At 32.8% G+C, this 72,089-nt stretch overlaps 6 protein-coding genes across 7 annotated transcripts in view; 4 read left to right on the forward strand and 2 right to left on the reverse strand.

Annotated features, from left to right (window-relative positions):
• The window catches only part of LOC133174116 (microtubule nucleation factor SSNA1-like), a 5,996-nt gene extending 471 nt beyond the window's left edge, over positions 1-5,525 (reverse strand). The window contains exons 1-3 of the mRNA XM_061309155.1: positions 5,403-5,525; positions 2,587-2,786; positions 1-568 (exon numbers count right to left, since the gene is read on the reverse strand). The exon at positions 1-568 is cut by the window's left edge and continues 471 nt beyond it. Of these exons, the coding sequence (XP_061165139.1) occupies positions 470-568; positions 2,587-2,786; positions 5,403-5,454 (351 nt within the window). The 5' untranslated portion in view covers positions 5,455-5,525 and the 3' untranslated portion in view covers positions 1-469. The remainder of the gene's footprint in view (positions 569-2,586; positions 2,787-5,402) is intronic.
• Positions 5,526-6,894: 1,369 nt separating this feature from the next.
• LOC133174030 (uncharacterized) lies at positions 6,895-9,374 on the forward strand. The gene is made up of 3 exons (XM_061309072.1): positions 6,895-6,924; positions 8,226-8,295; positions 8,446-9,374. The coding sequence occupies exons 1-3, from the start codon at positions 6,895-6,897 to the stop codon at positions 9,372-9,374; spliced, it is 1,029 nt and encodes a 342-aa protein (XP_061165056.1).
• A 7,603-nt stretch (positions 9,375-16,977) lies between these two features.
• On the reverse strand, positions 16,978-28,813 carry LOC133174195 (kelch-like protein 13). Of its 2 annotated transcripts, none has more exons than XM_061309264.1 (8): positions 28,646-28,813; positions 24,812-25,084; positions 24,160-24,260; positions 23,285-23,465; positions 20,678-20,793; positions 19,750-19,983; positions 18,738-18,854; positions 16,978-17,269 (listed from the first exon to the last, which is right to left on the reverse strand). In XM_061309264.1, exons 2-8 carry the CDS (start codon positions 25,069-25,071, stop codon positions 17,175-17,177), a joined length of 1,104 nt encoding a protein of 367 aa, XP_061165248.1. In that variant the 5' UTR covers positions 25,072-25,084; positions 28,646-28,813; the 3' UTR covers positions 16,978-17,174. The 2 variants fall into 2 exon arrangements, with proteins under 2 accessions (XP_061165248.1, XP_061165247.1); XM_061309263.1 differs by lacking the exon at positions 28,646-28,813 and adding an exon at positions 26,001-26,139.
• Positions 28,814-29,074: 261 nt separating this feature from the next.
• Positions 29,075-40,210, forward strand: LOC133174031 (uncharacterized; the record flags this gene model as incomplete). The annotated part of the gene is given in 13 exon segments (XM_061309073.1): positions 29,075-29,101; positions 29,104-31,852; positions 31,981-32,101; positions 32,231-32,440; positions 32,511-32,676; positions 32,777-32,965; positions 33,078-33,351; positions 33,573-33,708; positions 34,213-34,778; positions 35,359-35,555; positions 37,232-37,340; positions 38,434-38,679; positions 39,480-40,210. Coding segments are annotated over 13 exon segments (5,037 nt in total), but the record flags the coding sequence as incomplete, so codon positions are not given.
• Positions 40,211-47,016: 6,806 nt separating this feature from the next.
• Positions 47,017-48,724, forward strand: LOC133174248 (uncharacterized). Its single transcript, XM_061309328.1, has 3 exons — positions 47,017-47,268; positions 47,530-47,559; positions 48,486-48,724. Exons 1-3 carry the CDS (start codon positions 47,067-47,069, stop codon positions 48,569-48,571), a joined length of 318 nt encoding a protein of 105 aa, XP_061165312.1. The 5' UTR covers positions 47,017-47,066; the 3' UTR covers positions 48,572-48,724.
• A 19,025-nt stretch (positions 48,725-67,749) lies between these two features.
• The window catches only part of LOC133174204 (uncharacterized), a 4,688-nt gene continuing 348 nt past the window's right edge, over positions 67,750-72,089 (forward strand). Inside the window, exons 1-3 of the mRNA XM_061309274.1 lie at positions 67,750-68,065; positions 68,710-68,754; positions 70,265-72,089. The exon at positions 70,265-72,089 is cut by the window's right edge and continues 348 nt beyond it. Coding sequence (XP_061165258.1) covers positions 67,780-68,065; positions 68,710-68,754; positions 70,265-70,344 — 411 coding nt within the window. The 5' untranslated portion in view covers positions 67,750-67,779 and the 3' untranslated portion in view covers positions 70,345-72,089. The remainder of the gene's footprint in view (positions 68,066-68,709; positions 68,755-70,264) is intronic.

Here is a 72,089-nt window from a genome sequence, read left to right on the forward strand (position 1 = left end):
TTTGACCAAATTCTGGGTAATTCTTTGAAATTCAAATAATATAAATCAAATCAATTTTAATGCTAATTTATAAAGAAGGTGAGATTTCCCCCTATACAATATTGAATGTATAGAAATACAATCTACTGGTAGAACCAGACAAGTGCTAATGCACTTATTTTTTAAAAAACATCCTCAATAATTCATTCAGGTGCAAGTGCAAAATATCATTTCTCATTCTTCAGTTTATGTGTATATTTATATTACACAGGTACATGCAATGCATTTAGATTCTGGAACAGACGCTGCCTAGCACAATGGTTTTTAAATTGTCTCGAAAGTTCATTCTTCATAATTCATGAAAACAGTGAAACATTTTTACTTTTTTCAATTCAAAATTTTAACAGTATCACAGCAATACTCATAAGGGCACCTTGATTCATGTCTTACAAAACTGACATACAAGTGAAGCACTCTATGTTGGAACCTTTTATGACTGTGCCACTCTCTGACCAGGAACAGATTTCTCCCTCAGAGTCTGAGATTCCTTCTTAAGAACATTCAGCAAGGTCTGAGAACTTTCAAGTATCTAAAAATAAAAAAATACATTGACATCACTTTTTCTCTAAATGCAGAAAAAAAGATGAAAAAAAAACTCTAAGTCAAGTACTTGTAATTGCATAAAACTGAATAACTTGTTTCCATGACATGAGTTATGATGTACGTCATATTAAAACAGAAAACAAAAAAAGTCCAAAATGCATGTACCATTAAACTCTGGAATCTTGAACACTGATATATTGAATACCATGGCTATATTGAAGTGAGTTGGATGTCCAAACCAATTGACAACCATACACATACTGCTATGTTGGCTTAAAATAGCCATGTGCAATGAAATTGACATTGGATAATCTTAAAGTATCATTACTGATTGTATGAATTAATGAATTATTTAACTAAAAATGTACAGAAAAATAACCAGTAATTGAATAGAAGTGTAAATATTATACAATTATGTACTCTTCCGGTGGTGAATTTGGTTTGTTATTCACCAGAAAAATGCCGAGGTCAATATTGATATTTTTCTGGTGAATAACAAACCATATTCACCACCAAAAGAGTCCATAATTGTTTTATTATATAGTCAGGCTTTGAATAAATAAGACATCGAAGTCTGCATGACGATAGCATTTTCAATAACGAACTTCTGTCATCGAAAAATTTTTAAAAAGTCCAGATTACACCTTATCACTTCGTTTTGCTGTGTGTAAGTCATCGAAATGTTTGGAAAATAATTCTGCGATAGACTTGCCCAACATTTTTCCTGTTCAGATACACAGCTGGCTCTGGCCGTTGCAACCATTGTTTTCAACGTTGTTTGAGGTATTGATTGTGACTTCACAATGCAGCTGCACGCGCACTCACCTTCCAGTGAATACTAGTGATGGGACATCGGTTAATTTTCACAATCGATCATCGGTTGGAATCGGTTAATGCTTCCGATGCGATTTTACCGATTATACACGGATGTCATAGTTTTGTATATAAAAAGCAGACTATTACAATTATTTCATATTTTTTCTTTAACATGAATATATAAAATATATAATATATTGTTTTCTTTGTTTTTTTGCTTCTTTTACACTTTCTATATATGCACCTTTAGGTTCTTAATCACCTCTGCTTCGTGCTAGTTGGCTAGTATCAGATGCAGATGCCATTTTCTTTCATTAAGAAGAAATAAATTTTAAACCAGAAGTGGATAATTCCTGAATGTATTTTATTAGAGGTATGTTTCCGATGATCAAATATGAAAAATTATAATCGATCATCGGAATCGGTAGCATTTTTTCGTCGACAATCGATGTTTTCTGATTATCGATACAACACTAGTGAATAAGGCCTCAGATCCAGTGAATATGTAGTATTATGAACTGTTTGCGTTTGTATAGATTATATAGGGACTATTTATAGACTATATAATAAAACCTCATAAATACAGAAAAATGACATCTCAATAGTTGAACCTTAAATCAAAGGACAAGGTATGGTAACAGCCGAATCTGGCCCCTTATTTGATGTAAAAATCAGAACAGTTAAAATTGTGATAGTTTGTAGTTAAGAACTTAAAAAAGTTGATTCTAATTTTGATTCAAAGCTTGCATGGAGGCCACAGGGGGATGCAGAAGTAGGACATTATCCCGAATTTCCTCAATTCTGGTAAAATTTCATCCAATTTGAGATACTTTTCACTTCGGGAAACATAGAGCACAAGCTTGCCTATCTGAGATTTTTACACATAAGATGCATCTGATACTAGTGTATGAAATATATAAATTTGGTAGATAGGCAAGCTTGTGCCCTATGTTTTCTAAAACAAAATGTGCTGTAAAATTGATGAAAATTTGCATAAAATTGAGAAAATTTGGAAATTGACATATTTTCTGACCTTCCTGTGACCTTTGTCAGGGGTAACAAAAGGTTTTTATTGTTGCATCATTCTAAAAGACACCCCAAACCAGGGGCCAAAAAGGGGTCTTTGCCGATCTTGTCCTTTAGTGAATCTATAACACATAATTATCAAATACACTAAAAGCAAATTACCTTCATGTATGCTGACTCTGTTTCAGCAATGGTTTTATCAAAATCATTACGAGAAGCCATCTTCTTGCTTAAACTTTCATTCACTTTAGCTAATCTCTCTGTGAGTATTCTAATGTCATTTTGTAGCTTCTGTTTCTCTTCCTCTTCTTGAAGTATTTGTTTGTGCAGTTCATCCCTCTTGCTACAAAGATCGTTGATACCTACCAAAACACGTACATGCAATGGTTAAATTGTTACTGCATGCAGTTTCTTCATTTATATAATTTACAATTTTGCATCAAAATTCATTCTATAGCTGAGAGAGAGAGAGAGAGAGAGTTAAAGAGCTGAAATGAATACCAAAAATCACTATTCGAATATATTCGTAACAACTATTCTATTCATATTCAAATATTCTTTGATGTTATATTTAAAGTATATCTATTTGTATACATATATATATATAAATAATATAATTTATATTGATAGAGTTACTTGATGTTAAACTGAAAATTGTTTAAGGTTAGCATGAAGCTTTTTCTTAGAGCAAATGGAAAACTGAACATTTACAAAAAGATTTTAATTTCTCTTTTTAAAGTATGAAATTGCCATCAGTGTCATGTTTGTTAAAATAAATTCCCATGTCAGTCTCATTTTCACAAGCATTTTAAAAGATAAAAATTGCTACACAGTATAGCCGTACCAATAACAGATTTGAATTTTAGAACTGTAAGAAAAACATTTTTGAGAAAGAAGCTGAAAGAATCTTTTTCAGAAATAAAGACAATATTTCTTTTCCCAGTGGTGCGGATCTTGCCCTAGCCTATTGACTGGAAAGACCTTTTTATGACCGAAGATTAAAAATTTGCCCACAAGGTGGTAGAAAAAATGGATATATTTCCGCACTTAAATAGGAAACTCTCTAACATGCTACAATTTATAAAATTTTATCCATGGAAAATACAAAAAAAGTCTTAACAGTTTGATAATAAGAATGCCACATGCTATAGAAAAAGGAAAGTCCATGTGCGTTATACACGTACATGTATTCATGTTACATATTGCTGAACATGAGCTACCAAGAACATGAGCTACTAAAATGACACTCATTTCATAGATCAGTTTCTAAACATACATGTTTCAATAATTAGATTTTTCTTTTTAAAAGAACACATACAAACAGTATTCATTTACACGATTTAGTAAAATTCATGATAGAATGGCTGGGCAATGCATACGATCGGTGATGAAACTGCAGGTAGACATGAATAAAACTCCATTAGAAAATGAAATATATCCTGAGCATATATATTCAAAGAGATTTACACCCGAGAAAAATTATTTGGATTTTTGTTTAAATTTCTAATCATATTTTCGTTACTCTCTAACAATATTTATAAAATGTGACATTTTAGAATAAAATACGCAAATGAATATTCAAAAAATAAATTTCCATTCCAATATTCGCCATTTATTAAAAGCTAATAAATAGTCTATAATGGAAAACTACTAAGTCTAGAGAATTTTAGCATTCAATATCTTGGCGTTTTATTGAATGCTAAGTTTGTATTACATAAATGAGTATGCCCAAAACATTCCAATTACAAGCGTTCAATATCGAACGCCCCGTTGTAGACAAATACAAAGGTTTTTGCTCGTGCACCAAGACAAAAACAAATGTTTGATTAAATTTAAACCTTGCTCAATCCAGAAAAAATCTTCAAAGTCTTGGGAAAATTGGGGAAAGTTTTTTATTTAATGATAAAAATTTGACATATAAACCATGTAAATAAAACCACAAAATAAGGATTAATATGCTGTTTATCTCCACCTCCTCACCAATTCTCTATTGGAGTCGGTGCACTCCATCTAGTATTACATAATGGAATCCCAAAATGCAATGCACATTGGCAGGAAATACAAAACTCCCAAGAAATCAATGTCCAAGTAGGATATAAAAATTACTTATTTTAGTTATTATTAAAAAAAAAATTTGTGTGTGTAAAATAACTTATTTAAGTTATTTTTCTGACAATTTGTTTGAGTTATACCCCGGACTGATAACGCTTGGTAGGGTCATTGGAATGATGGGATGTTGAACACTTACAGGACGAAGTTAATTTAAATACCGATACTGAAAAATTCTTATTAATTTGAGTTATTTAATTGAAATAATTAATATAAATCAATGAGAGATGTTTTCGCTATATATTAAAAGAATTACTGAACTTATATCAATTGGTGAATATTGGCACTCGTTGGCTGTACAAATGCACTCGCAAGCTCGTGTACAGCCAACGAGTGCCAATATTCACCAATATAAGTTCAATAACCCTATATTACTATTCATTCGTGAATATTGTTTCAGCTCTAGAAAATTTTCAATTGAATATTGGTCCCATGAATAATTATTTAGTTCCATAGCTAATTTTGATCAGTTCCACTTGATCTTCATGAAGTTTATATCTTTACAAGGTAGGGACAAGTGGTTTCTATTTTCCCGAGATATGAAAGTTCGAGGAAAAATCTAGTTTCGTTTTTGCATGCTTTTTCGAAAAGAACGATTTCCTCTAATGAAAAAATCCATACAGAGTGTGAGATGCGTGTGGCAATTCCAGGATCTTAAACATATTCGTTGTTTTTTTCACATATATATAAAAATTTATATTAATTTCATTAGATTTAGTTTTAATGTGTTTGACCTACATATGACTATAAAAGCATTTTCTAAAAATGACATTTGAAATAAATGAAAACAAATCCAAGACTTCTAAAATATATAGTGTGAATTTCACTATAATCAAATAAAACTGTAAAAATTGATTTTAAAAACTTACATTTTACAAGTTCATTATTGTAACTTTGTAAGGCAGCTCCCTGTTGCGACATTTTAAATGATATTTAATGCCGCTTCGTCTGGACTTGCACTAATGGTTGACAATAACAACGTTTGTGTATTGCGTCACATTTTTCTGTGTAGAGGAGTAACTGTTAAGTCCAACAAAACGATAACATTTTTTCCGGATAGCATTGTCAAGCAAAACAGTGTGGTGGTGGTTAAAAAAAAAAGATTAAAATAGGTTTTGCTCCCATACCTTACAGAATGAAAAATATGTCCTATCCTCATTTTTTGTGGAAAACTTCCTCAAATATATTAAATAATATTCATACAAATACATTACAATTAAATCTTTTCCCCTTAATAAGCATCGGTCATCTAGATGGGAAGTGTAGATGGCTTCTACTTGTAGGGAAGAGTCCATACAGGACTAAATGTTTGGGAATTTTAAATGTGATTTTGATAACACACAGCCTGAAAGTTTATAAAAAGTTAAATGAAGAATATAAAATATGAACCATATTTCCTTTTAAAGTTGCAGAGATATGAGGGATACCTCTGAGCATTTGGGGAAAAACCAAGAATCCCTAAAACTACTGATTTAGAAAAAAAAAATTCTGCAGCTGTTTATATAAGACGGAATTTCATAGAAAGCATCTATTATCATGTTAAGGTCAGTCAATCGATATTAATCATTTGGTGTGTTCTCTTAATTAACCATAACTTTTTAGGTCACCTGAGTCACTCAGGTGACCTCAGTATTGCTATCCGTTTTTGTCCGTCATCGTGCGTCGTGCGATGTGCGTTAAGATTTGAACATTTTCAGCTTCTTCTCTGAAACCGCTCAACCAATTTCAACCAAATTTGGCATAAAGCATGGGTGAAGGGGAACAAAAATTGTGAATTTCATGGTCCCTTCCCCCCTGGGGCCTGAGTGGTGGGACGGGTGCTAGTCACTTCGCCCCAAAACCAGAACGCCCCATGCATGAGCGCCCCAAACATTTTTACCGGCGCCCAAGTGCAAATATGAGCGCCCCAAATTTAAATCACGAGCGCCCCAAACTTAATTCACGAGCGCCCCAAATTAGCATTTCGAGCGCCCCAAATAATAGTATCGTCTGATCTAACACATGTACACAGGTGCTCTTTATGTGAAAATTTTATACATAGGTACTTCATCAGTTATATTTTATTTTTGAATATTTCATTTGAATCTATTTTGAAATTGACTTATATTTAGTTGCATACAACTGTACAAAGTATTCTTTTGTTTGACTTTCCTTCTTCAAAGAACACTTGTGTAATATTCTTTTAAATTATCAACTTTTAATTATTTGTGTAATTAAAAACGATAGTTTCAAAGTCTGAGCACCGCCGTTATCCCACATAAAGGAGCCTGCTCAATTATAATCTCATAATTATTTTTTACCACATTGTGATGAAAAAAAATTTGTCGACTGACTGTTCATTTCTTTTGGATCGTTTGAGAGATGGAGAAGTGTCTTCAATGCAAGAAAGTGGTAAGTCCATTTTTATAAATAATTCAACAGTGTTCAATATGTGTTGCTTTATCATTTTATTGTTAAAAACTTGTTTCAGTATGAACCTATATATGATTCCGAGATATATGAAGTACTGTCTAGCACGTTTTAACTTTTTTTTTTATCTCAGTTCTAATTAGGTATATACATGTAATTAACTTATGTTTTTAAGTACATCGTGACAAAATCTTAATTTATATATTAAAGAAGTTCCTTGTCGGTTTTATATAATTTTTTGATAAATCAAATGTATCCAATATTAGATATCCTACAGTAATAGCCTATTTATTTTTTTCCTATTGAAGAATTTTTTATCGAATTAATATATCAAGAAATTTGAATTTATTTGGCGATAAAACATGTAAAATTTTGGACAAATAAAACATTTTAAAGTCTTACAAATTGTAAGAGTTGCTTGCCCAAATTTGCGTTGTGATGCCTATTATGCACTGTATAGGAAATTTTTTTAATATATGGAATAGCTTAGTATTTATGTATGTATTTTCATTCATATTGTTTTGTTTATTGCTTTAAATGTATTCATTTTAAACTACATTTATGATTCATCTGTGTAAACATGATTGATATAATTCACATGGAAAGGTTGTTTAAGTGTTAAAAATGTCGCTGAAAGACCAGGTTTATGGTGTATATTTGTTGAATTGGTCTAAAATGATGTGGATGTCTGAAATTATGTTTACTGTGTATACACAGACTGCTAATCCCACTAGGATTAAGTTCTTGATCTAGTCACAGGTGTGTAATATAATGTATTAGGTATTACATAATCAGTACACGACAATCAATGATGAGATTTATAATAAATGACTTTCTTTATATGGATAGATGGGTTCAATACATGTGCATAATTCTTTCTTAAACAATTGGTACTTTGAAAAGTATCAAAGTTTTTATTGATAGTTGTAGCCGTGTATGGTGATAACCTCGTAAGTTGTTAGAACTTGTGTTCAAACCATTAAAATACTATTTATACAAGAAAAATATGTTCAGACTAGTGATGATATAGCTGCAGATCTGCACCTTATAAGTGATGATAGGGAGAGAGATGCAGCGAAGAACAAAAAAAAAAAAAGACACCTGTACAATAATTTTATTATTTAAATTGGCGTCTTATCATTATACACATAGATTTATTTTCTTCGAACACTGAATTGTCGCATAAGAAAATGACTCTGGAATAAAAAAAAATAGATCAAAAGGATGTTGTATACCGTAGACGAGTTTCACTTTTAATGCACGTTTTTATTTTCATTTTTCAGGTTAAAGCAAAACAACATGCTCTGTGCTGTGACGGCTGTGGGGGATGGCAACACAGACTCTGCAATACAGGTTAATATTTTTTAATTCATTAAAAATAAAGAAAAGCATACAAAGAAAAGTTTGGTTATATAAACTGACTGGAATACACTAATAAGTGAAGCACTGGATAAAGATCAAGTCAGTCATTCTTTGAGCTTGCTGAAGGATACTTACCTGTAGGATTCCTTCAGAAAGACATTTCTTGTGATGGACAGCGGCATCTGATTTTTGCAACTACGGAACAACTTGATGTCTTAGCCAATTTACAGACATGGTACGTCGACGGCACTTTTAAAGTTGTCAGGAGCCCATTTGCCCAGTTATTTTCAATCCATGGGTTCCTTGGTGACCAACAGAAACAGAAACAAGTACCACTAGCCTTTGTTCTTATGAGTCGACGACAGACTGCTGATTATGTCGCTGTTTTCACAGCCCTAATGACAATCCTACCAAGACGTGCGGCAGTCCAGACAATTGTTGCGGATTTTGAGCGAGCTACATGGGCGGCTGCAAGAGAAACAATCCGAGGGGTTACCGTTGAGGGATGCCATTTCCACTGGTCGCAGGCTATATGGAGGAAAGTACAGGAAGTTGGTTTGCAAGTCCCATACAATGAAGATCGACACATCCACAAGACTGTGAGGTGTCTTTTGTCATTGCCCTTCCTGCCAGAAGCCGAGGTAAAGGACGCCTTTCTGTACATTCAAGACCAAGCTCAGGATGATGACCGCCTACTCTCACTTCTGTCTTACGTTAACAGGAATTGGGTGGAAAGCAACGTATTCCCCATCCCTTCTTGGAATGTCTACAGAAAAGAAACGAGAACGAACAATGACTGTGAGGGATGGCATAGGAGACTCAACCACAACGCTAAAGAATCCACGCCCCCAATGTATCTCCTCATCCCAATCCTGCACAGCGAGGCAGAGAAGCTACCCCTTCAGAAACAAATGGTGGAAGAGGGAAGTCTCCACAGACTACAGCGCAGAGATGTCCGAGAGCGCCAGAGATTATATGAAGACCTGTGGGAACAGTACGAGGCTGGAATGTTTACAGGGTTGGAGCTGCTTGTGCAACTTTCCAGAGTGTGTGGCCCAAGTCGCCTCTAGTGTGTGTGTAACGATAACCTGAACAAAAAGTGTTCCCACCCAGACTATTATTTATCAATGTTGAGACACAAGAACTTCTATTCATTTGTGTTATGTATACGCATCTATTTTTCATGACGTCTACCAAATATTAAAAATAAATTAAGTAAGAAAAAAGTTGTTGTTAAAATCATTATTTTATGTTTTATTGGCCACTAGCATGCAAAAGAAGGACATATATACGTATTTGTTAACATTACTGATACAAATCAAATTGAGGGAAAAACCAACTTAATAATAATAAATACAGCCATTAAGCTATAAGACTACATCTTTCGAAAATGAATATTTCTGAACGTATACATATTAATATAAATATATATAATATAAATATATCTAAGAAATTTTATGGTTATAAATTATAGTTACTGCAGAAATATACATCAGTGCTCAAGTCTATTCTATTCGTATAGTGTAGTAGTGTAGTAGACCTTTGAGACGAACCTACTTACTAGCAATTATTAAATCAAAATTTAAAAAATTCAGTATAACAAAATTCACTCTTTTGTATCTCATTCAAAATGTATTTCGGTCCTGGTATATGTCCGTGTACTTAAAAACACGGAAAGAATTTGAGTACGTTTTATAACTTTATAATCTTGGGGCGTTCGTTATATACTTAAAATTTGGTGCACTCATGATATATATAATTTGGGGCGCTCGTGAATTGTTCATATCAATATTTTTTTAACATCTAAATGTAAAAAAAAGCCAATAATTTATTTCTTTACTAGTTTCTAAGCCTTGGGGCGCTCGAAAAACTTGGTGCACTCATGATATATATAATTTGGGGCGCTCGTGAATTGTTCACATCAATAATTTTTAACATCTAAATGTAAAAAAAAGACAATAATTTATTTTACTAGTTACTAAGCCTTGGGGCGCTCGAAATGCTAATTTGGGGCGCTCGTGAATTAAGTTTGGGGCGCTCGTGATTTAAATTTGGGGCGCTCATATTTGTACTTGGGCGCCGGTAAAAATGTTTGGGGCGCTCATGCATGGGGCGAAGTGACAGTAACCCTGTGGGACTAAAACCACCAAAATTAATGCAATCTTTAAAAATCTTCTTCTTTACTCCTGGACATCAACCAGTCAAACTGTTGGCATGATTGTAATAAGCATTGAGCCCTCTACCAAAATTGGGAAATTCATGGCCCCAGGGTCAGGGGTTCTGGTGCTAGGATGGGGCTATATAGATCATATAGTGAAAGTGCATTATTTCTTTGAAAATCTTCTTCTCTACTCCTGGGTATTAAATAAACTAACTAAGTACATAGTTATGATGAGCAAAAGTGCCTTATCCAAAATTGTGAATTTCATGGCCCCAGGGTCAGGGGTTCTGGTGATTGGGCGGGGCTATATAGATCATATAGTGAAAGTGCATTATTTCTTTGAAAATCTTCTCCTCTGCTCCTGGGAATCAAATAAACTAACTACATGTAAGTACATATGTTATGAAGAGCAAGAGTGCCGTATCCAAAATTGTGAATTTCATGGCCCCAGGGTCAGGGGTTCTGGTGTTAGGGCGGGGCTCTATTGATTATATAGTGAAAATGCATTATTTCTTTGAAAATCTTCTTCTCTGCTCCTGGGTATTAAATAAACTAACTAAGTACATAGTTATGATGAGCAAGAGTGCGGTATCCAAAATTGTTAATTTCATGGCCCCAGCGTTTATGGTTCTTGTTTTAGTGCGGGGCTCTATTGATTATATCGTGAAAATGCATTATTTCTTTGAAAATCTTTTTCTCTGCTCCTAGGTATTTAATAAACTAACTACATGTAAGTACATAGTTATGATGAGCAAGAGTGTCGTATCCAAAATTGTGAATTTCATGGCCCCAGGGTCAGGGGTTCTGGTGCTAGGGTGGGGCTATATAGATCATACAGTGAAAATGCATTATTTCTTTGAAAATCTTCTTCTCTACTCCTGGGTATTATTTAAACAAACTAAACACATAGTTATGATAAGCAATGATGCCTCTTCCAAAATTGTGAATTTCATGGCCCCTGGATCAGGGGTTCTGGTGTCAGGGTGGGGCTCTATTTATTATATAGTGAAAATGCATCATTTCTTTGAAAATCTTCTTCTCTGCTCCTGCATATTATTTAAACAAACTAAGTACATTGCTATGATAAGCAAGGATGCCTCTTCCAAAACTGTGAAATTCATGTCCCCAGGGACAGGGGTTCTGGTGCTAGGACAGGTCTATATAGATCCTATAGTGAAGGTGATTTATTTCTTTGAAAATCTTCTTCTCTGCCCCTGGGTATTATTCAAACAAACTAAGTACATTGTTATGATAAGCAAGGATGCTTCTTCCAAAATTGTGAATTTCATGGCCCCAGGGTCAAGGGCTCTAGTGAACGGGGGGGGGGGGGAGGGGGGGCTCTATTGATTATGTAGTGAAAAAGCAAAATTTCTTTGAAAATATTCCTTTCTGCTTCTAGTTAAAAAGCAAAGAAGCTTTGTGTGTAGTTATAATGAGCAAGAGTGCTTCTTCCAGAGTAGTGAATTGCATGAGCCCTGGGTCAGATGTGCTGGCGTAAAGGTGGGGCTCTTGATAATATAGTGAAAATGCATTACTAGTAATTCAATTTAATAATCATGTCTGCTCCTTAGTGTTAAGCAGATAAACAAAGTGATTACTTATAATGAACAAACTTCTGGTCCCAGGGTCAGAGGCTCTGGTGTTTCTCGGTGGGGAGGGGGGCTCTATTGATATTATAGTGAATCTGTAGTAAAAATGCATTATTTCTTTAAAAATCTAATCTGCACCTGGGTATATCAGAGGCAAAAAGAGTAAGTGTTTTAATAAGGAAGGGTATTTTTTACCAGATTTTTGAACATCTGGACCATTTGGTCAAGTGTTCTGGTCCTGGCAAGGGCTCTATTAATTTGTATTCTTCTGAGAGTAGTTATTCCCCTTTGCCATTTACTTTTGATAATTAATCACTGTAAATAATGTACTTGAAAGGTTAATTGAATAAGAGAATTATGCAAGAATTTTTATTGTATAATACAAAAAGTACTTTCATAGTTTTAATGATCAGTTAGACTTTTAAGTAATAGATAAATAAAAATGAGACAAAAATAATTTGTCTTATTAAATGTTCATCAAAGACCAAGAGAGGCCAATGTAAGACTTTTCAACCAGGAATTAAAATAGTATAGAAGCACTGATAGTTTTTTTATATACTATATGGTGATGGTGATAAATGGGGAACAGATTAGAACCTAATTTATGAACTATTACTGAATGCTAGACTAATTATTTTGTTGATCCTGATCATCCAATTTTTCTTGCTTTTGGGCAACAAAGCTTCATTTTATACTCTATGGATCCTCTAAATTGTTGTATTATACTCAGGTGACCGTTAAGGCCCTTGGGCCTCTTGTTTTTATTTTGCAACGAAATATATATGACTAATAAGAGGGTTGTTCGGAAAGTTCGTGGACTACCGTCATAACTTTTTTACTTAACGTCATATTATATCCAAATTTGGGAGAAATATTTCAACAGTAACTTCAAATGATGTGTATTAAAAATTTTTAAAATATCGTGATTTATTTCAAACTTATTTAGACTTATAAAATGCGAAAATCGGATCACGGAGCAGGTCAAAATTTTGTAATTTACAATCAAGACACTAAAAAATTTCTGAAGTCATATCTTCTGTAAAATGACACAAAAACGGGAAAATTCTACACGTTCAAATTAAGAATTGTTTCATCGTTTCTGATTCCAAATTATATATGACTTAATATTTTGCTTCAGTTGAAAAGAAATCAGTTTCAGAAGATAGGTAGTCCTCATTGAAAAAGGCAATAAAAGATGACGTCGTAGAACGTCACGGAGCAGCAGTTAACCATACAATTTTATGTTGTACTCTGGAAACCCCAGAAAAAACTCTGAAAATGCCGGAGGAAGTAGGAAATATGTCAAAAGCGAGCCATGCATATGTGTGTACATGGTACAATTAAGCGGTATTTGAATGATAGACTACTCAGCTACGACGATGGTGATCTGTGAGAACTGAAAACGGATTATCTGTAAAAACTTACCAAAAACATTAAAAAGTTACTTAGTAACGTCATGCTGAGTTTGGCGCTTCACAGATGCTAATCTTGTGAAAGCACACTTATGCAGTGAAAAAAATATAACATTGACAAACAAAATGATTCTACTGGAATAATAGAGAAACGCTTTTAATGAGTGCACTGGTATTGGGCAATACTTTGTGAAATATATAGGGATAGTATTTTTGAGAACCTCATGTCGGTATATTTTCAAGTTGACGTTAGAGTGTTGTTGAGTTTGCTCCGTGGTTACAAAACGTGTTGATTTTAAAATTAAATAACATGAATTCTATTAAATCACTTGGAATGAAGAAACTTCACACTTAAACAAAATAAATATTTTTACATATGATAATGTGCTCATTTTAAATTTCTTGAAGATAGTATAACGAAGATTGGCACAGTCTAGGAACTTTCCGAACAACCCTCGTATGGTGTTTTTTTTTTTTTTCTTGTAATAGCATATAGATGTACTTTCTAAATCTAAAATGATATATTAATTTCCAGACAATTTGGATATGTTGAAGGAGAGAGAAGACAATTTCGCGCTCAAGGCCAGATCTAGAAGGGGGAGGATCCTGGGATTCGAGGGTTATCTCAGTGTTATAAATGACTATTCATATCTATGAAGTGTTCTCTCAATTCATTATAACATACGGTCAAATAAATGAATAAATATTCCAAAATTAATAGAAGGTTCCATAATTAGGTATTTGCATCATACTTCCCACCGATTCCACCCAGATGATAAATATTGCCCTTAACTACAAACTATCAATATAGAAAGTCCCTCAACAATTCTTGGAGACCAACTTAAAATTTTATGTATGTATGCTTGTTTTTATTTTAAATTAAACTTTACAAAATCAAGTCTGCGTATAATGATAATATAATTTGAAGGGGTGGGGTGGCAAAACCGAGTCCAACAAAAGGACGCAAACAATGACGATTTCTACCTTCCCATAAATTTGATTGTGCAATGTACAATTGAAATTTACTTAGATTTATAAATATCCATGTTTTTTTTTTTTACCACATACATTCTATACATTGACATTTGTAATATATAATTTTTACCATGACGATGTTTTTAAATTAAATTACTTTTTTAGAATCTTCAATAACAACATTTATTTAAAAATAAATACATATGTAAATATGTATTTATGTAAATAAATAAACAAACAAGAGGCCCATGGACTACATCGCTCACCTGAGCCCATTGGCTAGGAAGAAGCAGAAATCAGTTCAGTATTGAACGGGGGGGGGGGGGGCTGTAAATTACACTACCTCAGGATGCTTCCATATCAATATTACTAATCATGGCTTTGCTGTACTAAAACTCTGATCTCTCATTGTGTCCCCACCCTACCCACCCTAAATTTGAACGAATTTGAATCATGGCTTTGCTGTTCTTGAGCAGAAGATTTTTTCAAGATGAGTCCTATATTTTTATATGCAAAACTTTGACCCTCTGTTGTGCCCCCATGATTTGAACAAACTTGATTATACAATACCTAAGGTTGCTTCTGTATAAATATGACTAATAATGGCCTAGTTGTTCTTGAGAAGAAGATTTAAAGATTTTTTTCTACGTAAAAGCAGTAGAAAAGGATTTACCAAGAGAAACTTTCAAAACTGTAATTAACTAAGCAGTAATTAACAAAGATTGAATTGAAGTCCATGGAGACAAGCGATTTTTTAAAAAGAAAATTCAAATGATATGAATATCAATAAATACTAGGGTGAAAATTAAGATGCATTAAAACATTAGAAATAGAATGACAATTCAAAACGATTTTTTTAACCAGTTAAGTTGTTTAAAATTGATTTTTTGATTAATTCAAAACAGAGGGAGATAACTCTTAGCGAAATTCAAGGTCATAAATTATGACACGTCCCACCCTTACATGCTAATAGTAATAAATGGGAATTACTCAGTAAATATACTGAGTATTCAACACTTACACATCTGTTATGTATTAAATTCCCCATTGATTCTATTGCAATTAGGGATGGAATACCTTAACTTATTTATTCCTGATTCAACATCCAACTTTTTCAGCTAGCATCTGAATGTCTAACTTCCCCAAAGCTTTACCTTTTAGACCATTTGGTTTGGCTATTCCATTCCAAGGGTTGTCAGGTCATTCCATTATTTGAGGTTTTCAATGCGTTTTACTCAAATGGCCCTTAACTATTACACCTATATATTCCTAGCAAAACTTTGACCCACTGTTGTGGCCCTGCCCTACTCCTGGGGGCCATGATTTGAACAAGCTTGAATCTACACTACCTGAGGACACTTCTTTATTAATATGACTAATACTAGCTTAGCTGTTCGTGAGAAGAAGGCCTTTAAAGATATTTCCTTTATATTCCTATGGTTAACTTTGACCCCTGTTATGGCCCTGCCCTACCCCAGGGATCATGATTTGAACAAACTATAATCTACACTAACCTGAGAATACTTCTATTATAATATGACTAATCATGGCTTTACTGTTTTAGAGAAGATTTTTAAGACATTTCCTATATATTCCTATGTAAAATTTTGACCCCTCTTGCGGACCCGCCCTACCCCTGGGAGTCATGATATGAACAAACTTGAATCTAGAGTATGTAATGAAGCCTTCAAATAAGTTTCATCTTTTCTTGCCAAGTGGTTCTTGAGAAGATTTAATAATGCCACCAAATTTTCATGAATTCTTAATCATCTCCCCTTGAAAGAGGGTACAGCTCTTCCTGTGAACAAACTTAAATCCCCTACACCAAAGGATGCTTTGTGGCAAGTTTGGTTGAAACTGGCCCAGTGGTTCTTGAGAAGGAGACGAAAATGAGAAAAGTTTACGGTCTACAGACGACAGAGGGACGCCGGACACACTTTGATCAGAAAAGCTCACTTGAGCCTTCGGCTCAGGTGAGCTAAAAATCTAGTTTAAATTACTGTTTAGTTTTAATTAGAGTAGCGAGTATGCGAGCTGGTCTAATACATCCATTTATAAATAAATTTTAGGCACAGCTATTAAATGGGCTGCCCTTACAACAACATGTATATTCACTATTCGACCACTCTTTCCGAAGGAACTCATGTATTCGACACTTCAAAGTATGTATTGATAGTAATCTATCTGCTGAGCTTCTTTCAAACATGTCTATTGGATTACTATTCGAATAAAACAAGAGCCCATCTAGGGGATTGATGATTTTTTCTTTGATAAACAGATCGCAAACCAATAGTGATCGTTTGCTATGAGTTTATGTCCTTCAATCCAAAGTTTCTTACACAATTTATAAACATTGTTATATTTTTTACATGTATGAATATATATTGTTGACAATATGTCAAAAGGATTGGACACAAGTTCCAAAACTTGAGTAGTTGCTTGTTTAAAATGAAAACAATGACGTAATTTAAAGACACCATGCACTTACTTGATTCTTCTGAAAACGAGAAAAAAATCCTTAAAGTTTCAACTTGTTTATTTGATTAATACAGAGATCACTTAACAATAAAAAAAAATGATAACAATTTCATGTACAAATGTATATATAAATGTTCAATTTGACCAGAACATGTACAACTGTTAAAATAATCGAAGCAGAAATTTTTTTCTCTCTGATGTGGTGTGTGTGAACATATATACTGAAAACAACTTTTCTTTGGTCTTAATGATCATCTACCATAGTATCCATTTTAGTCGTTCGTTCACTCGAGTTTCTTCTTGCTTGTAGGGTACTTCCAAAATTGCACAAGTTACATTTGATACATCACCTGTATTGAAACGTATGTTGTGTAAGAAAACTCTTAGTAAAATGAACGTAATATTTTTGTAACATATGCTACTTTTCAAATAATAGTAGTACATGTAGGAATCTTATATATATATATATATATATATATATATATATATATATATATATATATATATATATATATATATATATATATATATAAAACGACTCGACTGTCCTTGGCAGTCACGTGTAACGTATACTGATATATTGGGTGTGCGTAAATTAAAAATTACGCAATCTTGATTTTGCATTGACTCACAAACATAGACACTGCAATTAAATTTTACGATGAATTTAATTAATTGCAATTTACGCAACACAGCACTCAGCATGTCAGTATCAAAGGCTTCATTCCCTCCTATGTGTATAATGACAGTGTATACCTTAATTTTTTTTCCAATTAAAAATGTGCATGCTTGCGTTGTAATATTGTTTAATCTTGGGGGTATATTGTGGCGACAATTTGTGTTCGGAGACAGGTCATAACTCTAGCAATGAAAAATGTTCATTTCAGAAATTATTTTTGCGTTGAACTTAAAAATAAGTATTGTTAGTTCGTAACATTAATGATAAACAAATTCCAAAATAAAATAGAATAAAATGAAGATGGTTACTTTGAATTAGAAGTTTGATAAAATCTCAGGTTTTGAACTTGAGAGGAAATCAATATATTTGTATATGAAAGTAGCAGTAAAAAGATTGTATTTTTATTCCCTTTTCTCTTGTTCAAGAATGATGATATGGAGTTAGGATTAACCAATTAAACCAATTAAAATATCAAATTATCACTTACAAGTGATATTTTTAAGGAACTTGACTTGTAAAATTGATAATTCATGCAAAACCTATTAATCATTAAAAAAAAATGATAATCAAATCATCAGACGGACACGTACAGTAGTTGAATCCACACTTCTCAAAAGTTATATCCCTTGACCACCATCTTTGGGGAAAACCCACAGTAGCCTTTGTAGTTTTCTGCTTTGTAACTTGGTCATTTGACATATTTGAAAAAAATGTGCATCTTGTATACAATGTATATATTGATTGCTCCAGGATTGGGCTACCCATACATTGAAAGAAAAAAGTTAAACACAGTGGATTAATTGAAACACGTCCAAATGTTTGTTAGGAGACGATCATTTGATGCTGAAAGGGGGCAGGTTTTGGAAATAAATAACCTGTTCTCAAAATATGTTGAAAATAAATAATCTGTCCTCGACTGACAAGAACATAAATAATCTGTCCATGACTGGCATGAAAATAAACAATCTGACTCGAACAATCTGTGTTGCCCCATACGATGGCATATACAAGAAAGGTACAAGATTTTTCGAAAACATATGAAGGTTTAAAATATTAACTGGTAAATTACAAGGGATATACGCCGACAAAGAGAGTTGTTAGTTAATATTTATGAATGTGAAAGTCGTCTATTGACCGACCTTTCCGGAACCGGAAGTCCTCCTCCCACTCCCCTTTCTCTGTATCGAACACCTCCACTATACGCACTTGTTGACCTGTTTCCAACAGCGATCCTCCCATGACAAAAATACGAGTCCCTGATCATAGAAAAGTAAGTATTTAGACTGAGTCAGCTACTTTTAAAGGTTATAAAAACTTCAATTTTATCTTTAAAAACGCTCGGCCCGAAAAGTGGTTTTGACACCAATACACAGTTCTCCTGCTGGCATACTTCATATCATTGAATAAACTCTTCAATAAAGACCAGGCCTGGAGCCAAACTCATCATTCTGAATTCTAGTTAGATGCTCTTCAAGTGAGCTATCCGGCCAAGAGACCTACCTTACCGGTACCTTTCTCCCTCCACAAGTGCCTTTGCCTTAAATTCAAAAGACACAAACAAGAAACTCTTCCCTGGCAGGTTTTTCAACTATTCCAGGGAATTGCAAAGATGTTATGGCTACGGACAAATTGCGACAAACAAGACCAGGATTCAACTAAGTTAAATTATTGCTAAGTATAGCACAATTTGAAGGGCAGAACTCTAGAAAGATGCTATACATAGCAAGCTTTTTGGCAAATAGGGAACAAACCTGCTTTGCAGTCGATCACAATTATCAATTAATTTCCAAACACGTCAGATTTAAAATTACCAAACATATAAATACGTTCGGGACTTATAAAACGGTAATTTGACATTATCCTTTTCCCATCTAATAGTTAAGTGAAATTCCTACAACGTGTACAATGTAGTGTTCAAAGACAATAATCACATGTCATCAAATCAACTTTTTTCCGAACAAGCACAGGGAAACAGATTTACCGTAGAAATCAATAAAATCATTCAATAATATATTTGAAGAACATTCTCGAAAGAATTTGTAAGACGAATAAAGACCCTGATCAAAGCACGGAATACAGAAGTTTACAGATACATGTACTTATTTTATGCCAGTGTTTAGTGTTTAATTCTACCACTACGAGATGGCCTACCGACAGTAGCGACGCCATGACTGTGACGGCCGTACGACATATTGGGCAGAGCTAGGTTCCAGGGGGAGATAAACTCAGACACAAGGACGGGTTTCTCGTCATCCGTGTCGTCTTCCTCCTCCTCTACTACTTCCGGTCGAGACATGGCTGACACGCTGGTCGTGTAGGAAAAAATACGACGGTGTGTTACAAATTTCAATTTCTTTTCTTGATTGTCCATGGTGCACACGACACCTGTAAATATTTAAGCATTGTGTACACGATGTGCATGTTTAAAAAACACTGAAGCCTTAATTTTGCACGAAAGATGCTTCCTATACAAAGTAACTACTTGCCATCAACGACAATATGGAAATATTTTCTCCCAGTTGATACTTTCCTCTGTATTTCTAATGAAAACTACTTTCCTAAACCAATCCATTATATATAAACTACTAAGTCGTTAGAAGAAGTTTTTTTATAGCCATCTGTATGAAAGATTTCTTAAGCAGCGGGCTCTTTCATCAATGAAACAGGACATACATACACAGATCAATATTGCGATATTTTATTAACTTAAACTCACTTTATATGATTATTTTTATTAAGACATAAAAATAATAAAATATCTTTATATTTCTATGTTAATGGTTGCAACCATTGCAGAAAAAAATTACATAACCCGCTTTTAGCGATAGTTGCAATAGCTGCAACAGTTAATTCCGCCATTAACAAACATTTAGCATTTTAATGTTTAAACGAATCCAGATCTCCTACATTTTTAACACTCTTCAACTGTAATTATTTTCCTATAATTTGTCAAAAAAATTATCGTTTAAATTGCTAATTTTAAGCGAAGAACAAAATTCTATATAATTATATATTTACTACTACTAAATATTAACATTTTTAAAACTTTATTTCATTTTTCACTAGTTTTCGTGATTACCTCCAATGAAATATAAATGTCTACCGACTGTTGTCATGGCGAATCTATCCAGACTTTCCGGAAGTTGATGTGGGTAAGGCCTTCCCAGATCCTCCCAACGTCTGCCCTCGTAGGTCCTTAAGCAATTAAAACAAATAAATATGAAATTTAACACTGGCTTTTTCTTGAAGGGGGAGGGGGTTATAAATTAAAATAGAAAAAAATATCATAGAAAGCATTTGATTTCAAACTTGTTTGCTAATGCAAACTTGTTCGTTTTAATTAATGCTCTCATTGTGTACGCGTAATGCCCCAGAAGTATGATGTAATATCAATCCAGCTTATGTATTCAAGGTCTATTAGAATCCTCTCCATATATAGAAATGCTCTATTGTATTAAAAAGGGTAACTATACAGGATAATGCCATCTTTTATGAAATATGAAAACCAAGTAAGATTTGCTTGTCCAAATTAAGTATGAGTTTGTATGAATTCGATTGATTGCAACTGTTTCATTATTGTTTTCCAACATAAACTTGACAGATAGCATCAGGACTGAATGATTAAATGTTCATCAGAAAGAACATAAAAGTCTAAAAGTAATGAAATCTGAGATGGACTTCAACACCTAGTATGACTATTGATGCTTCGGTCTGCCAAGACTCACAGCGTATTGTTTTCCAGTTAAACATCTATTTCATGCAGCATCAAAATAATAAAGAAGTTCTTAAGCTTCTGGGGCATATTGTACCCATGTTACTTTACTAAATTATTCATGATTTTGTAATTTATTTGTAAGTTTCAGGATAATATACCGCGCCATGTCAGGCTAAGCTAATAGTCTTGTTTTAGGACTAGCTAACTAATTCTGCTGCTTGTTGAACTTGCTGATTATTATTGGATGTCTCTTAAATTAAAACCACTAGCAGAACTGTCCAGATCAATATACCGAAGAGCCATCTTTTTCGGAATATAGCGAGGTTTCCCTTCTTTTTCAAATGACGAAGTCGTCCTCAAAGAGACAGTCGAAAGTCATTACAAATCTTATGAATGGAAATTTGAAATTTACAAATTTTCCTAGCTAAGGTAAGTATAACAAATACATCTATATCGATAATAGTATCAAATTATATATATATATTGTATATATATATATATATATATATATATATATATATATATATATATATATATATATATATATATATATATATATATATTGCAATGAATAAATATATTCAAAATTACAAAGCATTGGCAATAATTAATGACAATAGTAAATATAATATTGAACAGTGTAAATTTAAAAACTTAGAGAGAAACTATTTGGAGTAATTTTTTCAGTTGGTAGTTAAAGGAAGGTGATAAGAATATTTTTATGTATCTGCTCCTCTTGACATCCCCGACTTTTGAATTAAATTTTCAATGAGAAAATATCTGAACGCAACTCAGAATATTCTTGAAAGTATTATGTAGATTGTTATCAAGCCAACACAACAAACAGAATAACGAAAGAGGCAATAAGCGCATGTTTATATATTATTCAGAGAGTAGAAGGTTTATTAAACCGAACATATGTTTAAAATAATTTTAAAAGAAGCTTATTTCTTCCCTGTTTTTGACTTTTTTTGTGCAGACAGACATGAAACTTAAATTTTGCAGTAACGTTGTTTTATATCGAGAAAAGAGATATGGATAATGTTTCACTTCATCACGAATTTCTATTAATTTAATAAAGTTACATCACCATGCAATTTTTTTTTGTTTTCATATGAAGTGTTGTTTGACAAAGTCGAATCAATAATTGAATTGAGTGAAGCCTCCGTTTAATTGGTTTCAATAATAACTTCATGAATAAAGATGATGATGAACTCCTCAAATTTACTGCACAATGAAAATGAATTTATTATTGAATTTCACGATTAGAAAGCCTTTTTACTCAGTAAATCATTCGTTCAGACATTGATTCTATGTGGCCTTGCATCCACAATCATCTGACACAGAATATTTTAGATAATGTACCTTCTTCCCTTCTTTTTGTTCAAGAGGATTATACCATTTATATAACCTCACAAGAATTATTAGTAATCACTATAACAGTAAACATATACAGATACACCGTATTCATGGAATTATTATTCATTTTGTTTTGGACTGTAGAACTCACCCAATTTAAAAATTAACTATACACAAATATATATGTACACATGCGTGGATTAAAGAATGCTAATGTATTCATCTTACAACACCTTCATTTTAAATATCCGGTTACGTTCGCTTTCGGAGGCCCGGGTTCGATTCTCGCTCGCCGCGTCAACATATGTAGTGACTGTTCCTTCGCCAAGCGCAAGGCATTAGAAGGGAAAGTCATGGATTTTTCGGATGAGACCTTAAAAACGGAGGTCCCGTGTCACGGTAGGTGTTGGACCGATAAAAAAAAGAATTCTCACTGCTTATTGATTTATAGCTTTGTGTGCCGATTTGAAGCCCTTCACCAGAATCTGGTGACGTCTCTATGTGAGTGAAAATTCTCGAATGGGACGTAAAACAAAATACAATCAATCAAACTATGCATACAACTTGGAAAATTTAATCACATTACAAGCTTAAAAGGTGTTGTCACCTTACCAGATATTTCTGTGGCTCTTGTTACCATAGTAACCCCCTGCGCAATAAATTTCGTTGTGGTGCACCACACACATGTGGTTCGCTCTTGGTGAGACCAGTGGTGGTGCCTCTGTCCATTCATTCTGTTCAGGGTCATACATTTCACAGGAGGACAGAACTTTACCGTTGCTTTCCTCTCCGCCTATACATATTAACAAAAAAAGAATATGGCTCATGGTCTGACTTTATAGTCAAAACCTCGATAGTACATCTAAACTACCATCATTATATAGAGATTTTATAGCATATTTGATGTGAAAATGTTCACTTTAAAATTATGCATGAAAATTTTGGGAAAAAAGTTTGTTATATTATGCCGCAATTTCATTATTTTTTTTTCAGCTAAAATGATTAAGATATGAAAAGTTCCGCAAAATAATAAAATGTACAACATTGTCAAGCGCATTCCCGTTACTATTGGTTGACAAAGCTTTAAGCATCTACTCAGTCAAAAGCAATGTAAGAGCCCGATTATACCCGAGAGCATATAGACATTGTGTCAAAGCAATATGTTATAAAATACTCAACAATTGTGTAAATCTATATAATCCAGTGGGAATGACAAAACATAAGCCTTTAAGCTTTCCCTAGGGAAGGACAGTGCTTTCAACACAGTTTATCCTACAACCAATTCTTCGAAATGACAATTTCCGTGTTTTTCCCTACCGTGTCGCTTGTTTTTATCTTGATCCATAAATTAATGACTTGGAACAAAAATATAGAACAATGTATGACATTCTACATAAAGATACTATCCCCGGCCAACACTTTTATGTCTTTGTTATCGTCATTATAACAATGAGAACATTGATTCCATCTTAGTTTGCTTCAGATACCTAGGATCAGGATTTTGCCGTCCAATACAGCAGTAGCGAACTTGGCACGTGCGATTGGAAGAGGTTTTACGTCTTTCCATGTTCCATCGTCTGGATCAAACCTATAAAATGGTAAGTACAGTTAAGGCTATTTCTGTACGATTTCAAAACTTAATGATCTGTTTTATTGAAACAAATCTTTCTCTACTATTTCAGGAATATGACTTCATGTAATTGAAAGAATCAGTTTTTGTAGTAAATCATCCAATATTTGTTAATGCGTAAAAATCCATTAATTAACTTTTTCAATAGACTAAGGAAGCAAAAAATATTATTGGTAAAGATAATTTAAACATTTAACGAATAATTTTTTTTAATTTGAGAAAAAGAGGAAAACACCAACTAAAATACATTTAATTATATGAAAAAAAGGTTCATTTTGTTTGGAAGAAATACAACATAAAAATGAATAACACCCGGGTTTTGCTGTATCATTCAGAAATAAAGAGCTGTAGGCTTTTAAGTAAAATTTATGGCTAAATCGATAGTTTAATAAAATGAAATAAAAGCCTGAAAGATAAGTGCACATAAAATCGGTCCTCAAGTAGACAAGCCAAAAAATAACAAATAAACCTGAGTAAATGAACGATTCATTAAGAGGGGAGTTAGTTACCTGACAACTCTTTTTACGTGCTTGGCAGTAGCCACGTTAAACCCTCCAATAATGTACAGGAAGTTATTTACGATAGCAACTCCAAAGTGACTAATATCCTTTGTAGCCTTCCAGTGCTCCGTTTTGATTTGATACGTCAGGACATCGTTGTGGTCTGGGGTCAGGAGGATATAAAAAGCCTCCCCGGACCCCGACCTATTGATGGTGTACAAACGGTGCTGGACAAACTGACCGGAAGATGATCTTCTAGAGTTGTTCATTCTTCCATGTTGTCTATAAAAGAATTAGTAAACATATCACTCTGGTTTCTTTGTTGTAAATATAGCTGGGGTTTTTTCTTGTAATGTGTTAGGACAAGCTATAATTTGAAATGTAGTGAAAGATAAAACCTAATCACTGTCATTCCGTACGAATAAGTATTCGTTACTAGTAAATATTTGGTCTGAACTTAATGGTTTATTTAAAATATAGAGAAGAGAATTTAGACAGTGGGGAAAAAATCAGTCAAACAGTCTGTAAATTCCTTAGTTCCTTGTGGGTATCGTTTTCACCAGGTCTGGATCTGTTGACAAAATATGCAACCTAATTATGTTCAATTGATGTTTCTTTTATCTTTGATCACTATGAAAGAATTTGGCAAGATAGCTCCTTATTTAAATCCCAAGTGCTTAGCAGCCATGATTTATACTTTTTTTTTAACAGAGTGTGGGAATTGAAGAGAGATTAACGCCATTTAGATTTCAAAACTTTTAAATTTAATGATTTTTTTTTCTGTATTAACAGAAAAATCTGCCCATTTCAAGTTTATTGAGGTATATCCAATTTTGAGCTCAACCCTTATATATGAATAATCGGCATGGTGAAGATGTGATAAGTTTATTGTAAACTTGCTTCTAAAAGGAAACTTAAGGTGCTCTTTAAAATCATAAAATTGTTTCATTAATCCATACAATATTTCGAATTTTAAAAAAGTTTCTAAACAAACAAATTATAACCGCAAACCTTTTCTAAAGGCTTTCAAAAAGGTGGCCAGAACCTAATAAAAGACAATCTCGAAAATACAGTGTTTTGTCTTTTATAAAGCGTGTTTTCTAGTTAAGGCAATTTCAAAGTTTTCGTTTTGTTTTCCATTATTTGGAATGAAACAAGATACAGATCTTCTGAGAATAAAAGACCATAAATGTCTTACCTTTAAATATCAGCTGTATTTATCTATTCATCGCAAAGACCTTAATATACACCGGTCAAACTAAATTATTTATCCAATTCTGACACGGTATATTTGTTAACTCCAAATTACTTTCACTAACAACGTTTGCCCGAAAGTGCAAGGCAATCATCGCTTCATTGAACGTGGCCCTTTGCCGATACCAGCTATCTAAGCTTATCGTTTTTAACCGTTAAACAAATTATCTTTTAAATGTATTTATTGTTCCAGGTTGTAACTCGGTGTAAGAGCAATTTTAAAAATTAGAATTTCCTGTATTGTAGAATTTAAAATAGAAACTCAGATAGATTAAATACAAAGTAGCACGGTAAATATAGGATCAGAATTTAATTCAAAGCGATATCTCTTATTCAAACATCAAAACTGTTAAGACCAAATAAAATCACAATGGCCATTTTGATTAAGTGGGCATTTTGGTTAAAACTATCAGCAACTCTTAAAGAAAGGTGATTTAACAAAGAGATGTTTCATGTTTGTTCAGTGTAGGAATTTGTATTTTGAGGGATTGAAAAAGACACTTGAATGAGTCTTGCTTCTTACTGAATACCTTCTTGAAATATGTTTTAAAAGTATGTGTTCGCGTACGCTTATCAGATGAATGAAACTTTTGAAATAGCAAAAGGGAAAAAAGTTTAATAATATAATAAATGCAAAAATATTAAGGAAATTAGCAACTACTGTATTTATTTAATCATTATTCCATGATACATCTCAATTAAGTACACCCCACATTTTCTGTCAGTGAGTTATGTGCTAATTTCATGTACATTTACTACTTCATTCCCTTATCCCCACTTTTTTCTGAGTATAGTCTGTTGCTATGGTAAAATTTCATTTAGAAGCTGTTTGACTCCCCCCTCCATCATTTTTGAGTTTGGTCAATTTTCAGGGTTTTTTTTTTTTTTTTTTTTTTTTTTGCTTTAATTTAAGATTTTTGGGGGAATTTGCCCCCCTTCTCCCTCCTGCTTTTAAAACCGTTGTTACGTGCCCGAAAACAGAAAACTGATACATGTATTACGCCTTAATTTAGTTACTTTATGGTTCTAAACAAATTTTGAAAATCGCTTATAACTGATGATTTTCATATGCAATACATGGCATGAATTACTGAACTATTTAGATGAATGATGTGTCTAGGTGTGTCACCCAAAAACTGCTTTTTTTAGAATCCGACTTTTTCTACTGACATTTGTTATCAAAACATCTTCAGAATATACATGTATACTGAAACACAAAAGAAACGCAACATCCTATTTTATGGGAAAATATTATATATAGGATATAATTTTATATCTAAAAAATAAGGACATCTTCAACTTTGTAAATATCGGTTTAACGGTTGAATGATTTTCATACCATTACTGAACCTACTGCATCGTAGAAATCAACGAATGTGTTACTTTCTAAAGTTAAGTTTGAGTCCGCTTAACAGAAATCAAATATTGCATGTTTAACAAAACATTTGGCAATAATATGGGGTTTTAAGGATTTGTATCTGTTCATCATAAGTAATGCAGTAATGTTTCGAAAAATGAATTCCCCTTTCTTTTCCATAAGCGATGTCAAGGCTTCCTAAAAATGACTAAGTGCGCATTTCTATTGCTCTAGCTGGAAAATCTCAAAATAAAGGTGATGGAGAGTTGCAGATGCAAATATGCACCACATCACGCCTCAGTAGGCTCTTACGTATATCACTAGCATAAATGACCGTTCTTGGACCGGAAGTCCAAGGTTACTACACTGCGCTTGGCTAGAGAAAATTCGACCTCATCATCTGAAAAACAGGCATTTAAAAATGGCAAAGAATATTTCTTTCGCTCAGATCTCGAGATTGATGAACCTACTGCATCGTAGAAATCAACGGATGTGTTACTTTCTAAAGTTAAAAGATAATAATTTAACATTTTTATCAAATCTCTGATGTTCTTAAATCGAGTTTTACCTGACTGTATTCATTTTTGAAAATCATTAGATAAAAAATTCAAATATTCGTAGATTACTGCTTGTTGCGTTTCTTTTGCGTTTCAGTATATATATACCCATTATGTATGGGTATACATGTATATTAGGGGTGATGCTCTGTACTAGATGAAACATTTAGTATACATGTGTATATTTGATAAATCAAAACAATCTGTCTTTTAAATACTCTAGATCGCCAGGACAGACCATACTTAAGATATAATTACTGATAAGATCAGATTACACACAATAAGCGAAGCATTTAGGTACGGAATTGGCTTATCAAACTGGACAAACTTATAGGACTTGGGATGCTGTCAGATCATTAATCTTTGATTCATTTCAATTACAGCTGTAAAACAAATATAAGACGTCACTTTTTTTATTTCAGAGAGAGAGAGAGAGAGAGAGAGAGAGAGAGATGCTACTCTGCGAAATTAATTTATCTTTGAAGGTAAAATAAAAACTTAATGCAATACATTAAAATCTAAAAGATAAACTTTGACGACAGAAAATACTTATTCAGTTCGTATATTTGTGGTATTAGCCTTATTGAAAATCCCAGGCGATATCAAAGTCCCTTAGTTTTAAACGGAATATTCTATCTGACATGAATGACAACTTGGAGACAATAATAGCCTTACCTTAAATGTCCGTCGTCTTCAAATCCATATCTATTTCCCTAACCCTTAACTTTATATTGGATTATCTGCTGTAAAATAAAACGGATGTACTCCACATTATAGATGTTTACTCTAAACATTTTGCTCTTATTGATAAAACCTTTCCAAACAGACAGTGCTTATACGTAACGCAGTAACTCTTGTTATTTAAAGGTAGATTCCCATGCTACAATGAATTGAGGCTATATAAATTACAAAATTCAGTTGTGGCGATACTTTATTTTGTAATTGAATATCTAATATACCAAGCCATGAAACCAATCAGAACTAAGATGTTCTTATTGACATTACGTGTAGGATTTAAATCACATAATGAAATTGATTTGATATCAAAGATTTTTTTGTATTATCCATCAAAAAGATCAAATATCGCCGATAAAATGAAAAATTTATTTCGTTTCAGTATTGAAATATCTGGTAATTTAATCACAATGGCAGTGGCATCGGATCGAAAAACTGTAAGAAAACTTATATCTGTAAACTCAAATGAAAAATTGATTCCAGTCATTGAGAAGAAAATCGGTAAAGATTTAGAGAGATTGCCAGAAAATGACCCTAAAAATCAGTCATCCAACCAAAGCAACGTCACAACTCAAAAGAATATCCTTTCTAATAAAGGTCGACCCTGCTCAGGATCATCGATTTTGAAGCGTTCTGCTCGACCGTCGTCTGGCCATTCAGTAAAGTTTGTTGGACAAGAGACTATAATTTCAATTGAGAATACAGATTGTTCACTAGTTAGCGGAAATTCTATTTCAAATCCAGATTACAAGAAGATATCATTAGAGACTATCACTCAACAAGAACCTCTTAAATTGCATAGTGATTTAGCCATTGAATGCCAACATGAGATTGTTCTTCCAGCTGAGAGCAAAATCTCTACCCCCTCTACATCAACAATCCCTTCTGCATGCGAAACAATAAATAGCAATGGTATGTCCACAAAATGTGGAACAATAGCTAATGAAAATGAACAAAATATTAACTTCAATGAAAATAGCATCGCAGAAGTAGACTTGATATCACAGAATAATTATCGACAAATGGACTTTACAAAAGAGAATGACAGATTACACGAAGAGGAAACTGGAAATAAACAAAAATTAAAACACAAAGAAGGAGAGGAAATTCACGAATGTGCAGGTACTAAAGAAGGTTCAAGGGAAAGTATTAATGATTTACCAAGTACATCATATAAATCATGTATTCATGATACTGATCAGGCTAAACATCATCATCCCCAGAGGGAAACCTCCTATCACCAGAAGAGAGTTATATATAACACAGAAAATTGCCCAACTAATGGCGATATGCTGAGAGAGGGATATTACAGAACAAAAGGGGATGGAAATGAGAAAAGGCATAACAGACATAGAGATATTAAACAAATAATGTCAGAGAGAAATGCCCCTGAAAGTGGAATGGTTCAGCTTGATGAGATGGAATTGGATGATGGATTCAGTGGGGAGAAGGAAAAAGAAATAACACAAACAAAAATAAATTCAAGAAAGATATCGGCACAGAAAAAGAAAAAGCTGTGCGAACTATACGAAGAACTCAAAAGAGTTCGGGATGCCATCGCACATATGTATTCTCTTGAAGAGGAAGAAAAAGAAATTAGCGAGCCCGACACAGAAAATAAAGAGTTTGAAGATGAGGAGGTAAAAAGGTATCAGAATACTAGTCCAGGGGAATCCAGGGGCTCTGAAAAAACAGATGTGGAAAAAGAGAATACCGACATTGAAAAAGACTTGATTTGTGATACCAGCTCAGAAAGCACCCTAAACGATGAAGAGAGACATGACAGAAGTATAAGTGAAAGAAGTGAAGATTATTTAGATAAGAAAAAATCGTTGGAAAAATCTGATGACGAAACAGATATTAGTGATATCCTTACTAAAAGCAAGAGAGAATCAGGAACCCAGCTTGTCATTGATAAGCAAAAAGACGAAAATACTGATAATGAGGAAGAAAAGGACACATTTTGTGAAAATGAAGAAGAAATTAGAGACAAAAATGCAGTGGAAAAGGTTCTTTCCGAAGAGTGTAGGAGTTCTGAGAATAATGTAGAGAACGGAAAAAGTGTGATTATTAAAAAGTACTCAGTCTGTAGCAATCATGTGGTAGGGTTAGTTAATAGCTATGAAGAAGATACTAAAACGGACAATAAGGATGAAATACAAGGGCAGGAAACAAACACCGTCATTGAAAGAAATTCAAAAAATAAAATGGAGGCAAAAGATGACAAACTTCAAGATAAAATAGCAAAGAATCAGATCAGAATAAAAAATTCAGCTCGTTCAACTCAAAATAAGATCCACGAGAAAAAGAACGAAACACACCGGAAGAGCGGAAAGCAAAACCCAACACATTCCCAGTCGGAGGAATCTCAAAAAGGGAAAGATTTTAAGTCAAAATGCCGTCATAAATTGACAGAAACCAAAAAGGCCGATGTTAATATCAACGATGTTAAAACTAAAGGCGTGACAACTCAAGACAAAACCATTGACAGAACAAAAGAGGAGCATGGAATAGACAGTTCTTGTTTTTCCTCAAGTGAAGAAAATCAATCTAAAATTAATGTAGATGTTGAAAATCATTTTACACAGACTGACAAAAACAACTGTAGTGTAAGTGATAATGATGAAAAAACTATAACACGAGAAGTCGAAAAATGTAGGAAACACGCCAAAACAAAAGATGAATATAGTACAAAAAATGAGCGATTAATCCATTGTGATACAAGTAGTATGGGGATAACAGAAACAAAACTGGCTGAAGAAAAGTGTTCCGAGTTAAACCGAGACAGTTTAATGAATAACTTTTCAATGTCAGAACCCATAATCATAGATAAAACGAGAAAAGATTCCTGTCAACTGACAAGTACATCAACTGCTGCTAAGAAGAAAGTAATAGAGGACGAAAGACAATTGAACGAACCAAACATTTCATCTACTCTTGAAGGTTATAAAAATCTTGTTTCCGAAGTGAATTTAGACTTTGTACTTGATGTAAATTACCCAGGTGAAAATATTCGAAAGGATCCTGAAGATAGAGGGATGAGAGAGAGCTTTTCAGATTCAACTCTAATGATGTCACCAATGAAAGAAAGAGAGGATGACTATTTTGATTTTGACGATGATATCTCTGACAACGACAGCTTCACGGGTGATATATCATTTTAAGCATGAAATACATTCAACTATTTAAAATATATGAAAATATATTCAATAATATGCAATATAAAATCTGTGAAAAACTCGACATAACTTATTGCATAATTTTTATTAATTTAGACATCCCCAAAGTTACGGACGAAAAGAAAAGCAAAGAAGCAACAAATGCAGCTAACAAAATTATAAAGGATATCTTGTGCAACATCAGTGACATGCAAGAGAACAGAAAGTTTAAAAGAGAGTAGGTTTAGTCGACCATCAGATGATTAGCCATTTGATCATATGAGGATCAAATGATTTTTTTAAATTGTCTTTTCAGTTATATTTTTCTGTTTATAGTCTTGCTAACATCTCTATCCATTTTGTGTAGATTTAAGACAATGACAACAGAGCAGGAGGAAATGTCATGCATAGTCATCTCTGACCCAGATGACACGTTCAATGTTGACTTAATAAAAGATATTAACTGTTCAAATATCGATCCACTAATTGTACCTTCTTTAGTTGGAGAGTATGAACTTTTAGTCAGCAACGTCACTCAGCTATCTGCCTCACTTAACATCGACTTTGGGGTAAACAAGTTAAAATAAAGCTTCCTATAGTATTGCTTGAAATTATCATACATTATCAGAAAAACTTCTTCATTCAAGTTTTTCCTATTTGGTTTGACAGAAAGTACAATTGAAAGTTCGAATTCCATTCATGAAATCTGAAATGAAGTATTTCCATCGTCCTGTCTTGCGATGGCTTTCTGCCGAAAGAAAATGGATTGAAATTCCGTCTGTTGAATACTTGTACGAGGACGAGGAAGGCTGTGTAAGTTACACTGTAGTAAAAGATACTGAGAGATCATGGGGAAATGTTTAAAATAAGTATAAGTATATTCGATAATGCTTAAACCTTTAATTTGAAATAGATTTTACCAATATTGGAAGCTGAGGTCACACAATTGGGAATTTTTGCCATAATAGCAGCAGGTATAAAAGAGCATTTTGTGTTTGGCCACAATGTACACGAAGTATCCTCTGCTGTGGACAGAGAAACGATTCTTGCAGGATCATACTGTCCTCGGTTCTATACGACAGAAACAAAGGCTGATTTAGTGGTAAAGATTCGCAAATATGTATTGCAAAATCAATCTGATTTTTATCACATAAGGTTTATATGCGTATATCGTGAGAGTTGATAAATTGATTAACAATTTTGTTCTTCTGTAGGTGATTCCAATCGAGAGATCTGTGATTGATGATTCTAAAACTTCAGACATAGAGGATTCATCTTTACTTGTCTCAGCAAGCGCTCTTGTTGTCGTGGATCTTCTGAATGATCCTCCTCAGCCTCTGACACTTTATATTCTTTGCAGCAAGCCCAAATCGAGGCCATGGACGGCTTCGATGACATCACGGATCGGTACATCTGAATCCGGTTATTTATCAGGCTCGCGTATTGTTTCCAGAGCAAAATCAAGGGAATCGATCAACCATTTTTTAGGTATTTTTTGACTGGTATACATTAATTGTAATTTGATGTATTTATGAATTTACATTTCTATTTAAATAAATAATAGTAAATTTTGGTATCTTTGCTTTATGAATTATCAGGAAAGTAAAGTTTGACTCAATAACGACGTGACTTTGGTGGATATTTAAGCATTTACAATTTTAAATTAATTCTTTAGACTGATGAATTTCCTGTTTCTATTTTATATGTAGAATGTTGGTACGATTCAGACAACTACCTTGTACGGTTGGGAGGAGGATGTTTAGGTGTTAAGAGTATGCTTCTTCAAAAGAAAGATCTTACTAAGGATGATAAAATCCAAGTTACGCTTCATGAAAAGCACAATATGTAAGGCACTTCTTTTTGCTGACTTTTATCTAAGAATAGGCTGATGATATAATTGATATTTAATTTGCTTGATAAAGACTCTCTCTCTTTCATATATACATATATACATACATATACGTGTATATATATATATATATATATATATATATATATATATATATATATATATATATATATATATATATATATATATATATATATATATATATATATATATGGGTTGGGGGGGGGGGAGGTATTCAAATCCTGTTACATTACACTCGGTGATATGACCTCGAAATTATAAGGAGAAAATCGTTCATGAATTTATCTGGGAGGAATAATGTATTTAGAACAATTTGTTAAAAAAAAAAGCCCAAACACTTCATCGTCCGCACAACTGTCAAGAATTTGTTTGGCAAGTGCTCAAATCCTGTGCTGGTCCATCTCATTGCACATCAGACTATTTGATTCTTCTTATGTGACAACACAAAGAAATACATTTCTTAACAACTTATTTTCTAGGTACTTAATTGTTGAAATGAAAAAAGAAGCTAGGCGTCCAGACGTCAATAGTGTTGTAGTTAACCTTATAAAAACACTTAAAGAACATAGGATATATGTTTGCGTGGCTCAAAGACGAGATGACCCCAAACACATTAGAGTGTCCTGTGATCTCAAAACAAAGGTCACTACGCGGATGATGAATCGGCTAGAAAAAGACCACAACATCAGAAGAACCCTCATTCATGCTAAGGAGGGTGATGTCATCAGTTTGAGTTTGCGTGGCAACATTACGACCATTCCTAAGAGGAAAAGAATATTTAGATTTTACGCCATGAATGGGTTTGTTGCTGATTGGGAAATCCAGGTTGTGTATCCATACTGTCAACGATCTCTGAGGGAGTATTGTGGATTTGTTCAAGTGGCAGTTTGCACAAGCGACAGCTTCGAAGATGCCCCAATCTCGGGGTATGAGGAACATGTCAAATGGAAACTTTTGACTGAAGTCCCTGTGACATTACCAAAAGATAGTTCCTTGTACAGTTGTGAAAGAAATTTAAAAGCAAGGCTGTGTTTAACTTATAAAGGTAAATATACAATTGAACGTTAAGAATTAATCTGTTTAAAAACCGAAAATAAGAGCCGTTTAAAATTAGATATATCATAACTTTTTTTTCTGAATATGCTCTTTAAAGTTCATTGTTCTTGGGGATCCATTTGACCATTACCAAGCAAAATACATGTACATTTACTACATGTAAGTGTAGTACAATTTATCATTCTGTCATTCATTGAATTGGAAGAGGTTCCTGACTAAAGAGTCACAATTCTTACAGAAATCTAGATTCTAGTTCAAGGATGTTTTTAATTGATAAAGAGATAAATTTTATTAATATTTCATGTCTCCTGGAATTCTACTGATATAAATGTATACTGTTTCTGTACTTATACAAGTGGTTTTGTATTATATTGGTTAGACACAATGGCTTGAGTGTAAATTCACAAACACCGTATGCTTATATACAAATATATTTCTTGGCCAAATAATTTACGATTGCACCAAATAGGCCTTGGCATATACTTGTGCTTAATTTTGAATATGTCACGTTTAATGGTCACTTGACTGAACATATCTGTATGGAAAATATTTTGTATTTTCTCTTAAAGGTCCAATTACCATTGAGTTTCTCCGATCACTTGCCAGACTAATTGGAAAGGAATGGTACAACTTAGCCAGAGGTCTTCGCCTTGAGCATGTGAGAATACAGTCCATTGTACAGCAAAACAAGAGGTGTTCTTTAGAAAGTCTTGTGTACGATATACTGCTCACCTGGTTAAAAAGATCCCGCCACTGCAGTGATAAGGTATGAGAATGTAGACAAACTAGTACCAATATTTGTGAAATATTGGAAAAACAGAACAGAGTGTTAAAAAGCATTGATTTTCTACTCTAAAGTTGGATAAATTAAAAATCTTGAAAAAAAGAGTGTTAAAGAATGAAATGTTAAGATAACGAACAGTGATCACGTTCAAAAGTCCAAATAAACAATACAAAGTGTGAGGAGAGGCAACACCGATCTCTGAAATAAGATATGGGATCAGGTGCTATGTAGAAGTAGGCATCCCCTGTCGACCGGGAACACTCGACGTCATCATGTGCCCCTTGTCTTGTTCAAGTTCCCGCCGAAATATGGCTGAACTCGGCGTTAAGCAACACCGATCAATCATGTTCGAGTAACCGGTAAAAATCCATAGACAATTTAGTATGAAAATAATGGCTAAGCAATTTGAAAAACATTAATCAACATTTGACTTAACAATAAATTGTTTTTGCTCATAAGATCATTGTACCGACCATAGAATTTGCAGAATGTTGACTTTAAACGAGATTGTTGATGTCTTATTTGCCGAAAGGTTGCTTCGTTTTAGAAATTTTATAAACGTAGAATATGTTCTTGCCTATTACAGTAAATCAATTGAATAAGCTCTATATGCAGGTAATAATGATATATTGCTACATGAATAAGGGAAGTTTTCGATAGGAAAGCTGACTTCATCACGTTTTTCATAAAGTTTAGTAAATACTTGACCCTTCCTGTCTTTCTCAAGTAAAATATCGAAGTATGAAACAGATGTATCAGATTCTTTGGTGTGAGTTCAAAGAGCTATATCAAATCAACGTAGGATTGAAAATGAATATTGCTAATTGATAGAACGTTGTCGATGTATCCCAATGTGGAACATCCTCGCAAGCCAGGGGTCCTGAGTCAACACGTTGCCGTTGGACCCCTGGCATATTTCATTCAATATTTGTGGACTGACTGTAGCGACATCTTTCGGAAAAATTACAAATCTTAATTGTTTTTCTTATCTCTCAACCAATCACATTAAGCCATTCTATGATAAACAACTTGTAACACGTGCATTTGAGGTGTCAATGTGAATCCTTATCTAACTATTTTTGAAAGCTTTAATTTGATTGGTGCTTCTCAATGAGAGAAGCAAGCCCACAAATATTGAATGAAATATGCTAGGGGTCCAACGGCAACGTGTTGACTCAGGACCCCTGGCTTGCGAGGATGAATGTGGAATGAAGGCCACAGCAAAGGACTTCTTCATTTAATGTAGAGGTTTTTTTTTTTAAAAAAATATGAATTCTTCTTCATATGAATACAAAAAAAGTCTACTTATAACGAGGCACAATAAGTACCCATGATAATTCTGACTGATTTTTGGAAGACCTGGTCTCCAAAAACTAAATAGATTTTGTAAATAGGAAACTCAAGAATTTTTTTTAAACAGATCTTGTATTAAAGACCATTTTTTTTAAATAATGGAATCATGGTTTGTACATAGTTGACGAAATCAAATTCTTGACAGTAAGTGTTGAACAAAAGATTAAAAACATTCCATATTTTCAACCACAGGACACCCAAAGTGAAAGCATGATTTAAAGAGTCATTTATCAAAATAAAGGTGCATTTGAATACATTATTTTCTTAATTTGTCTAGTTTGTTGACTTGACATTGTATTTTTAAGGCTGTGAATCTGGCATCCGCTTTGAAGAAGAGTGGGAGGATCGATCTCGCTAAAGAAATCAGTGACATGGATAGGTCGTATAAACGTGACTATTACAAAACTATTAACGGTAATGACCACTTTTCATTAGCTACTATTGTCTCTGACACACATTATATATTCAAAGTACAGTAGAGTATAGTAAAACACGACAATATTTTGCAAATGACAAGGAAATATTAGGTTAATTATAGTTAGTATCGTTATTTGTTTGAAATCTTGCATATTCGATGGTGCTAGCGGTCACATCACAAATTGTTTCAAAGCAGCTTGCAAGTTATTTCCATTCTATTATTATGATTATTATGATTTATTTCATTATCAACATGGTTAATTGATTTTGATTGAATTAGTGATGAAATTAATGGAAGAGCCCTATTTCGCAAATGGCCACAAATGATTTTTCAACACCTGTGAATTCAGATTTTTTTATATGAGAAATCATTATGCCTATGCAACAATCTTGACAAGCAGTTGCTACCCGACTTCTTGACCGTTGAAATTCAAGTCAGCATCACCTCTGGTCTCTTGAAACTTTGCCACCTTTATGGTGACGATAAAATTGCCTAGCTACCTGTGATTTTTTTATATGTATGAATAAATGGAAAAATACTTGTTATCAAAAATTGAAACTTCTTATGGTAACAAAAATAGCGATAAAAGCAGAGAATTTTACTGAAACCGACCTCTTTTTTGCTGTAACAAACTTGTATCATACCAATGGGTCTCCCACGCTTCTCTGCAAGCATTCACTGCATTTTATTCGAACCTTTTTTTTTTTTTTGGTAAAAGAACAGTTTAAAGAACCAAAACAAAAATCAAAGAAATTTTTTTTCTACAATAGACTAGCACGATGTTTCCTTTCACGATAAATTTGTCAATGTTCAATAGATTTTTCAGCCATTTCGATACTCTTGTGTTAAATAATTATGTAGACTGATAGAAGCATAGTGTAATTTTTTTTTGTATCGTACTGCCGTATAAGACAAAGGCTATTGAAAAAATAGAGTTACGGGTTAGAAGTTTGATTAGTATATAAGTCAGGAAGAAGAATCTTGATGAAAACTTTATATATATTTATTACTTTTATTATGAAATGGATGCTTATTTACATTATTTCTAGAAATTTCTCATTTATATAACCATTCATGCTGAACTCACAGAGAGACGACTAGACAAGGCCATACATCTTGCCAGTAAAAGTCATGCTGTAATTAAGTCATGGAAACATGTTGGTTCCTACCTTCAATTGAGTGAGGAAGATATTGTAGAAATAGACGCTACTGAATCCAACGAATTTCAGAAATGCGAGAGAATGCTGAAACTGTGGCAGAGCCGAGGACAATCTCACCAAGGACCACAAATGCTGATTGTACTTCTGAAGAAGGCTGGTTTTTGCTATGTGGCAGGTATGGCCAATAAGTTTAAGATTACATCTACTACATTTAATTTAATATGGAAAATATTGTATATGGAAAATAGAGTTGAGATCACTACAAAGATGAAAATTTCTTTGAAGATAGGAGAGAGAAAAAAAATACTATAGTAAACTATAATTTAGTATTGTTAACTATAGTTTAATATAGTAGCAAAGTCTTTACTATAGTAAATCAAAGGATTTGAACTATGGATTTCAGATTGTTATATGTTATGTTCTCCAAGTCGTACATGACTTTGTTTTTATTAAATTGAACTACTACTTGTATATTCACACATCATTTCCAAATTTTACTTAACTGTTATTGAATTTAAGAAATTTTAAGCTTTGAAATCTCAAAAAAAAGTTACTGAGTAAAATTTCATAGTAAATGAAAGTATCAAAGTTTTACTGTAGTTCTGTAGTTAAGTATAGTAAACTATAGTTAAATATACCGGTAGTTAACTTACGAGTAGTTATAAGCGTGTTTTACTGTACTTGATATAGAACATTTAAAAATCAATAATTTTGTAATATAGAAAATAAAGATAATTTCAAGAATATTTTAAGTCTTACACAATACTAAAACAACGTATGATAAGTCCACTTTTCAATTTTCTAGTATTCTGTTTGTGTTGAAACACAACTGCTTATAAACTACGTCCGATGTAGACACGGTATTATATTTTGTGGTTACTTTACTATAACAACTTGAGTGACTCCGGTATTTTGACAAATTTTTCAGTGTATAATTCATACTGGAGAAAACAAAACCAAGCATTTTCTTTTCAGATCATATCGCCGTTGCTACCAGATGGAGACCGAAAACCAGTATATAGATTAGGAACAAGAATATAAGCAGTTGCTACCAGAAAGAGACCCAAAACCACTGTATAGGTTTTGAAGAAAGCAACATACACGTATTGTTGTAGATATATTCTTAGATCTGAAATATTATTGAGCAATGAAGGGGCAGCACAATAAAAGTCGTATAAGTTTTTATCGCATGATTAAAAGAAGGAGAGTTGTGTTTCCTTTGATAATATACACATATGGAATTTTTTGTGTTCTTCCTATTAGACTTAAAATGAGAAAGCTTGTCCTCAGCCGTTTATATTTTTTAGTTGATCGAATGTTTGTTTATATACAGTATATATTATTAAATGACAAAAGAGAACGAGACTTTAAAAAATTCCTTCTCGTACTATTTTGTCCTGAATAGAGTCATTTTTTCTACTAGCTTAAATCCTCCAAGTAACCACGTTGCAATAAATCATTACTTGTATAATTAATTTTGTAATGTAAGATGGAGTGCTGTTTCCTTCTATAGACATTACTTTTAAATAGGCACAAAACCTTGAGGTTGATATATTCTGGTTAATTTTATCTGACATCTTTCTACACAATATATTTTGTAAGTTTTTGTAACTGTTCAAGTATTCTATCAAATTTTAAAGTGCACTCATTTAAGTAATGTTGAGTCATGTTCTTTAGTTTTCTTGAGGACATTTTATATCTTTAAATAGCGCAGACTACAACTTCTTTTTATGTATATATCTTAACAAATGATAAAATAAAGAAAAATCTATAAAGTAAAAAAGGTAAAGAAAAAAAAGGGGAGATTAATCTAGAAAAAATGTAAATAGTACGAGCAGGATAAAAACACAGACTCCTGAAAACACTAGTGGTGGGTTAAATGCCTACGAGCAAAAAACATCCCGTCGACCTTTTTTGAGCCCTTTCTCATGATCAGGTAAAGGAAGTAATCGTAGTTAAAATTGATATAAAATACAGACCCTAAAACGTGCTACTACACCACTTGCACGGTTCGTTTCGTTTTGTGTACGGTTCGTTTTGTGAACTGTACGGTACGCTTTGTGAACGGTACGGTTCGCTTTGTGCATGGTACGGTACGCTTCTTGCACGGAACGGTTTAGCTCGAGAACTGTAGCTCTCTGGTTGAGAAAATTTGGACAGATAAACCAGAGAGCTACAGATCCAAACATTGTAAAAACCGCTTTTTTGTCGCTCGCTTCGGGTATTATTTCTTTTATTTTATGCGTTCCACCGCTTCAAACATGGTACCTCATAATAAATTATATATTATACTCCCATTCCTGACACTTTAATTACCTTTTAACGGCTCCAAACGGTCGTATGTTGTCTTGAAGTATCATTTTAAAAACTTGCATTCCGAGCTCCACGTTGGTGTTATGCTAAAAATAACACGCCCGATCGGTTTTATTTATCTCATTTTTTTAACATACATATTGTCTTATTTATAGACAAGTGAATATACATGATATTTGAGCCTCCATATATTTTTATTCACATTTTTCTCGGCAAATGGACGTTCTTTTAAAAACTATTTTTTGGCACGACTCCCAACATGGACGCCGGGATGGGAAATTTTTAATTTTAACCACATAGGGCCATTTGGAACCGTTGAAAGGTAAATAAAGTGTTAAGAATAGGAGAAAAATATATGATTAATTATTGGATACCATTTGTGAATTGGGAGAACGCATAAAAGAAATAATACCCAAAGCAAGCGACAAAAAAAGCGACAGCGTAAATCGAAGATTTTTACAATGCTTGGATCTGTAGCTCTATGAACGGTTCGTTTTGTGAACGGTATGCTTTGGTGAACGGTATGTACATTAAGTGGACGGAGCCTGTATATGATTGGCCTTAATAAAGTCGTTTATTTCTTTATTAAATCTTCTTATTTTATATAAATGAAAGGACGGTGTCGCAAGCATTTTTAACAACTTGTTTTTAAGTTAAAGCTGTCATAACTATTTCCTTTTTAATGTTGTATCTTCGTTATTATATGTAACTAGTAGACGTAGATATGTTTTTTGTTCGAAATTTCCTAATTGAATAGAATTATTTTTTTAAATTTATACTTATCACACTTTTAAACAAATGAGTATGATTTTATTAATCCCTCATGCTTTTATTTCGTCTATTATTCTTTTTTACGTTCTTGTCGCTGTTGCTACAAATAAAAATAACATTTTTTCTCTTGACCCTTTCTCTTGAACTTTAATTCATCTTTATATTTTTGACAGTATGTTTTATTGGCGATGACATCGAGGGTTGGCCAGAGGAGTGTAAACCAACACTTATATATATATATATATATATATATATATATATATATATATATATATATATATATATATATATATATATGCAAATGTTTTCTCTTATATAACACTATTGAAAGCAACGCGTATCTATATCCGTATAAACACGGGTTCCTCGCGTCATAAACGTTCGACGTAATTTCTCAGTGACGTCATAAAGGGTCGACGCGCAAACAAATACGCCGTTGAGTTTGAAAAATAAAACATTTCACGCGTTAAAGATTATAGTCAGGAAAATATAAAATATGAATAAGTCATAAATGTAAATATAAGTAATAATGTATCATTTTTAAACATCTATCGGGATATAAATACGGGTTGGTATGAGATCAAATTTACGATAAAGCCCTTCGGGCTTTATGGAATTTGATCTCGTGACCAACCCATATTTATATCCTGATAGATGTTTAAAAATGATACATTATTTCTTATATAAATCCAAAAATAAATTCACAAAATATTTACTGCAAGCGCTTTCGCCATGTTAGTTATACAAATGTCAGGAATGTTACCTGGTAACGTCCAAAAGCAAAAGTTTATTGTGACGCCATAATAGATCAAGGTAGCGTAAAGTTACCGTATTAGATAATGTACAAATATTGCATTAACTTGAACACATAATATACATAAAATCTTACAATATGTTATAAAATAAAGTATCATTTGCGATTAAGCTTTGGTTTAAAGAGTTTGATTAAGTAGTCCTCTTTTTCCAAACGCAGATTTTCATTTTCATCGGGAAGTTTATAAAAAGGGAAAATCCTAAATATTCCTTTGCCGCATTTTGCAAAATGTTCACAACTTGGTGTATTACGCACACTAGGGTCTTTAATTTGTTGTTTTTTTATACGAACCCGGGCATTTAGTTTACCCGTTTGTCCAATATAGAATACTTTACACGTTGGACAGATTGCAGATAACGTTTTCGGATTTACAGTTCATTGGTGAGTTGGTTCTAATTTCCATTTCTGATTTAAGTTGGATTCTATTTCCCTCTTCTAAATATGTACACGTTCCGCATCTTGGATCTCCGCATTTTTTAATGGTTGGAATTTCCTCCTGTGTAGTAAAACGGGCCTTGGTTAACAATTTTTTAAGATTGGGTGCCTGTCGTCAACTATTGATAATATCATTTGGTTGTATTAAACTTTTCATATTTTCCGATTGTTCTAAAATTGGGTAAAATCTTTTAACGTCCATTAGGATATTTCTGTTTCGTGGGTTATGGGACACAACAAAGGCTATTTTCCCGTCTTCGGTGGTGTCATCTACACGGCGTGGATTTCAAAGGTTCTCTATTGGAATTTGGGACGCCTAGTCTATTCCAGCGTTGATTAAATCAATTGGATAGTTTTGTTGTCGTAGATATATTTTTAATTCCTCCAAACGTCTAGAACGCAGGGTTCTATCTGTAATAATTGTACAAATTCTTCGTGCTAAATTAAACGGGATATTACGTTTTGTGTGGGATGGGTGGCACAATCTAAAATCCAAATACTGATGCGTATCCGTTGGTTTACAGTATACACGCTTGGACCAAGAGTGAAGAAGACTTAAATAAATTTCATTCACTTCTTAATAACCTCCATGATTCTATACAATTTACAATAGAAAAAAGTCGTTCGGAACTTCCATTTTTAGATCTTCTTATTATAAAGAATGGATCCTGTATAACTACAGACTTATACTGTAAACCTACCTGACATTTGTATAACTGCCTGAAGAGCCAAACATTGCGAAAGCTCTTGCAGTAAATATTTTGTGATTTCTTTTTTTTTTTTTTTTTTTTTTTTTTTTTTTTTTTTGATTTTTATTTTTAATACACCCAACAAAACTGTACCGGTTCTTCATTTTGTTTTTGAAATTATATATATATTTACATTTCCAAATATTTTTCCTTAATATTCTTTGCAAATTAAAAGGCTGTTCATTTTCTCATGAACTACCATGGATGAGCATGAATATATCCATTGTTACGTCATGATACCGTGCATGACGTCAAAAGTATAGTGCAAACTGTTTTGCTTTAAAAATGACCGTTGGATGGCGTAATTTGTGGAAACTCATCAGAAAAATAATGTAAATATAAGAAATGAATTTAATTTTTGAAAATTCATGAGGTACATGAACTACAACGCTTCACGCCGGCATATTTATCATGAAGCGCTAACGCGCTTCATGAAATATGCCGGCGTGACGCGTCGTAGTTCATGTCCTCATGAATCTTCAAAAATTAAATTCATTTCTTAAATATCTCCCAATTTATTCATTACTCAAGAACATGTTCTGAGTACGATCAATTTTTAAAGGTTAATGACAGATAAGTTGATGTTACAGGGATTTCATCAAAGTCAGCATTTTGTAAGTTCTATGGTCTTTATAATGATTTTGTTTGCAAATACAACCTTTCACTGGGTCGTATTTTGAGTGCCATAGTTCATACCAATTGTTAGGCCTTTATTTTCATACTAAATTTGACTACGGATTATTCGGTCTACTTGATCAATACATAGAGTTCATGGCGGGTGTGACCGGTCGACAGGTGAGGCTTTTATGTACTCCTCCTAAGCACCTGATTCCACTTCTGGAATTTCCAGGGGTCCATGTTTTATACCCTGATCACAGATTTGTATTGTTTGTATTATTATTATTATTTTTTTTTTTTAGATCGCTCACTATTCGTTATCTTCACCTTTTTCATTGTACAAAGTTTTGAAAAAGGATACGATTTGATGCTGTTGATTTTGGAAAAGCATTTTGATGTCAAGCTTCTTCAGGTTCTTTGGATTTTTTTTAAATATACATTTGATTTCAATCATATCTTGCATATGGATTACATCTGACATTTCTCATTAACGGCAGTAAATATTTCTGATATAGGTTGGTATGACACTTTACTAGACACTGCAATTTTTTGTTAATTGGTACGTTTTCTGAATATTATTATTTTGTACGTACCGTTTGACTATTTTATCAAACCATAAAAAGCAATGGAATTTATTATGCTTATATGCATTAAACTAACAAAAATGGATTTAAAATTTTGATGCTTTCAAGAACACATATTATTATGCAATTTACAGTTTTTAACAAGTAATGCACACAACAGCAATTAAGATTTTATAAATAACGTCTCATATCTCAATTTTACAGAAACATTTTTCATACTAAGTTATGCACATGACAACTTACCAAGGTCAAAGCAGAGAAGGAAATTGGATGCTAATTAGATTTAATGTTCAGTGTTTTATACAAGAAATGCAAATTACGGAAGATAAGTCGTTGATATCACCACTAATGAATTACAGGGACAACATGAACAGTTTCTTTCACTCATGAATTGACCTCACACAAATATAACCTTTAACCTTATTGCAGAGAAACATATTATAGGTTTGAAAGGAAATCAAAATGAGATAACAATAAAGAAAAAGTTTAAAATTAATGATCAAATGAGGCATTATTTTCTAAGCTTTTGTATCAATGTTTTATCAAGATCAGAATTAAACCATTGACGGTAGCGAAATAGCATTTTGAAAACAAACAATTCTAGGAGATTATCAAATACTAGCATTATGTGACAAATGGAAGTCCCTTATACTAAACACTTAAATAAAATAAAGATTAATATGTAAAAGTAGCATTAAGGACGCAATTGACAGATAGATAATTTTAATTTATTTATTAAAAAACATCTATTAAAAGCATTAATGAAGATCGATTGATAAAATAAACATGTACATGTGTTTGGATTTCAAACAGAATCACGTCAAATTGTAGGAGTGGCATTTTGAAAGAATTTTTAAATATTATTGTAAGTGTGATAACTAAACCAATACTGCTCCTTAGAATAAATTTCTATACATTATTATCTTTCCGTAGTCCACTTGTTTACCAAAATTTATCGAAATCATTCCATAACTATGACAACTGAATACGAAGAAGTAGCATTTCATGGTCACATGAATAACTCGGGTGACCTGTTGATATCTGTTTACTTTCGCCGTTGTTTTGAAAATTTTACATTTTCTTTATTTTGATTTTGGATTTCTGACACTGTTTGCTATGTCAACCAGACTTGTCGCTGAACATCTTCAAATGTTTGAAATACTATTAATAAAATTATAACAAAGTAGTGAAAGTAGGCTTGGGTTGTTCAGAAACCTTTTTAAGAACCTTTTAGAGAGGAATACCAAAGAACTGTACATAGTGAAAATTTCTACTTTTTGAACCATGGTCACAGGGGTGAGGATCGTTTTGAGAAAATCTTAGAAACGCATGAAGGCTATGTAGCAACCGCTAATGATAAAACGCCGCTTAATGAGAGAAATATCGTAGTAATGCAACGCTCAATGTCATAAATTATTGCATTAATAGTTGACATTCTCATCTGCTTAATGATATGATTCTTTCATAAAGCGGCGATTTAGCATTAGCGGTTAAGATTGTTCATCTATTAATGCAACAATTTATGGCAATAAGCGTTGCAATTGCAACGCTTAATGATATTTCTATCATTAAGCGGCGTTTTATCGTTAGCGGTTCTGCAAGTCTTAGTATTATTAAATGAGTGAAATATGAAGGTAATGAACAGTTACGTTTCAATTAACGTCCATTTCTAGTTACCTATCCAAATATAAAACCGATGAATATGCAAGCATCCGCTTGTGGTGTAGATCCAATGAACATAAGAGAAAAAGGAACGAGGCATAGGAAATGCGATAAAATAGAAGTTAAATTTATTTCTTTGCTTAGTGCTTTATTTGAGCTTACATTATCAATGAGGTTTAAAATTGCTATAAACAGTGTTTTATTTTTACAGGAAAATTCTTTTGACAAACGCAATTCTTGCATAATAAGGAATCAATTACAAGTGGTTTTCATTGAGATTGCCCCCCCCCCCCCCTCAAAAAAAAAAATATCGATTTGTTATCAGTGAGACTGCCACAGGGGATCTAAACTCAAATCGGATTTTTACAAAGGAGTAGATTAGAATGAAGGACAGATTATGGCTAAATATTATTAAAGAAATGCCCTGTGATAACATGTCATTCTGATTTCCAACTCTCATGTGTTTCTTACTTTTTCAAATCTTACATAATACAAACAAATTAATTAAAATAAGTCAAGGCTGCACGTGCACAGAGCGACAATAAATTTGTTCTGTTCATTGAACGTAAAAGCAGTTAGAGCATCACTTGACTCCTACAAGGACGTCTGGGGCAGTATGAATTCTCGGATCATTTTCGTATCTATGATATTCCTAGGCCTCAGTCTATCCTTTGTTTCCGCTGGTCACCAGAAGAGAAAGACGGATAAAGGAAGTAAAATATCTGCTTTCCTGCGTAAATTAATTAGGATAATTACAGAACACTATTCACACAAACGGACTTTTTCAAGGTCCAAAGAAATGCCGATATATTCAGAAGGTACGTAATTCAGAAAAAAAAAACAGGAAAAAATGTCAAACAGAAATATCAGTACTTAGTTTTAGAGGCCATTCATTTTTCATTATCTTTAACTTGCTTATTTTTGCTGTATTGAAGTTCTTATTGTAATATGCAAGAAAGGCTTATTTAATGTCTATTTCGAGCTTTATAGAATGATTAAAGCTAGCTTGCGTTGCATATTGTTGTACCTTATATTTTGGATAGACGTAATATCATACTCTTTTTTTTATTTGTTTTTAGAAAAAAACGGAGAAGATGACGAGGACATATGTAAGTTAGTCTTTCGTTAAGAACAAATTGTGTAATCTTAATTTTTTGTTCAATTATTTGAAAAAGTCCTTTTACTTGTTAATCATATTAAGCTTTAAACTTTTATAGTATTAATTTATCTTAGATAATAAGATTTATATTGTTAGGGAAAAAAAATTCACAGTTACACATTGTTGGATATTTACACATGCCACCTGGCCTTTTTGTGAAATCAGTAGTATAATTATTGCCACATGTACATATAAAATATATGCAAATAAATCATTTTCTTTAATTTAAAATAATTAGATTGGCTTTGAATCTATAATGCTTTGAGAGTTAGGGTAATTAATAAACAACATAATGACAAATCAAAGGAGTTTCTCAAATTCAACTGTAATTTTATTTTAATGTAGTCCTTTGTAAAATAAACCAGTAAGGAATTTTACTGCTTACAGAAAATTGTCATTTTTTAAGCCATTGGCAGGCAAGATTGTATAGTGTGAGATTTGCATGATGACATATTATCACACTTAAAAATCTTTTTTCTCAAGAACAACTAGGCCAGAAGAAATGAAACTTCCAAACACAGCTTGCATGTAGATCCAAGTTTGTTTCAAGTAATTGTCCCCTTAGATCTACCGGAGCATGATTATTCAAAAATAAAAAAAAAAATAAGTAAGATCCTCAAGTAGTGCAGACCTAGTTTGTTCAAATTATGGCTCCAGAGCGGAGGTAGGTCCCAATATGGAGTACAAAATCATTTTATAAATAAAATGGGAAAAATCTTTAAAAAAAATCTCCTCTCAAGAAAAACGGAGCTAATCTGACTTAGATGAGCGTTTGGGCTCATACATCTAGGTATTGTTTGTTATCAATTGCATATCATATTAACAGATAGAAACATAATTGTTCATGACTTTGCAGATGATTCTTGTCTTTTGCAGTTGATACATTTTGTTCATTATGTGATGAGATTCAAGATCCAGATGACCGTCAAGACTGTATTGCCACCAACTGTGCAGAAAGATGAATGATTCTATGACAGTTTTAAATGTAATTACACTTATTACAGTTTGAAAAATAAAACCATTTTCATGCAATCCCCGAAAAATGATGAAAAAGCTTTGTTTAGACATGTGATTGGTAATCGAATTTTTAACAAGTAAATCAAATATGAGTAAAAGTGTGTTTTGTTGTAAAAATGTTTTAACGGACCATCCCTGACCCTTTTATGTTTTTTAAAATATAATTTGTATTCCATACGAAGAGAACAAAAAACAATCCTCGCTTATCAAAACATGAAAGTATTCTCTTCTGTATAAGACGTGAATGTTTTTAATAATTCACCTAAAAATTTTAAATTCTCACCATTGAATATGAAAGAATTCATAATTGCTAATTATATGATACCTAAAAAAAAGGCCCCAAAAGAAAATAAGTACTGTGGACTAATCAGGTTACTTTTTTCTAAATTGAGCTTAATTATTTAAAGATAGTTAGATAGCACTTTAGTAATTACATTGCAAATGTGTTCTCTTATAACATTGATATGTGATTAAAATTTGATCACGTGACCAATCCGTATCAATATCCCGATAGATGTTTAAAATTGAAACCTTATTTCTCAAATATATATTATTCATTATTAAACACAGAAGTAGGTTTGGAACCATTGGTTTATTTTGCTTGATTAATTGTTTAATTATCAATATAGTAGATAGTGCTGAACATGGGGGGGGGGGGGGTTAAACTTCAGTGGTTTTCGTGTCAGGACTGTCATTACTTTGCAATTTTGCAAATTTTGAATTTATTATTCAAGACATAATCATAAAGCGCTTTGAGCATTGTGTCGTCCACCGTAATGCCAATGTTAAGATGGAAGATACAATAATTTTAAGGAAATAGTAGAGCCATGAACAACGTATTTAAATCTTCCATTATGTAGTGACGAAAAGCTAGGAATTTTATTCTCGGGTTTAAAACATTACTGATTTCTGAGAACCTGCGACAAAACAGAGTCCAAGTTTCCTTTCTTGCGCAGGTAAGACGACAAAACTTCAAACTGAGATAATGTGTGTTCAAATGATAAAATAAAACACATATGATTTCCCAGACTCTTCTACACTAAAGAGTGCGCATTCCAGTAAAAAAAAACTGAGATAGTTGCTGGCGTTCGCAAAAATATATGTATATATATAATTTGCTGTGGCCTTCAACTCGACATTTAGATATAAAGACCACGTATTGTCAATTAACAATGGTTATTTCCATTCTTATGTCGCCACGATATATCTCAGTGAGTTTGAGATAAAAGATACCACAGAGTCTGACACACCTGTTTCATATTTGGATATTTTATTAGAAAAAGACGTTAATGGCAATCTTACAACAAAGCTTTATGATAAACGTGATGACTTTAACTTTCAATCGCCAACTTCCCTAACTTATGCAGCAATAAACCCTTATCCACTGCATACGGTGTTTATATCTCTCAGTTGATTCCACACGCCAGAGCATGAACAATTTCTAAAACGAGGTAAGTTATTGACAAAGAAGTTGATGAAATAAGAACATAAGCAGTCTCGCTTAAAGTCATCATTTCGTAATTCTATGGTCGGTACAATGACCTTGTCAGCAAATACAATCTTTCATAAAGTCAAATGCTGACTGAATTTTATCATACTAACTGTTAGGCCATTATTTACACACTGAATTGTCGACGGATTTTTCCGTTATTTCCTGATCATGACAACGAGCACACGGCAGATGTGACCGGTCGGCAGGGGATGCTAACTCCTCCATGGCACCTGATCCCACCTCTGTTGCCTTAGAGGTCCGTTTTTGCCCTGCTCCTATTTTGTAATGTTTAATGGACATTTAAGCTCGAATATACTGTTCGTTATCTCCACATATTTCATATATATATATATATATATATATATATATATATATATATATATATATATATATATATATATATATATATATATATATATATATATATATATATATATATATAAGGGGGTGTGTGTGTGTGTGTGTGTTGCATTCAAATAAACACGACTGATGAAGGCTGGTAACATGGTCGAAATATTTCAAAAAGTGTTTGAAAGTTTTTTTTTATTTTATATATGAATATGTTTTGTGTATATATATTATTATTTGTATGAAAGTGGGAGCAATGAAAAATTCGAATATATTTGGTTTTGGTACTTGAAAGTCTGCGAAACACACTCATAAGAGCATGCTTTACAGAGGAAGTATTCATGAAAAAATGCGCACAGAATAAACTGAGTATCAAACCATTGTCAAATTTTATTTTCACGCCTTACCTTTCATGCTACATGTATACAACTTAACTGGGTCATTTCAGAATTCAAATTTTCCATTTAAAGTCGTGTTAGATAATATAAATTATATTCGTGTCATTTAGAGATGAGTTTTCTCTTACATCCTCATAATTTAGGATTTTGATTATGGTACATGAACCTGAACATAACTGTTTCTCCTGAATTTTTTTTTCTGTGTAATCAGCGTTTTTTAAAAGTGACATTTATCAGCGTCAGGAATTAATTGCATTATCTTTATGAATTGCGGTGACTTCTCCAATATGCATCCTCACTATTAATGCTTAGCATTTTAAGCACAAACAGAATAAGAGCCATTTTCTCTCTTTATAGTAATGAGTCAGGAATTGGAAAGATGATATTAGTCTTGAAAGTGTTTTATCACATGCTAAATTTCTTGATATCAAACGCAATTATATTTGTATTACATTTTATTTTTCAATTTTACCGATCAAGTAGCTTAAAAAACAGTCGTAAATAGATTCAGAGTCCTCATAGTGAAAACGCCTTCTTATCAGATAGAGGGTTACTTTGACTTCATATGTATCAAATCTCGAATGGTTAAATGTAAGGAAAAATAGATAGAATACATGTTTGACCTAAAATAAATCACTTCTCCAGAATGGATGAAAGAAACTTTCCATTAGAAATATTCCTTTGTTAATGGACAGTCAACCTACACGTTTGATAATCCAGAAAAATAAAAAAAAATAACAGAAAAAAATCAGTTTTCGTTGACAAGTAGCGAGGAAAGAAAAGACAAAGCTGATGACAACCCAGAACATCGACTAAACTGAAGAATTTGTAACGTTATATCTTCTGTCTTATTTAAAGTTATGAGTAACTTAAGGTCTCGTAATCAGTATATGAAAAATTAATATTTAAATAAATTCTATATAAGCTTTATCTGTTACTTGAATATCATGTCCTCGAAATTTGAAATCTTTTACAATTCAATTCAATTAAATATCGCCGTACCCCAGTTTTCATGCAAAACTATTTATTCATGTAAAATAAAATTAGAAGCACAAAGATTCTTGGCTGGAGCGTAAATGATGATCATGAGTGGCGACACTTGCAATTTTCCTCCCGCCAGCGTCCTTGGGGAATGCGAAAACTCCTTTAAACATTCTTTTTTGTGCATATTTGTGCATTCAAACCCCCAAAATGCAACATGCTCCCTCTCAATAAACCAAGTATCACCACAATGATATCCCTGTGCTAATTGTATAATGTGTCTCTTAAGATTATTTTTTTAGCATAGAATACTAAAATTATTCATTTAATCTTTGAAAACTGCATAGATTTTTTAAGTTTAGAAGTTTCTACGTACGTTTTACTTCATTAGAATCCCTGATTATAAAAAAAAAGCAAAATAAATATCCTTAGAAGCTCCAACAATTTATTGGAAGACCTATCTCCTACGTATACTAATCTCTGCTTAGTTGAATAATTTTGTCTTTTTGCAGATACTTTATTTTGCGAGTTGTGATTTGAGATTCAAGATGAAATATGGTGATAACAAACAGTATTCAAAACTCAGAAGTCCATTCGAAAAAAAAAACCCAAACAAATCAGGAGCAGAGCAAACACGGACTTCTAAAACATCAGAGGTGGGATCAGGTGCCTTGGAGGAGTGAGAATCCCCTAACGAGCGGTCATAACCGCCGTATGCTCCTTGACATGATCGGGAGAAACGGAAAAAAATCCATAAAAAATTCAGTGGATAAAGAATGGCCTTACAATTATTATGGAAAAACGTCAGTCAGCATTGGAATTATGATAGATTGTATTTGCTGACAGGGTTAAAATATGGACCATAGGACTTGCGAAATGATGACTTTAAACGACACTTTTGATACTCTTGTTTCATCAATTTGTATGTCAATAATTTGCCACGTTTTAGAAATTGTTCGTACGTAGAGCATGCTCTTGCGTATCGAATCAACTGAGAGACATAATCCCCGTATACAGGTGATAATGGTATAATATACCATAATATTTCTACATAAGTAAGGGAATTTGACGATTGAAAAGGTGAAGCCATCTGATTTATCATAAACCTTGGTTAGGTTTCTAGTAAAATATCCAATAAGAAACAGATGTGTCAGACTCTGTAATGTGTTTTATTTCAATCTCATTTGGATATATCGAGTCGACATATGAATGGAGGTAACTATTGTTAAGGATATCCTATCCTCAGCCAGGAAGGATAACTCTTTAATTTATTATTTAATTCAAAAAGTCTCAACATGAAGCTTAAATATGAAATCTTTTCATGCAACAATTTTCATTTTATGCATCTCAATGTGATTCAAGGTTCTTTGAAGTTTTAGAAACAGTCTTTTTAAACGTTGATATTTTTACCCTATAAAGGTATGTTAAAAATACAGATTTACAGAAATCGACTTTTCCTTTAATTTAGCCTTAGATACCAATGCTAATTAGCATGATATGAAATTAGAAATGATTTATGGTGTTTTGCAATGAAAGGAAACACTTTATCAACTATGCATTATAGGTATTTGAAGTAAAGTACTGTATAAGTATAAAAATCATGCAATTTTCTTCAAATTCCTGGATACTTGTAGTTTTTAATCCTAAGATGTTTTGTTGATCAGTTTCCAATTAGAAAATGCATAGTAAGTGTCTCTTTTCAGATCAGATTTCCTGAAATTTTATTTGAAATTTACTAATTTTCCCTATATGATATGATTAACTTTAATTATAAAGTTTGGACAATTGCTGTGGGTAAATTCATGTTACTTTGAGAAATCGGAGACATTTTTGTGAGCATTTTCAATTATTCAATGCCTGATTTTCAGAACCTGAGGATCGGACTACCTTAATTGATAATACGTCGTCGATATATCTAAATGTCGAGTCAAAGGCCACAAGTGTTTTCCTCTTCTCATATATAAGATTTTAAATAAATTCTGCTTTAAATGAATACAAAAATAGGTCTGCTAATAAGGGGGCGCAAGATCCATATCCTAATTAGACAAAATTCGTCAGCCAGTAACTGGATAGATCATTGTACATTATCAGTAATAATTACTTAAGTTTGTGTGTTGTGAAATGTCTAATTAACCCAACATACAGAATATCAGCATTAATTACTTTGTAAAACTTCTTAGAATATGGGTTTTGAATGCCTTTATACACTTATTCTAAGGCTTACACTTAATCTTAATATGAAATATATGGAGATAACGAACAGTATTCAAGCTCAAAAGTCCATTATACAATACAAAATAGGAGCAGAGCAAACACGGACCTCCAAACATCAGAGGTGGGATCAGGTGCCATGGAGGAGTGAGCATCCCCTGCCGACCGGTCACACCCGCCGTGTTCTCCTAGCCATGATCGGGAAATAACGGAAAAATCCGTCGACAATTCAGTGTGTAAATAATGGCCTAACAATTAGTATGAAAAACGTCAGTCAGCATTTGACTCAATGATAAATTGTATTTGCTGACAAGGTCATTGTATCGACCATAGAACTTACGAAATGATGACTTTAAACGAGACTGCTGATATTCTTGTTTCATCAACTTATTTGTCAATAATTTACCTCGTTTTAGAAATTGTACATACGTAGAGCATGCTCTTGCGTATGGAATCAACTGAGAGATATAAACCCCGTATGCAGGTGATGAAGGTATATTGCTGCATAAGTAAGGGAAGTTGACGATTGAAAAGTTAAAGTCATCACGTTTATCATAAAGCGTGGTTGTTAGATTACCATTAACGTCTTTTTCAAGTAAAATATCCAAATATGAAAAAGATGTGTCAGACTCTGTGGTATCTTTTATCTCAAGTTCACCAGGATATATCGTATCGACATAAGAATGAAAATAGCCATTGTTAATTGACAATACGTCGTCGATATATTTAAATGTCGAGTTGAACGCCACAGCAAGTGTTTTCTTCTTTTCACGTACAAGATTTTGGACAAATTCTGCTTCATATGAATACAAATAAAAGGTCTGCTAATAACGGGGCGCAATTGGTACCCATAGGGATTCCAATAGATTGTTGGAAGACCTGGTCTCCAAAAACCACATTGATATTGTCAATCAGAAACTCAAGCATCTTTTTAATGTCAACTTCAGAGTACTTGTGTGTACAATCAGAATGTTTTTTAACAAAATAATTTTGCAAATGACCAATGACAAGGTAATTATATTTACGAGTTCCATTTTTATTGAAGAAGCAGCTGTCAATGATATCAAAAAGCCTTTAATTTACTTTAACTTTATCGTGGGGAATGGTTGTGTATAAAGTTGAAAAGTCGTAAGTTTTTAAGCTGTTGATTTTGGTAAAATCTTTTGATTTCAAATTTTCCAAAAGTTCCTTGGAATTTTTAAGTATCCACATCTGATTTACACTACTTCTCGAATATATTGTTCCACAGTACTCTTGAAGTTTCTCCTTCACCACTGTTAATATCTTAGTGAGGAGTAAAGATAGAGGCTTGGTTGAACATTTACTGGAACCCGCTATGTATCTTTGTTTGTAAGGATTTTTATGAAGTTTCGGAATCCAATATAAATATGGTAATTCGAATTCATTTTGGTTGTTTGGAATATTAAAAATATTCAAAACTGACATATGATTTTGAAGAATTTCTTCCTTAGAAAGGGAACTATGAGTATAAGTTGGATTACCACTTGTAGAATTAAATCCAAGTTCCTCTAAAATACATTTAATATAATGAGCCTTACAAACAAAGACAATGTTGTTACCTGCTTTGTCAGCAGGGACCAGTACGTACTGATCATGTAATCTATCTATTTCTTTTTTCACTTCTGCATTATTGAATACAGAAGGATAGATGGTTTTCATATTGCCTCTCAATCTTTAAATGCGCGATTTTAACATACATCTGATACATTTAATCCATTCTGACAAAGTGTCAAGGTCTTCTTTTTCATGTCTGGCCCATCGCCTGGCGTAGTCCTCTACATAATCCATAATATTTATGAAATTGTTACGCCAGTTGAAGGATCTGGGTTCCCTAAATTTAGGACCTTTTAAAATTAGTGATCTAAGATCCTCATTATTAACTATATTTACGTCACCAGTAATAACATGTCCAGCAGGACTATAGTTATAGGGCGAAGAAGAACATGAACACGATGGAGGATTATGTTTCAGATATTCGATATCCAGGCCCTGTAAAGTTTTCTTGTAATTAAAAAGTTTGGAAGCAATAGTCGATGTATATTTGTAGGATATACAAGGTGTAGTCTTTAACTTGAAATATGGTGGAATACAAGACTGGACCCTTTTGTGATTAAGGATATTACTTATATTAACCGCGTCAATTCCTTTGTTGGCATATTGAAGTTTAAGGAAAAAACGGATTGTTTTAGCTGCATTTTCTTCAGTAAAACGCGGGGGTTTAAAAAGCCTATGATTGGCAATATCCATAACTACAGATCCGAGCCTATATTCTGGTGTCGAGGAATCAAAAAATGGACTTTCCTTGACCTTTTCAAGAAGACTACTTTAAAGTTTCAAAGGGACAGAGTAAAGTTTGGTGCGAATATGATGTAACCCTAACTGTTGATTTACGTAAGGTAGTAATGAATCAAAAGAGACATCGTGTATTAAAGGTTTATTGTAAGACCGATGCCCATGACTACGCTTACGTCTCTGTGTATGGTTAAAGAGTCCCATCACATTTACATTGTTACACTGTGGATATATGAAATATATGAAATTAATCATTCATAGGTTAATTTTTCATACGGAAATGACGCAAAATAAACGAATCCCAAAAGATCTTGTAATGGGAAGGTGTAATTAGACATCATCAAAAATGATTAATCATTTCGAAAATATGTTCCAAATCAAACGGAGTATCATAAACTGGCATCTAGAAAACCTGGCATGGACCGAAAGTAAAATTGACCTGACCTCATTTTCGGACTCTTAGTAATCTTGAAATTGTCCTGTTCCAAGATAATGACCCCTCATCAAATTTACATTGCACATATTTTTGGCCTAAATTCTCACATTAAATAAAAAATATAATGATAATGAGAAAGTTTTATTCATTTAATGGATTTTTCTTGTTGATAAAAATTTGGAAAGATTGAACAAATTTACATAATGTATATTATTTTTTTTAATTGACTCACTGAAAAAAAACCCTACACTACCTTTTTTTTTACTTTATTGATTAATTACAGGTTCATATATCATATCAAGTCTGTCAAAAATATAAATGCATTTTAAAATCTGAATCACACAATCAAACCCAAATCCTTATAAAAATGTTTTTTACATGAAATATTTGGAGATAACGAACAGTATTCTAGCTCAAAAGTCCATTAAACAATACAAAACAGGAGCAGAGCAAACATGGACCTTCAAAACATCAGAGGTGGGATCAGGTATCATGGAGGAGTGAGCATTCCCTGCCGACCGGTCACACCCGCCGTGTGCTCCTTGTCATGATCAGGAAATAACGGAAATATCCTCGACAATTCAGTGTGTAAATAATGGCCTAACAATTAGTATGGAAAACGTCAGTCAGCATTTGACTCAATGATAAATTGTATTTGCTGACAAGGTCATTGTATCGACCATAGAACTTACGAAATGATGACTCTAAACGAGACTGCTGATATTCTTGTTTCATCAACTTATTTGTCAATAATTTACATCGTTTTAGATATTGAACATACATAGAGCATGCTCTTGCGTATGGAATCAACTGAAAGATATAAACCCCGTATGCAGGTGATGAAGATATATTGCTGCATAAGTAAGGGAAGTTGACGATTGAAAAGTTAAAGTCATAACGTTTATCATAAAGCGTGGTTGTTAGATTACCATTAACGTCTTTTTCAAGTAAAATATCCAAATATGAAAGAGATGTGTCAGACTCTGTGGTATCTTTCATCTCAAGCTTACCTGGATATATCGTATCGACATTGATTTTAGGATTAGAGAGCTATATGAGTGAATTGTTATATTAAAAAAAATATTTCCAGAAGTTCACATTAATTATCTTAAAATACCAACAATATGCAAGATTTTATTCTTTTATTGTTTATAATCATTTATTGCAAAGCAAAATTGATACTTGTTATTTGCAATCTGTAAGTATACAAATTTATGCTGAAAAATCCAAATACTAAACCTATTGCTAATGCTATGCAACACCTCACATTGATAAGGAACGATAATTTTGAACAACTTAAGAATTTCTAAACAATAAATAGTACCAATCGAACCTACAAATCTGCTACAGCAGAATTAATTATGTTCACATCAAAATTAGAAAATACCAGGGTAATGCATGGACGTTTAAAGTATCAAGGATTTGTTTAAATATATTACTACTAATAATTTCAATATTTAATACCACTTTAAACGGAATATTTAAAATTTTGATCTTAGAATATATATGTAAAAGACATAATCACTGAAGTTGTTCATATCAGATTGAAGAAAGGAAATATGAAAATAAGAAACAGTTATCGAGCTCAAAAGTCCATTGAAACTATAAAAATTTAGAGCAAACACAGGCCTCTTCAAACCATCAAAGGTGGGATCACACACCATGCTCCTTGTCATAATCGGGAAAACGGAAAAAAATCCGTAGACAATTCAGTGTGAAAATAATGGCCTAACAATTTGTGTGGAAAACGTCAGTCAACATTCAACATTGAATTCATATAAAAAAAGAAATCAATAAAATAAATACATTAACTCTGAACCTTTTTATTTTATTTGATGCCAAAAGTGAGGAAAAGAAAGTTTGCAATGGCCATTTGAGTCAAAGTTAATGTTTTATGTCAAAGCAGTGACCATGCCAAAAGTCAAAGTTAAGCCGAACTTGAAGACAGCATCGAATTTAGGGGAATGAAGCCTGGTCAGATTTTATATTATGCCCTCTGAGTTTAACATACATATTCATTGATTTCATTGTAAATTGCTAATTTCACGTACAAAAATAGCAATCATTTTCATAATGTTGTCATAAATGACATAAACAGCAAAGGTAATTTGTTTTGATATCATTTCCATATAAATCTTCGCAATTTATCTACATAATTTAATGTTTTAATTAGTATATAATCTAGAAAATTTTTGTTCTCTTTAATGAGCCATGAAAATTTACAGAAATACAAACTAATAAAAATCAATGAATTTCAATTGTAAAAAAAAAAAAAGGAATGTTTTTAAATGATATGATGAAGATTGTAGACGTAATTATCTCACCTTATTTATTATTTGAATACGAAGATATCAAAGTAATATTTCAGTCAAATTTATGTTCTTTCGGTTAAAGATGGGGAAAATTGAGACAAACGGTAAAGAGACACGAAACAACACTAAATATTTTAGAACAGAATAGTGAAAGACGAAAGAAATTATAATTTATTCATAAAAAAAAATAATATTGAAATCATTGTCAATTCTGTGCCGTTTGAAACAGAAAAGTAACAAGCTCAATATTCTTATCTTTTTACATTTGATTAGACCAGAATGATAAAATATCTTATACAAAAAGAAGTATAAAAACACGTAAATGTTTTAAAATGATTTTGCCTGATAATATTCATTTAAAAACATTTTATTTTGACAATCAAGTGCAAATGATAGGAAATGCATGTTTGTAACAGGGAAGTGGGAACTTTTTGTAAAAGAACACACAAATCTAGTCACATAGTGTGTAGGTCATACATCGCAGGAAAAAAACTATCCAGTCTCGATTATATTTCTTTTTAAAACATTAATAATTCATAGATCAAATTATAACAGCCTCTAAAGAAATTGAAATGAAAGTGTTCATCATCTTTGATATGACAAAGGTTAAGATAACGAACGTTTGGTGATCTCGTAAAACCTAAAAAAACAACACAAATATGTGAAAAGGGCAGAAAAGCGTGGATCCGTGAAAATTCCAGAGTTGTGATCAGATGCCTAAAAGAAGTAAGCATCCCCTGTCTCATCCTCCGTTAACCCTATATATATATATATATATATATATATATATATATATATATATATATATATATATATATATATATATATATATATATATATATATATATATATATATATATATATCCAAAAAATGAAAAGAAATATCACAGTGTCCGGTAATTAATATGAAAATTAAAAATAACAAGGCAACAATGTTAGTAAAACGTAAGCGCTTTCATTATACTTCTTCAGACGTTTTACAATTCAAAACAATTCAAACATGTGACGTTATAACGCTACCTGATGATAACGTCAACAACAATGCAATGACGTCACAATGCTTATAGAGGAAACAATTATAGAGTCTAAGTAAAATTACTTTGTTCATTAATAGCGTAATAAATAATAAAGTCATGAAACAGTCTATATTAAACTATTTAAGGACGGTTTAAAAATCTTGATGAAATGTTTTTCTTTTTCCCGTCTTTCTAAAAGATTTTCTGTTTTGAGTTTATAAAAGGGATAAACTGAGAATTGTCCCTGTCCACAAACAGCAAGATGTTCACTGAGTTTTATTTTTCTGTACTCGGGTTGGTTGATATGTTGTCTATGTATGCGTATACGAGTGCGTAGTGTGGTCCCCGTTTCTCCTATGTATAATTGTCCGCATCCAGTGCATGTTATACAATAAATAACGTTTTTAGATGCACAGGTCATATCTGCATTGATAGTAAATTCTTTATTTCCGAGTGTAAAAGTACTTCCCTCTTTAATATACTGGCAGGTTCCACAACGTGAATCAGAGCATTTATTGACCACATACAAATTCCGTTGGTGAAATGTAGATTTACACAATATTCTTCGGAGGTTTTTAGGTTGTCTTTTACTGTTGATGAATTTATATTTTTCCAGTACTTTGGACATTTTCTCATCCGTCTGTAGAATGTTGTTGAGGTGACGCACTGTAGAGGTTATATTCCTCTTCTTTGGATTGTATGTAGTTACAAGCGGTAATATTGCAGAATCTGATGTGTCACTTTTTGAAGAATTAATAAGTTTATCTCTGTCGATTTCTATAGCCTTTCTGATTCCGTCCTCAATGATTCCAAGAGGATAGCATTGTTCAAGCAGATATTTTTTTAATTCATTCAGACGTTCATCTCTTTTTTTCTTGTCGCTAACAATAGTGCAGATTCTTCTAGCTAAATTGTAAGGGATTGAACGTTTCGTATGACTTGGATGACAGAACGAGAAATCAATGAACTTGCTTTACAAAAAGAAGCTCACAAAATTAAACAAACAATGAAAAAAGAATGGAGTAGAAAACTAAATACCAGAAAACAACTGTATTGGAAGCAAATCAATAATTCTAAGGATGCGGAACAATATGAGAAATGGCTTAATGAAGAAAATCCAACTTTGCCTCGCAAATATAGAATTACAAGCATTCGCGGAGAGCCCGAGGAACAAACAAAAGTTCGAGTCAACGTTGCTGTAGAGAGAGTCAAAGGTGAAATAGAATTACTACGCATGAGATCAAGTATCTCTCAACAAAATGTAATTAACATTGATGAGCAAATGAATACAGCATTAAAAACAAAAGCAACGGGTAGAGTCTTAGAAATTCTTCTAAGTATTTGGAAATCAGATTGCGAAAAAGAAGAAAAGAAATCACTTGATAGATGGCGATACAAGGAAATTTGGCTACTTGATTACGTAAGAAAATACGGAAACGGAGTTATTAAGGAAAGACTTCATAAAGAGTCTACAACAAAAAATAACAAAGAGAAAACACTACAAGCAACTAACTCAAGACAACAGGAATTAAGCTATGCTGAAGCAGTCAGTAGACCGAAAAACATATCTAGTAACAAGGAAACCACTCAACAAATTAACAGGAGTTCGTTTCAAATTCCCGATACTATGTATTGGAGAAAAACATGGAAGATGCAGCATCGAGAAAATAATCCTTCAACAATGAGGTATAACAAGAACAAATTCCACCAATCTCGGGGAAGATATTCAACAGAAAAACAATCATTTAGAAACAGAAATCCTGGACAGGGACCTATGAAGTTCTTCAATCCTTCTGGAAACTTATTCAGAAGAAATGGTACAACTTACATTGGAAAGAAATTAAATCTTCACATTATTTTTTAGGAGGAGGCAAACAGAGCCAAGGTCAAAGATTTCAGCAATACCAATACCTACAAGGACAGAGGAAAAATTGGGAACCATAGACCCAAAAGTGATAAACCTGTCAAGTAGGCCATTAAACGCGGCTGAAATAAAATTACTGTCAAAAGGATTAAAATTTACACCAACACCAAGTGACTCTAATCTTCAGGAATTATCTAAGGATATCAAGGAATATACAAGAAAATTAAGACTAGCAGAGTATTTTCATAATGATGACGAAGACGAAAACACGTCTGAAGGTGATCTTGTTAGGAACAAATCAAATTTTAATCCAAAGAAAGGAAGGAACAGTCTCCTTGACACCGTTTGTAATACTCTGCAAAATATACCTCTAAATAATGAAAAAAATAACACAAGAAATAATTTACGAAAAGAAGAGGAAAAGGCTGTTCAATCATTGTCAAACGACAGTTCAATCGTAATCAAAGAAGCAGACAAGGGTGGAGCAGTAGTAGTTATGAACGCAGAATTTTACAAAACAAAAATATTACAAATGCTCAATAACAGCGAGTTTTACGATGAAATATCAGAGAACAGTGATAAAAAGACAATGCGAAAAATTAAAAACTTAATAAAAAACCACAATACAACTTCCTTTTTAACAGCCAAAGAAGAGGACTTTTTGACTAATTTTGATTTTAGAGAAAGTGCCTTTTATGGACTTCCTAAGATACACAAATCTAAAATAATTAAGGAAGCGATCAAAATACAAAACTCTGCATACATTACATGTAGCGATCCAGAGGATCTTACATTTAGACCTATCGTGGGTGGACCAAAAGCTCCAACACAAAGGCTGAGTCATCTTATGGACATATTACTGAAACCTTTATGTTTAGAAGTAAAAAGTTATGTTCGGGATGATCTAGATTTCCTGAAACATCTTCCTGAAAAAGTTAGTCGTGATGCCAAGCTAGTCACAATGGATGTTACTAATTTGTACACTAATATTACTACTTCTCTTGGTGTCAAGGCGCTCGAGTACTGGATTGATAAATATCCACAAAAAATTAATGAGCGTTTCAGCAAAGACTTCATATTAGAGGCTAGTAAAATAGTATTGGAAAATAATACTTTCTCTTTTAACGACAAACATTATGCACAAAAGAAAGGAACGGCAATGGGTACAAAGATGGCCCCTACTTATGCCACCCTTACACTAGGATATCTAGAGGAGAGGATGTATGAAAAAACTACTCAGTACTTTGACCAACAGACTTCAGAAAATATAAAGAACAATTGGAAAAGATACCTTGACGATTGTTTTATCATTTGGAATGACAGCGATGCGAATCTAGCAGTTTACCTAAATATTATAAACGATCTAGATCCTGACATCAACTTCACAATGGACGAAAGTTTACAAAGCATTCCGTTTTTGGACGTCCTTATAGCAAAGCATGGAGAATGTATTTCAACAGACATATACTACAAACCGACAGACACACATCAATATCTCCATTTCAGTTCCTGTCATCCAAGTCATACGAAACGTTCAATCCCTTACAATTTAGCTAGAAGAATCTGCACTATTGTTAGCGACAAGAAAAAAAGAGATGAACGTCTGAATGAATTAAAAAAATATCTGCTTGAACAATGCTATCCTCTTGGAATCATTGAGGACGGAATCAGAAAGGCTATAGAAATCGACAGAGATAAACTTATTAATTCTTCAAAAAGTGACACATCAGATTCTGCAATATTACCGCTTGTAACTACATACAATCCAAAGAAGAGGAATATAACCTCTACAGTGCGTCACCTCAACAACATTCTACAGACGGATGAGAAAATGTCCAAAGTACTGGAAAAATATAAATTCATCAACAGTAAAAGACAACCTAAAAACCTCCGAAGAATATTGTGTAAATCTACATTTCACCAACGGAATTTGTATGTGGTCAATAAATGCTCTGATTCACGTTGTGGAACCTGCCAGTATATTAAAGAGGGAAGTACTTTTACACTCGGAAATAAAGAATTTACTATCAATGCAGATATGACCTGTGCATCTAAAAACGTTATTTATTGTATAACATGCACTGGATGCGGACAATTATACATAGGAGAAACGGGGACCACACTACGCACTCGTATACGCATACATAGACAACATATCAACCAACCCGAGTACAGAAAAATAAAACTCAGTGAACATCTTGCTGTTTGTGGACAGGGACAATTCTCAGTTTATCCCTTTTATAAACTCAAAACAGAAAATCTTTTAGAAAGACGGGAAAAAGAAAAACATTTCATCAAGATTTTTAAACCGTCCTTAAATAGTTTAATATAGACTGTTTCATGACTTTATTATTTATTACGCTATTAATGAACAAAGTAATTTTACTTAGACTCTATAATTGTTTCCTCTATAAGCATTGTGACGTCATTGCTTTGTTGTTGACGTTATCATCAGGTAGCGTTATAACGTCACATGTTTGAATTGTTTTGAATTGTAAAACGTCTGAAGAAGTATAATGAAAGCGCTTACGTTTTACTAACATTGTTGCCTTGTTATTTTTAATTTTCATATATATATATATATATATATATATATATATATATATATATATATATATATATATATATATATATATATATATATATATATATATATATATATATATATAAATTACGTACACGGAAAAAAACCGTAATCAAATTTAGTCCCACCCCTCAGGCCCTACGGGGTAGGGACAATGAAATTCACAATTTTTCTTCCCCCTTATTCTAGATACAATGATCCAGCCATGGGTATGAAATATGTCAGTCAAAATACGTAAGTGAATATATATGTGTAACAGAAACTCAAATGTAAACGAAAGTAATCTTTCCATTATTTTGAGAATATTTTCAATGTATGAAAAAAAAAATTTAAAAATGCTTTCGTAAAATCACAAAAGTATACATTTTATCAAAAAATGTATGATGTATGTTAAAGCATTTATTATACGATTGAACAATTCTTAATAGTTGATTGTTGTTTAACGTCCCTCTCGAGCATTTTTCACTCATATGGAGATGCCACCACTTGCCGGTGGAGGGCGGCAAATTTATATCTATGCTTGGCACTCAGGGCCATCGAGCAGTGAGAGATCTTTTTCGTGCTAACACCTACTGTGACACGGGACCTCGATTTATACGGTCTCATCCGAAGGACTGGTCTCCACGTCCTGCAGTGGATTCGAACCCGCGACGTAAGGATCAACTCCTTACTTCGGGACTCTAGAGCAGACTCTCTAACCACTGCCTCACGCGGGCGACCAACCTTTTGTGATTCCATATATCCGTAGTTTAACTTCTTGATTTGTATTATTTATAGAATTCTTTTTAGATATTTTTCGCTATCTTCATTTTTTCCATTCACTCATTAAACAGTTTGCAAATGCTTGATATAAATAATATCTTTAAAAAACGCAAATATTTTCCTAAATATTATCCTGATAAACAGAACCAGTAAAAATTACCAGATAGTAGTATTTTTTCTTCGAAATATTGACATTTATTTTACAAACCAGCAGTAAATGTCTGAATATATAAACAATGCAATGTTGGTATTAAGCAAGAGGCCCATGGGCCACATCACTCATCTGAACACTTTGGCCAGAAAAACGCAGAAATCAGTTCAGTATTGAAAACTTTAAATATATAAGTGGTCCCAACCAATTAAGGAGGAGGGGGGCTTGATTTGAATAAAATTAACTTTACACTTCCTGAGGATGCTTCAATATTTCTTTGACTATTTATGGCTTTAGAAGATTTTAAAGAAAAGATAAGTTTTTTCTTTTATTGCCCCCCCCCCTTTGGGGTTATTGGTTGATTTGAATAACCTTGAATCTACACTATCTGATGATGCTTCTGTATTAATATGAGTAATCATGGCTTTGCTGTTCTCGAGAAAAGGATTTTTAATGATCTTTCAAATATACTACTATGTAAAACTTTGATCCCCCATTGTGGTCCCATCCTACCCCCAGGAATCAAGATTTGAATCCACACTACCTGAAAATGCTTCAATGGAATATGACTAATCATGGTTGCGTTGTTATTGAGAAGAAGATTTTTAAATATTTTTGCTATGTATTCCTATTTAAAACTTTGGTCATCCATTATAGCCCCACCCTACCTCCAGAGTCATGCTTTTCAAGAATCTGAATCTAAACGACCTTTTAAATGCTCCGATATAAACATAACCAATCATAGCTTTGCTTTCTTGAGAAGATATTTAAAGATTTTTCCTGTGTATTCCTCTGTGAAACTGACTATCCATTGTGTAAACACTCTACAAGGAAGTCATGTATTGAACAATCGTGAATCTATACTGCCTTAGGGTGCTTCCATATAAATATGTTAAATCATAGCTTTGCTGTTCTTGAGAAGATTTTTTGTATGTTTCCCATGTAAAATTTTGATCGTCAATTGTGGACTACCCTACCTCCGGGGCCATGTTATTAACAATTTGAATGTACACTACCTGAAGATGCTTCCATATAAATATGACTAATTATAGATTTGCTGTTCTTGAGAAGAATTTCAAAAGTGTTCCAATATATTCCTTTGTAAAACATTGATCGCCCGTTACAGCTTCCGCCTTCGGCTCAGGTACATACATGTACAAGTTCGTCTTAAAAGAGATAAGATATAATCTGACTGTTAAGAAAAAAAATTCCTCACTTTAATATCTCTTATTATTTGTTGGAACAATTTCTAAAACGAGGCAAGCTATTGAAATATAAGTTGATGAAACTAAGATATCAACAGCTTCGCTTGAAGTCAACATTTCGCAGATTTTCTATTTTCGATACAATGACCTTGTCAACAAATACAATCTATCATTAAGCAGAATGCTGACTAACGTTTTTCTTTTTAATTGTTAGGGTATTATTTACACACTGAATTGTCTACGGATTTTTGTGTTTGCCTGATCCTGACAAGGAGCACATGGCGGGTGTGACCGCTCTGCAGGGGATGCTTACTTACACCTCTACGGCACCCGATCCCAACTCTGATGATTGTATGCTCTGCTCCTGATTTGTATTGTTTCAATGGACTTTTGAGCATGATTACTTTTCATTATCTCCATATTTCCTTGTCCTGAACTGTATAACACATAACACATTACTCTCAATTACTCAGAGATTTTAAGGCATATTTCAAGTATAAGAAATTATAAGTACAAGAAATCAGACCTGCAATAAATACTTAGCTATGTCGCGATAAAAAAAAGATATTTACAATTTTTCTATTTATAAAAGTAAAATACCAAGAACTTAATACTTTAATTTCTTAATTTAAAGAAAAGTGTAATCGTAAAATTGTAAAAAAGAAAGAAAGAAGGAAAAAAAAGTATGTTGTGAAAATTTAAACAATCACCGATTTATTATTTTTTTTACCCCGGTCAAGTTATCCATAAGATAAAAAAAAGTTTTCGACAAGAAGAAATTTCAAAATATATAACAAATTCCTCATTACAACAACATATCATCAAGATAATTAAAGAAAAGGGCGAATTGGTAAATTTGTTTCAAATACTTACTCATGTATTAATTTATTATATTATTCACAACTGGAATGAAGTCTGTTCTTACTTTTAACAAACTCATGTTCTGTATCTAAATGAGCATGTCACGTAATAAAATTAAGTGCCCCAGAGAAAGAGTTTTATTATTTATAAGCCATCATTTACAACAAGCTAAATCAAAATCTGCTTGACACTTGACACACTTGGAAGGTAGAAGGCATCATGAATTCTCGTAAAATTCTTTTCTACATAATTCTTATCAGTTTAATAGCTGTATCCATTGCTTCTTCTGCTCGTAAACATGGAAAGACAAATAAGGAGAACAAGAGAAAGTTACGCTATATGTTGAATCATTATCTGGATATGATGGATGATGAAGATAAAAAGGAGAGAGGAAGTGATTCCAGTAGTGAAGAGGACTGTGGGTCAAGTAGTGAAGAGGATTGTGGGTCAAGTAGTGAAGAGGACTGTAGGTCATTTAGTAAAAAGGAATGCGAGGACCTCCGAAGTAAGTAATACAGGTTATATATCTTCAACAACAGCAGGCTGATTTATTATCCAAGCCTTCTTATTAATAAAAGTCATTTTTCATATATGATATATTTCATCTCTAAATTGGTGATGATATAATCGGTCGTAAATCACCAAAGACAAAGCTACGGGGAGATTGTACTGCAAAGGAAAATATAACAATTTATAAATAATGACATTTGCTATTTGTTGACTTCTGTTTTGGGTGCGGATGTAATTTATTATTTTTAGTATTATTTTTTGCAAGACTTTGTTCATCTTAAAATTTAGTGGATCATCAAATTTAAATGTCATTTTGCATTGTGTGACTTGTCTTTAGTCTGATCCTCTCTCATAATATTTTTGTATTTTCATAATTATCTTCAATTTTAATTCATAACATTTCATATCTACCTTTGTATTATTAGTTTAATTGATCGTAACTCAGTATAAACGAAGCTGCAATGAAATTGCGCACATGTGGAAACATCAAACGTTATTTCTGAGCAAGGTAAACGTGTCCATTGATAAAACACGGAAACAAATATTGAGTTCCATGGAAAGTAGTATTGTATTGGTTATGGCAGCTATAATGTATTTGCGTAAAAGAATATATATAATATGCACTTTTGTGTTTTTTAGTTCAAGTACCTGTTCCTCCTGCTATCAGTGCAGATCGTTTCGTAGGTAAGGATGCATTATTCTTTTATAAAATCTTCTTCAAATTATCTTTTTCTCACTTAAAGCTCTTGAAGTTTGTAAAAGATTTATGAAATTTTACTAGTAAATTTCACTTCAATGACATTCAAAGAGGATTTCTTTAATTTTCTTTGTTTAAAGAAATGCTTTTACATATGATTTGATATTGTTTTTAAAGTGTGACAAAATGAATTTGTTGCTTTTTTTAAAACCAGGCTCTAGGGCCACGAAACTCGGTAGAGTCCACTTTGAATCTCAGTTTCACTTTTTCAAAAGGGTTTATACATAAAGTTTTGTTTGTTGTTTGAGTGGAGAGTTTTTACTCATATGGAGACGCCACCACTTGCCGGCGGAGGGCTGCAAATTTATACTTATCGTCGGCACTCACGGCCATTGAGCTTCGAGGGATCTTTTTCGTGCCAACACCTACTGCGACACGGGATCTCGGTTTAAACGGTCTCATCCGAAGGACCGGCTTCCACGTCCTGCAGTGGATTCGAACCCGCGACATAAAGATCAGCTCCTTACTCCGCAACTCTAGAGCAGACGCTCTAACCACTTTGCTACGCGGCCTATACATAAAGTATATCAGCTTTATAGTATAATCTGAGAGACCCTCTGTGGTATCATCTTTTATTACAAAACAAAAAAAAAGTACATTAATCTTTTGATATAGAAATAGACTCGCAACAGTAATATTTGCTTTTTTAATGTCAAGGAAAAAGATGATAGCCTTAACCTTGAGTGATACCATCAATTAGTGATAATGTCCTTTTCAATCTGTGATTCAATTCACGCTCCGATGAAGATAAAGACTGCAATATAAAAATATAATGTTGTGATATGCTGTCTCAACAATTAATGCAAGTCATAAAACAGGACACAGCTATGTCGATATAGTACAGTTTACAGTTGACATTATGATAAAATACAATTCGTGAACTAATAAGAATAAGAAGTAAATTCCCATTTAGTAATTGTAAAATTCTGCATGACTGGCATTAATAAGCTGGAATTAAAATAAATATACATATATATATATATATATATAAAACAACCATACTTGACAGTTATGATGTAATGCTGTCAACAGCTATTAGGATTTGCATAAATGTTTCTAATCGATGGAAATTAATGTAAACATAAGGATTTAAACCTAATTATATTTTTTGTTTTGTCATTGAATACAAAATACTCTATCATTTCTTTGATTTATTATAAAATCATGAACGTTTTATTCAGAAGTAATAAAGAATGATTTTACACAATGCTTACCAAGGTGAGGCAATTTCAGCAAATGTTAGATGATACATGAATCCTCGACAATGAGAAATACATGAGAGGCCCAAAGAAAAATTTTAAAAATTTTATTTATAATATATATATATATAGTACTTTTTATCAATAGAGCTTTTTTTTTATAAATCGCACCATGTTGTACACCGAAGATTGAAAAAATGTGTCGTTTCTGAGTATTTATTTTTATTTCTCATTTCAGGAGATATTCTCTGTTCCTTTTGTTTTCAAATCCGAGATAGAAGAGCTCGAAGGAATTGTATAGCATCAAATTGTGACTGAAAGAAGAGGCTATGGTTTTCGGAGCCATTTAAGCCCTTATTTTACATACTAGTATAACTTAATTTATTACTTACTTAGAAAATTATATATATAAAGTGTGTGTATGTATGATATTGACAATTCAACTATATGCTTAACAGAGATTCGAAAGAAAAATCAAAATTTGTTTTATTCGTAGCTGAATAGAAGCTTAACTCAGTTTTACTCACCCAAGGTTGTCTGTCTTTCGTAAACAGTGAAGTAAAACTACTCATTTTTGTTCAAACGAATGCCCTTGCACACTTTAAGTGAGTTTATGTATTTATAAAAAAGCTAGGCTTGCGCAAAATGTTTTAAACGTCTGAACAATGAAAAAAAAATTGAGGAAAAATCTGTGCAACTACGTGATAGTTTTTTTTTAATCACGAAGAGTTCCTGAACTTATTTGTTCAAATGTAATAACTTGAACAGTTCATTGATAAAATGAGACCTCGTCCTAACTTTTGGTGGTGTCATTTGAACAGAGGTAATCTACTACACATGATTGATCTGAAAGTTTATCTGACTTAATGTAACATTCCATTCTTTTTATTGTAGCAAATATTTAGAGTTTCTATATAGATATCCGTATGAATATGTGACATTGTGATTTACACGAAACATATAGAGATGTATTTCTAACTTTTTTCCATTCTATCAATTAAGAGAATAAAATTGAATATGAAGATAACGAAGAGTATTTAATCTCGAAAGTCCAATGAAACGAAACAAATCTGGAGCAGAGCAAAACACAGACCTCAAAATTTAGAGGTGGGATCAAGTGTCATGGAGGAGTGAGCATCCCCTGCAGACCGGTCACTCCTGTGCTATTTGTCATGATCGGGAAACAAAACCGGAAAAATCCGTAGACAGTTAAGTGTATAAATAATGGCCTAACAATTAGTATGAAAAAAGTCAGTCAGCATTTGACTCAACAATAGATTGTCTGTGCTGACAAGGTCATTGTATCGACCGAAAACTTGCTAAAAGATGACTTCAAACGAGACTGTTGATATCCTTGTTTCGTCAACATGTTTATCAATACATGTACCTTTCCTCGTTTTAAAAATTGTTCATACGTAGAGCATTCTCTTGCGTATCGAATCAACTGAGAGACATAAACCCCATATGCAGGCGATAAGGGTATTTTGCTGCATAAGTTAGGGAAGTTGACGATTGAAAAGTTGAAGTCATCACGTTTATCATAAAGCTTTGTTGTTAGGTTACCATTAACGTCTTTTTCTAGTAAAATATCTATATATGAAACAGATGTGTCAGAATCTGTGGTATCTTTAATTTCAAGCTCACTGGGCTATATCGAGTCGACATATGAATGAAAGTAACTGTTGTTAATTGATAATAGGTCATCGGTATATCGAAATGTCGAGTTGAAGGCCACAGCAAGAGTTTTCTTCTTCTCATGTAGAAGTTTTTGAATAAATTCTGCTTCATATGAATACAAAAATAGGTCTGCTAATAAGGGGGCGCGCTTAATAGATACTAGTATTCATATGGACAGGTGGTATTGTTATTTATTTAACGTAACGTATAAGGAGAGTTATGTCTCTGATTTCCCCTCAATGTATCAATCAAGGGAAGTTAATCAATCTTCGAGTTACTGTTTTACTTTGGGCCTCAGTATGTTATTATACAAGATATATTTTAATGAAAAAAATAATCTTAAGAGATGATACACTGTTACTTCTTGTTATGGTCATCTGAACTCA

The sequence above is a fragment of the Saccostrea echinata genome, unplaced genomic scaffold (genome assembly GCF_033153115.1).
Source record: "Saccostrea echinata isolate AGI-Se365-2 ecotype Australia unplaced genomic scaffold, CSIRO_AGI_Sech_v1 ptg000057l, whole genome shotgun sequence".
NCBI lineage: Eukaryota > Metazoa > Mollusca > Bivalvia > Ostreida > Ostreidae > Saccostrea > Saccostrea echinata.

Bases quoted from the DNA above. Each gene is read 5' to 3' on its own strand.
- LOC133174195 (XM_061309264.1), bottom strand. From the start codon at position 25,071: ATGAACAACTCTAGAAGATCATCTTCCGGTCAGTTTGTCCAGCACCGT. The intron at 23,466-24,159 runs GTATCTGAAGCA...TAATATGTATAG, and splicing joins CGGCAAAATCCTGATCCTAG to GCGGAGAGGAAAGCAACGGT. The intron at 17,270-18,737 runs GTCGGTCAATAG...GTTTCAATACAG, and splicing joins GGACTTCCGGTTCCGGAAAG to GTGATGTATCAAATGTAACT.
- LOC133174248 (XM_061309328.1), top strand. From the start codon at position 47,067: ATGAATTCTCGGATCATTTTCGTATCTATGATATTCCTAGGCCTCAGT. The intron at 47,269-47,529 runs GTACGTAATTCA...ATTTGTTTTTAG, and splicing joins AATGCCGATATATTCAGAAG to AAAAAAACGGAGAAGATGAC. The intron at 47,560-48,485 runs GTAAGTTAGTCT...TGTCTTTTGCAG, and splicing joins AGAAGATGACGAGGACATAT to TTGATACATTTTGTTCATTA.
- LOC133174030 (XM_061309072.1), top strand. From the start codon at position 6,895: ATGGAGAAGTGTCTTCAATGCAAGAAAGTG. The intron at 6,925-8,225 runs GTAAGTCCATTT...TTCATTTTTCAG, and splicing joins GTCTTCAATGCAAGAAAGTG to GTTAAAGCAAAACAACATGC. The intron at 8,296-8,445 runs GTTAATATTTTT...ACTTACCTGTAG, and splicing joins ACACAGACTCTGCAATACAG to GATTCCTTCAGAAAGACATT.